Source organism: Panthera onca, chromosome B3 (genome assembly GCF_046562875.1).
Source record: "Panthera onca isolate mPanOnc1 chromosome B3, mPanOnc1 haplotype 2, whole genome shotgun sequence".
In the NCBI taxonomy this organism is placed as follows: Eukaryota; Metazoa; Chordata; class Mammalia; order Carnivora; family Felidae; genus Panthera; species Panthera onca.
Window position 1 is genome coordinate 72,495,668 of NC_138344.1, and position 66,586 is coordinate 72,562,253.

Genomic DNA, 66,586 nt, shown 5'->3' on the forward strand with positions numbered 1-66,586 from the left:
CATTAAAAAAAATTTAAATACTTAGTTGGAAGAAATAAAAAAAAATTAAACGCTTATTTATTTAATTTGAGAGAAGGAGAGTGCAAACATTAGAGGGCTAGAGAGAGGGAGAGAGAAAATAGCAAGCAGGCTCCACACTCAGTGAAGAGCCCACCTTGGGTTTGAACACATGAATCACGAGATCATGACCTGACCCAAAATCAAGAGTCATACGGTTTACCACCAAGCCACCCAGGCGCCCTTGGAATCATTTTCTGTGCAGATGGTGACTATATGTCTTGGTTTCTAGAACTCTCCTGATTTCAAAAAATTATTTTTACTTCTGCAAAACAGAATGCATGCTATCAGATAGTTTTCCTTAGTCAGAATTTTCGCATCACTGAATTCTCACATCGTCTGTCTAACTATGCAATTTGGGAAATGGGGTCACTCTTCTCTATGATTTCCAAGGTTCTGTGTAACTCACTGAGACACTAACTCTTCTAGAAATATCATTCACCCTTCCTCAGTCACTAACCCACAAATTTCTCACATAACATGTTTTAAGAAAAAAAAAAAAAAAGCCCTTATAAGTGCATATATTGGAAATACTGTCCCTACCTCCCTGCAACGTTGGCAAGCACAGTTTTGGACAGATTACTCTGCAGTCTCCCTGGGCCACTGTGGGTGGAGTCTCAGTCCCGGGACTGACAGGGTTCAGGTGTGATGGGTGCTCAGTGATTCTGGAGGGACGTGGTGACTGTTGACAACACAACTTCTCTGGACCCAAGACTCTACACTCTTCAGAGTAGGGGTGAAGGCACGTCAGCGACCAGACAAGGAGTCATGAAGAGACAGCGAGGAGCCCTGCTGGGGCTTCTGTGGATGCAGGTTTGCTGTGAGTGGGGGCGTCCCAGATGGGGGCGGGGGAGGTTCACAGCCCGCAGTGGAGGGGGAGCTGGCACAGAGCTCCTGCAGGGTCTACACCCTCAGCGGGTGTTCCCGGGAATACTCTATGGGTTTGAAAACTGCCTCAGTGGTTCTTCAGTGACTTCTTTTGTGTTTGGTTTTGTCTTTCCAAGCAGGGGTGAGAGGGATGGAGGTGGAGCAGACACCTGCAGCCCTGAGCCTCCAGGAGGGAGCCAGCTCTACCCTGAAGTGCAATTTTTCCAACTCGGTGACCTACGTGCAGTGGTTCCGACAGAACCCTGGGGGCGGCGGCCTCACCCGGCTGTTTTACATAGTTTCAGGGATGAAGCAGGATGGGAGGTTGAACTGCACGGTGAACACTAAGGACCGGCACAGCAGCCTGCACATCAGGGCCTCCCAGCAGAAAGACTCAGCCACCTATCTGTGTGCGGTGCAGGCACAGTGCTCCCTGCTGCTCTGCAGCCTGTCCCCAAACTGCAGTTGGGCTCCCAGCCCAGGCTCCTCCACCAGGAAGCCTTCCTTGTGCAGCCGCATTTGCACAGCGTGCTTGGGACCATCTGGGGCTTTGCAGGCTCAAAGCTGGTGGCGGTAAACCTTGCCAATAAATTATTTCAAAATGAAAGTGTGTATGTGCATATTGCCTAAAGCATATTGGAGGGATGTTAGTTCTTAAAATGTTTAGAATCTCTGGTTTTGGAACTTGCTGCCACATGGGAAAGCAAAGATCTGTAGGCTTCGAAATAGAAAGTTAAGATAAAGATAAGAGCCTCAATGGAAAAGAATAACAGTTTCATGAGAAGTGTCAACTGATTCAATAACCGCTCATTAACACAGAAGCTAATTTGAAATTCATTTTTCTTATAACTTAAGACACAATGAAATACATAGACAAGCATTCTGAATTGTATAGAAATCATGAAGCCAATTTTAGTTTCATAAACATGGTCCTAAAGTTACAGAAAATGTCAGAAAAACCAATTAAATGCTTCCGTATAAATTTAAATTTAAAATTAAATTCAGATTTACATGAAACTGAATGGTATGTAAAGTCATATATATAAAAATTGTTCCACTAGAAACATCAGTGCTAGATTTACTTTATATTTCATTAATTTATCAGATACCTATGCTAATTTTCTCATAGGATATGAAACAGTCTTTAAGATCTGTTGCACCAACAGAAATATTCTTCTCAAAATTAAAAATTATCAAGAGGTTAGAGTGGGAGAGAGCCAAAGCATAAGAGACTGTTAAAAACTGAGAACAAACTGAGGGTTGATGGGGGGTGGGAGGGAGGGGAGGGTGGGTGATGGGTATTAAGGAGGGCACCTTTTGGGATGAGCACTGGGTGTTGTATGGAAACCAATTTGACAATAAATTTCATATATTGGAAAAAAAATTATCAAAAATTTCATTTGCAGTATTACATTTACCAACAGCAGTGACATGTTTTCAATTATTTCGATTGAAACGAAGTTACTAAAAGTATAAATTTTGATAACCTAATAATTAATTTGGAGAAAGCAACCTAGAAAAATATTATTATAGTACACTACCAAAGTATTATTGGGTTTTTTTAGGGTTTGGTATGTTTAATAACTTGTATATGTTTATTATATTAATATTTTTATATATTAATATACATTTGATTTTTTTACAGTTTGTTTATTTTGAGAGAAAAAGGGGGGACAGAGGGAGAAAGAGAGAGAGAATCCCAAGCAGGCTCTATGCCCAGCACGGTGCCAATGAGGGGCTTGAGGCAAGCTCTGACCCTCGACGGTGAAATCATGACCTGAGCCCAAGTTGATAGTTGGATGCTTAATCTACTCAACCACTCAGGCTGACTTTTTTAAAGACAGTTTTATATTTTATTACATAGTTTAATTTTTTTTTCTTTTTAAACATGGGGCCACAAATTATCTGTTTCATTGCATACCACCAATTATATAGCCAGCTCTGCCTGGGAAGTTTGAACACCCAAGTTAAACTGGAATAAGGGAACTAGAAGCCAGAAAGCAATCAGGCTGTATGAGAAAGTATTTGTTGCTTTACATATGTTTGAGTAAGCTCATCCACCATGGAGCCAACCCCATCTCACTGCCTGTGGTAAATTTTATACAGAGTGAGTAAAGTTCCATTTTATTCCATTTTTTTTCCTAAGGATTGGGATCCTCCTTGAACCATCTTTGGTCTCCCAGAAGAAAAGAAAACCCAAAGAGGATCTTACCCTGAAGACTCTGTCTCTGCTTCTGAAGAGGCCCTAGGATTGGTTAGGAGCAACCTCAGACCCACAAGATCACATGTGGTTGTGGAAACGGGCTTGGGGTTCCATGATTCAGGCAATTTCTCCTCACACTCACATCAGTCCACACTGCTCACAGCAAGTCCTCAAAAGACTTGCTTTGTTATACAGTACAAAAGAAATTTAGAACTGGAAGAGCCCTTAGAAGGGCTTAGTCCACTTCAATTTACAAAACAAAGGCTGTACCCAAGATGGTACTATGGAACAATTAGGTTGTCAGTGAGCTGGGAGAGAAAGAAACTGAGTTTCCTCACTTTCTCTTTGGCATTCTCCCCACTGCCTCCTTGCTGCAGGACCATCCTGCTGGGTAAAGAGATTGTGTCTAATGCAAGCCCAGCCACTTATATCTCTGCAGTTTGGGTCTGGGAGAGCCATGGTCCAATCAGTTTGATTGCCTGAATGGAGAGTTGCAACTTGTGTAAATATCTGACACTTTAGGCAGGAAAAAGAACTCAGGCTGAGCCACTGTTACTCTACCTGCAAACTTACTTACTCCTCACTGGTTTCTGGAGCTGAAAACCAAGGATGATTGTGTCAACTGAACACCTCCATGCATTTCTAAGGACTTTCCTAAAAATAGCAGATATATTTATATCCCAGGTGGACATCTCTTGAAGGCAAAATGTGAATATAGAGCATCACTAATACATTGTTATGAAATGTAATCACTGCATTGGGAGACTACGGGGGAATATCATCCTCATGCAGCTGGCCATCCATGAATGTATTAGAAAAAGCCTTGCTAGGTCTACACTTTTTGATGATGAGTCAGGCAACATTCAATGAAATAATCACGGGGCTATGAATTTTGCCCAAGAGATGATTATACTTGTGCTACAGCTCATATATAGGACATTATGCTAAATAGAGCATACTCATACAATGTGGGGGGCCGGGCCCCGGTGCCAGGCTGAGACCGGGTCGAGCAATGTTCCCTGTTGACTTAGCCAACCCGGTGGTTCCCCCTCCCATTCCCCCACTTTCAAGGGCATACGAAAGCCTTGTCAAGGCTGAGAAAGTTAATTCCTGAAGCCTGTGGTCTGCAGGTGTTGGCAGTAATGCTACCTCCCTTTTTCTACCCCGAGTCAGATAGAAACAAACATGGGAATTGTGTTTTGCTAGCAATCTTATCAACAAGGTCTTGTTGTGACCCGTCTAGAAAATGCACAAGAAACACAGAACTAAATGTTTTGGTTGGAAGCGATTATGTGAAACCTGTTTATTCTTAGAATGGCCTGACCCATAAGAGTCTGGATATAAAAGATTGTGTACACCAACAATAAAGCCGTCACTTGGGCCATCAGCCCAGGGGACACTCCTGTTCCCAAACTTTCTCTTCTCTCTTTTTTCTTGCATTCCCCTACCCTCAGGACCCTGACCTCGGTGTTTGTCGCGCCGGTCGCAACAATACTGTAACGTTCAGTTCTGGATAACATAACTCAAAAGGGAAAATATTGACTTAAAGTATATGTCTCCAAGAAGAGAGAAATTCACCCAAAGAAGGTTTTGGGAATTCTATCCTATGGAGGAGGATGGATGAGTAAAATGAGGAAGAATCTTAGAATGGAGAAAATTTACATATGTAAAAACACACAATTTATATTTACAGACAAGTTCATATGTTGATTTTGATTCTTCATCAGAGTTGTCCCTAAATTTTTAAAGGTGTGAAATGTGATTCAGGATTTTTTTTTCTGCCTAATTTCAGAGGAGTAGTGAGTACAATCCTTAGGAAAAGGGCTTCCACTTAATGTAGGTGAGGCAGTCTTGATTTCCCTAGGATCCGTTCTCATGATGAGTAGTCTACTTGTACTACTCCCCTGGGCAGCCATGGCAATATTTAGGCTTCCCTAGATTGTCTTCATTACATTGTAATTGGAGAATATCAAACTATTAAAGTAGATGAGAAAGGATTTTTGCCAGAAAGGGATAATTCTGGAAATCTACAGGACTAAAGAACTTTATCAGTGTCTTTGGAACATTGTAGTGGAGTTTGGGAGAAAAATGGCAAAGTATGGAATCTGAGGACTGGCCAAGGCAGCAGAAATCTACGCTAGGAGAGTTGGCTTACACGTTAGAGGAACCTCTACTAAGGATTTGAGTCACTTACTACATTTTGGACCTGGCACCGTTTTGATATCAGACAATAAAAGCATCTATAGTATAAATGGCGACATATTTTGGATCTGAAACCCGATATATTGTGAGAATTCCCATTCTTTCCCCCAATACTTCGCAGTATAAAATCCTTGTAGCAATAGGAATAGATTTCTGAGAGCATGTCAGATTTCCCATCACAAATAACCAAGTCAGAATGTTTCCTAACTCATGGACTTGTCCCCCTGCTCCTTTATCATTGACATTTTTATGACAGTCATATTAACTGACAAAGATTCCGCATTTTGACTGCTGGTAATGTCACTTCTCTGGAAATTGCCAGGTCACAGGCAAGACCAGCTCAGAAGAGCAGAGTCTGAGATAAGAGGCATTTGAGATACTTATTCTTTGGCTTACATGTTCCTTTTAGGAAGAGTTTTTCTCCATAACAGACAAATGGGGCTGGTAGATTTGGCAGAAAGGGAAGGTTTTCTATGTTCTTTGTTTAAGACAGTGAATCATGATTCCTTCCTCGTTTCAAACATGTACATGAGGCCCATCATTGAATAAACGGCAACAGGATCTACTCTTTTGAACTTAACAGTGACTCAGTAGTGTGCAGAGGTATAAATCTTAATGTTTACATTCTTCCTGTGCATCTAGTCTCTGGTCTAGGATGTAATTTGTTTGACGTATTGCTGCCATTATGCGTCTGAGTCCCTCAGAGGCTGGGTGTAGGGGAAGAAGGTTTTCCCCAGTGAGTTCAGTACAGACGTGACCACAGGAGGGTGCACCTGAGCTGCCGCAGACCAGGCGGAGGGTCCATGGTAGAGCATCTGCATGAGCAGGTCTGGCAGAAGCACAGTCGTCTTCTTATTGGCTGGTGGACACGTGGGAAACCACTCTGACTGATGCAGGAAAGAAGGGCGGGCCGGTACTAGAAGTAGCTGTGCTGGCTGGAGGTGGCAATTCTGAAAGTGACTGTAATTGTAATTGGGAGGAACCATGAGGACATCCGAGGGGGCTTTCATCACGCTCTTGTGGCTGCCGCTGCACTGTGAGTTGAGTGTTTATGAGAAACAGAGTAATTAGTGGATAGTCTTGAGAAGTCAAGACTGACTTTACTCAGGTTGCCTCCAGGTAGTGGAGAAAAGGGGAATTCTGAAGCGTAATAACGCGGGAACTGCTCTCCTTTCTCTGACCTTTTCTTTCTGCACAGGGCTCAGCAGAGGAGAGAATGTGGAGCAGAGTCCTTCCACCCTGAGTGTCCAGGAGGGAAACAGCTCTGTTATCACCTGTAGTTACTCAGACAGTGCCTCAGTCTACTTCCCTTGGTATAAGCAAGAACTTGGAAAAGGTCCCCAGCTCATTATAGACATTCGTTCAAGTGTGGCCAAAAAAGAAGACCAAAGACTCACTGTTTTACTGAATAAGACGGCCCAGCATCTGTCCCTGCACATCGCAGCCGCCCAGCCTGCAGACTCAGCTGTCTACTTCTGTGCAGCAAGTGCACATTGCGTCCCAGACACCTGCTGCCTGCACCCAAACCTGTGACTGGGCAGTCCCTGTCCTTTGACACAGAACTTCAAGTAGATCGTTTGTGCTATTGTTTGTCTGCAGGCGGAAGCTAATGTGTTAGACATTAAAGCATAACTTAAGACAACTGGGATCGAGATGACCCAGACAGGGTTAGAACATTTTGTTGAATCATTGCTGCTTATTGGATTTTTGAAGGGAGTTAGTAAGGTTTTATTTTGCAATTCAGGTTTAAAGCTGATTTACATTTGCTGTTCAGACTCCTGACATACAAACAACTTCTTGGTAAATTGTCACATTCCTGTCATGCATTAGCTTTCAACTCTTATCTTTCCAGTACTGCAGATGTTGCTTTTGTTCTGTTATAAAACATTGTGTGCTAAATATAGAAAATATGTAAAAAGCAAAGTGTGAAATTGATAATTGTGTACCCAGCTAATTTATTATCAATGTTTCATTTACTCTCTTCTTAAATTCTAATGTAACTTGGATTCTGATTTTTTCCATTCAATGTTATATCCTGAATTGAGCATTCTCCTCTAACACCTGATTTTTAATAGCTCCGTGAGAGATTTTCACAAGTCACAGTAATATTTTTAATTTTTTTCCTCTTCTGTCTTTCTGGCAATATGTGGCAATCCTTTCTGTGTGTTCTGAATATTTTCTTCTTGAGAAAATGTGAGTTAGGATTTTCTTGAGAGCCCAGTGATGGTATGTATGTTATGTATATTTGAGGAAAATTAAAAGCAGAAGTGATTTGTCAAGAATTTGAATTGAGAATTAAGACTCTTTTCAAAACTTTGTTAGTATTTTTTCACATCTACAATCATATAATTTAGAAGGGAAAGTTGTATCTTTCAATCATTATTATACAGAACAAACTTTTTTTTACATAGTTGATCATCAATAGATGTTTATTAATGGAAGAAGGAAAAGGTGAATTCTGCTATATATTTAGAATTTTTATTTAAGCTTGTGAGTAAATTAAATTTATAAGTTGACTTGTGAAAAATAAACTCCTAAAAGTCTGTATTTGGTTATTGAAGAACATAGTATTTCCTTCTGTTTATCTATGTGTTTTTCAATAAAGCTCCATTGTTTTAAGGTAAAGAAACTTACTCCTAGACATTTAATTTTTATTGTTCCTTATGATTGGAATCTTTATTCCTGGGATATGTGGGCAAAATTATTATATATATTTATCATGCACCTCACCTAAGTATTCTTCGTGGATTGCAGAAGGCATTTAGATTAACATTTATTGTAGAGATAGCTTGCTACAAATTTCCCTATCTTAGCTTCATATTTTGACTGAGTTAAGCATTACTTGTGCAGCGTTTTTAAAAGGTAATTCTTTTAGTGGGGTGCCTGGGTGGCTCTGTTGGTTGGGCGACCAACTTCAGCTCAGGTCATGATCTCATGGTCTGTGGGTTTGAGCCCTGAGTTGGGCTCTGTGCTGACAGCTCAGAGCCTGGAGCCTGCTTCGGATTCTGTGTCTCCATATCTCTCTACTCTTCCTCCCCTTGTGTTATATAAAAAATAAATAAACATTAAAAAAAAATTTAAAAAGGGAATTCTTTTAGTGTTGAAAATAGAATCAATATAAGGAAAGAATTTGCATAAATAATTATTTTCCTAATTCTCCCACCCCTGCTCAATAGCAGGCTATTTTCAAGACATCTCATATTCTTCCTAAAGATGGATACAATTGGTGATTTGGTATGGTGAGAATGATCCCTCTTGGCTGAGTTATGGTGGTCAGTTATAAGCTAACTGGTCTGTTGTTGTAGGGAAAGTCATTAGGTTAAATTAGGTTTAAAATATCTGAATAAGAAAGGTCAGTATTGTAGCCCAACACCTCAGTCAGCTTAGATTATTTGATTATATGGTTATACACTAGCTCCTGTGCAGTAGAAGGAAGGCGACTCTTGATTGGTCCATTTCCTCCAAGTCTGATAAGGAGTCAGAGGGAAGGGCAGTTTATATTTTACTGTTTTCTTTCTTCTTAAACCAAGTTAGAAGAGAGATGGTGCAGTTACTCTTAGTTCAACTGCTTTCTCATACTTAGGCGAGAATGTATTCAACAGAAGAAAACAAAAAGCTAGTCAGAGGGCAGAGTCAGTTCATAGCTTAGATCCAGATACATTCAGGCTTTAAAACTTCATTATGGATGGTGGATCTGTTACCACTGCCTCTGGACGATGTATATCACAGGCTTTATCAGAGAAATTCTTTCTGCCATTGTTCTGAAGGCCAGAAGTTGAATTTATTTCACTGGGATGATATCATGATGCTAACAAGGCTGTACCCCCTCCAGACACTCTAGGGAGACATGAGTCCTTGTCTCTTACAGCTTTGGTTGCTACCTGCATTTTTGGCCTATGACTACTTCACTCTAACCTCTGCTTCCATGGTTTCATTGATGTCTCTTTTTCCTGTCTTCAAAACTCCCATTGCTTCCTCTTAAAACTATACATGTGACTATATTTAGGCCCACATAATCCAAGATTATCTCCTCATCTGAGGATCCTTAACTTAATCACATCTTTAAGGTTTTTGTTTATTTTTTTTTCTCCTCCATTTTCCACCTGATGTTTGTTTATTTATTTATTTATTTATTTATTTATTTATTTATTTATTGTCCATTATTTTGCCTCTCACAGTTGGCATGGCTGGTGCTTTCTTTTCTAAGCTGAGAAAATAATATACATCTTAGGTAGAGTGCAGTCATAAAAATAGAAGTCACATCACTTATTTTCTTTTCTCAGTGTTTTAAAATTGTATTAAAGAAATTCTATAGAAAAATGGGCTATTTTTGGATACAGTTATATCTGTGACTATTAAATTTAATACATAGTATAGATTCATCTAACCACTATACAATCATGATGCAGAACGAGTTCATCACTTCACCCAAATCCCTTGTTCTGTAACTTTTTTTAAAATTTTTTTAAATGTTTATTTATTTTTGAGAGAGAGAGAGAAAGAGCAGGTGAGGGAGAGAGAGAGAGAGAGAGAGAGAGAAACACAGAATCCAAAGCAGGCTCCAGGTTCTGAGCTGTCAGCACAGAGCCTGAGGCAGGGCTGCAACCCAAGGTCTGCGAGATCGTGACCTGAGCCAAAGTCGGAAGCTTAACTGACTGAGTCACCCAGGCACCCCAGTTCTATAACTTTCTAATCACACTCTCTGCCATCCATAAATTTTTGTACACCTGTTTGTTGTTTTATATTTTTATCTTGTAAGAATGTCATATGAATGGGAGCGGACAATACATAGTCTTTTGATAACTCTGCATCTTAGTGGGAGGAAGCTCATGCCACAGGCACCTGTATGGTCTCTGCCTCTCCCACAATCTCAGTTTTTCTTATCCCTGATTTTTTTAACTTTTAAGTTATTTTATAAAAATGATGAGCTATACGCATCATTTCAAGTGTTTAGACTCTTAAAGATTTGATTCATGTTTCTAGAAAAGAAACACTATAGCCATCAAAATGGAGTGGTTTAGTGGACTGTAGGACCAACTCATCTAGTCAGGTCGAGACATGTTCTTGACAGAAGTCTAGTTGTATCTAGTCTATTCTAAATTTTTCTAACATTTAAGACAAATTTTATTGATTAAAATCCCCTTTACTTGCACTAATTGGGGTATGTTTATTGTTTGGCTTTTCAAGGAGATGACACAAAGTAACATACACAACATTTTTTTTAATCTTTGTTGCACTAACAATGGCTTTGTATAGCTGAATTATAGCATCAGGATGGGTATTGTTTCAGGTAAAGGCTTTACTTAGACAAGTTATTTTACCAGTAAGAGAACAAAGTCATGTAATTCAAAAATTGTAACGTTTATCATTAAAGTGGGAATATATTTCTAAAAGGACAAAGAAACAAAAGAATAGAAAGAAGAGCATGAGAATGAGTGGTGCCAAACATCAAAGAGAATTCTCTTCTAATGGTCTTGGATAGAGTTGTCTGCTTTATACAGTAATATGTTTCAAGTTTCTTGGGTCGGCACTCACCTCTGTGACCTGTCTGCTTCTGCTGATTCTCTCAAGAACCTCAGCTTAAGATTCCTAATATGAGCAACATTTTGCATTGTTGTCAATGAGGGATCCATAATGTCATACTAGATGGTAAACGTGTAACCAAGGATCCATTTTATGTACTTTATCTGTTGAACTGGTAATAAATAGTACCTCATAAGGTCATTTCACATGTCTCCATGGATGTCTTTCTCTGGGATTTTGTTCAGAGCTGATTAAATGAAAGGCCAGATTATAATCTGGGATGAAAGGAAGAGTGTGAAGGGTTTATTGATCGAGTTCTGTTTGTGAATGTTGGACTATGTGTGGGTTGAGACAACTGAGCTACATGGGCTGCAGTGAGCAGTTTATGGTAAGACAGCACAGGACTTCGTGAGGGAAGGATGCAGGGCCTGAGGGCTAAGGCTAACATGTACCAGGCCACACTAGTTCCAGGGTGTCTGCTATAGTAACCCATTTCAGTTTTTTTTTTTTAAGTTTATGTATTTATTTTGAGAGAGAGAGACAGAGAGACAGAGGGTAAGCAAGCAGGCAGAGAGAGGGAGAGACAAAATCCCAAGGAGGCTTAGAGCACAGAGCCTGACAGGGGGCTCGAACTCACAAACTGTGCTCATGACCTGAGCCAAGATCAAGAGCCAAACACTTAACTGACTGAGCCACACTGGTACCCCAATTTTAGTTTTAATATTCAATTTGTTGTTCCACTATAAGAGAAGATTGGGGGTGGGGGTGATAGTAGAGGTGAATTTTCTGTGTGAGGGCAAACCTTACGTAAGGCTTGTCCCAGAGAAATTTGTTCTGCTATAGAGAAATTAATGGAAATGGCACAGGTAGTACACAAAGTCCACTTGATATTTAGCTCTTTGTTTGTGATTGCTGTGATTTTCTGATGGGAGAGTGCTCAATCCATGTCATAAATGAAATGCTGTAACTAGTACACACTCATGGCTCCTGGAGGGAATGCAATTGTGTAAGTTCCTTATGGAGAATGCTTCAAACGCTTCCTTGGGACGGAATTCCAGACCATATTCCAGCTTTCCAGATTTTATGGGATTTTGTTGGTTCCAAGACACGAACAGGCACGAACAGCCCCATGTTGATCGTCCTAGAGAGTTTCCGTAGCAGTGTTTGTTTCATGTTGCAACCAATTGTCCCTTCTGTGATGCATGGTCTCTGCAGATTTTTATAAATGGTCAGTGGAGATCATTTGGCTCCACCAGGCAGCTGTCCTAGGTTTGATATATCTTGTTCTCATGGAAGCAACAAATCATCACTTTCAGTGATTCTTTAAAAATTGAGGCCAAGTTTGCAACATCTAAAATGGAATTACTGGATTTGTCTTTATGTTCAGGCAGAAGTGCTTGCATAAGAACCTTGGTCAGAAAGGTGTGTTCAGTACGATGACCTCATTTTCCCCTAGCTTCTGCAGTGTCTCTTGTATTATGAGACATTGTTCATGACAAAAAGTTTTTGAATAGCATGAAGACATCCAGTAATTCATGTATTTGCTGTCCCTTTTAATTGGATGCATGAGAGGGTTAAGGAAAGTTAGAAAGTTAAGGCACCTCATTGTGTTTATAGTGCTTGGAAGCTGTGAAGGACATTAAAGACATACTGACGGACACTGATTACATAAGTTTTTGTAAATTGATAGGCCCTAGAGATATTCACTAGTTCAGCCACTTGAATTAAAGTTCTTGCTATGTGATTGGATTTTATAAGGGAGTCTGGAGTAGCAATTGCATGACCAGTCTGGTGTCTCTTTCAATGTTTAAGATAAGATTATTAAAAATCTATTAATTCAGAAACTTGTCTGAGAGTGTCCAAAAGATTGATCCTGGACATGGACACTTCCTGAAAGTCAGAAGCACAATCATGAGGTTCCCTTCATTGAGAAATGTATTAGAGTTTAAAAATAGGAGAAGTTAATATTTCACATTTACTCAGCCAGCTGGTAGAAAAATGTTAGGTGTTTTCAGAAAGTTATAGTCTATCACTTAGAGAGCAGGATAGTTGGTACTCTATTCGGTTCCATCATATTTCATGGCGACTGCAGTACAAATTCTGGAGATGCTTCAAACAATGTAGCTGAGGCTACAATGATTTTGAGACAAGGACGTTAAGACTTTGCTACTGTGTCAGGAGACCAATAATAATAGGCGATGGATTTTTGTTCTTTGCCATGATGTTGAGGAATATCCCTAGGACACAACTTTCCTTTTTTTTTTTTTTTTTTTAATTTTATGGGGAGTTGCAGAAGGAGAGAGAGACAGAGAGAGACAGAGAGCCTCAAGCAGGTTCCATGGGGAGCCTGAAGCAGGGCTCAAGCCATGAAACTGGGATCTTGACCTGAGCTGAAATCAAGATCAAGTGTTCAATAGACTGAGCCAGCCAGGAGGCCCACAACCTTACTTTTAATGTATATACCCAGAGAATGTGTATTACAATCAAATATCATATGATCAGCAGTCCTGTTGAGGTGTATGGGGTCACCTAGGGTTTATTATCTTCAGAACTGAGCATAGAAACTATCTATTGACTGTGGTTCAACTGGGGTAATCAAAAATATACATCCAAAGGTTGGATAACCTTATGACCAAACTCTGGTTTCCACTGCACTTTCTGAACAGAGCTGAGCTGTCAAACTAAACAGTGAAGAGAAGAGACCTCAGTGACAGGATATATTGTCTGAAGGCTTCAGTCTAAACTCTTCAGCAAAGAGTGACTAGATTTTTCTGCTTTTGGCCCCAACAGGGAGACATGAACAGATACTGATAGAGAAGAGAAATACTGACATAACAACAGGTAGACTGAAAGACCTACAGTGATGTGTCTAAACACTTTGCCTTCTTATCATAATGTGATTTATTTCTACGTTAGGTGATAAAACATAGAGTGTGCATACATGATTCTTAATCTTATGTTGTTTTCATAATCCATCACAGGTAGTATTTTTAAGTGAGTGCTATCCACCCACTTTCATCACAGACGCGATGAATGAACGTATCACAGTTAAACCATCAAGCCTCATTTCAGTGTTAAATTTTACAAGTTCTTTTTCAGACAGAATTGTTTCCAAGTTAAGAGTCGCTTAATGCGAAAGGATGTTTGGGCAGTGAGACTCTCAGCTGGTACAGAGAGAAGTGTGACGTGACCCACGCAACGTGCTACCCCAGGAAACCCCTGTTTACTGTTCTGGGCGGCAGCAGCACATACCCAGCCATCCTTCCCTCACCTGGCAGGCTCCCTTCACGGTGCCCAGCTCTGACATTGAAGTAGACATTTACCATTTACCATGAGTGGAAGATCTCAAACATGCTTCTGTCCAGCCTTCTGAAGGTGGTCATGGCTTCAAGGTAGGGTCATGTGTCTAAGTGGGGATGGGCCCTGTGAAAACGTCCCTACCCAGTTAACTAAAAACGGGAGATAGGCAGTGTCTTGTGGGTACCTTGGGAGGGAGGCATAGTGGTATACAAAAGGATTTCTTTGTGCCAAATCGCTCTAAAACCTCTGATTCCATGTTTTTTTCCTTCAGGATCCAATATTGCCCCGAAGGGAACTCAAGCCCCACCAGCAATGTTAGTGCAGGACAAGGGGGCTGTCATCCTGGAATGCACATATGACCCCAGTGATCTAAGTTATAGTCTGTTGTGATACAAGCAGCCCAGCAGTGGGGAGATGATTTTCCTTATTCTTCAGGATTCTTAGAATGAACAAAATGCCACAGAAGTTTGCTATTCATTCAATTTCCAGAAGATAAGAAAATCCATCCATCTTGCCATCTCAGCTTCATAGCTAGAGGACTCCCCAGTGTATTTCTCTGCACTGACGGAGTCTACAGTGAGAAGCATGTTGGAGGGAGGTACCCAAACCCCAGGGCTCTTGTTGATACATCCCTCTGCTGTAGGGCCCAATGCAGGGAGTTGCCGTCCCATACAGGAAGTGGCTAGGGCTGTGGCAGCTCAGATGTAGGGTTAGAGGGAAAACCTGACTCTAAGAAAATACCTCCCTAGGTAAGACAGATCATGCATCAAAAACATCCTGATCCCTGAAAATTTGTATTGAAATTGTTCATTGAGGGGCACCTGAGTGGCTCAGTCAGAAACATCTGACTTGGGCTCAGGTCATGATCTCATGATTCGTGTGTTGAGCCCCACATCACGCTCTCTGCTGTAAGCACAGAACCTGCTTCAGATCCTCCAACTCCCTCTCTCACTGCCCCTCCCCCCTCCACACACACACTCTCTCTCTCCCTCTGTCAAAAATAAACATTAAAAACAAGAAAGAAATTGTTTATTGATGACTACAAGAGCACCGTAAAGAGTTTGCCGTTTTGCCATTAGATTCAGCTAGAAGAACTGGCTAAAGAAATTTGGAAACATGTGACTCAAAAATCAGCTAAAATGTGTTTGAGTTGTTTTTTTTTTAAAGAGTTATAGATAATGACTTCCTCTTTATTTTCAAGCCAGCACCATCCACACCTATCTGGAATTCTCCCTATATATTTAAATAGAAATTTCATGCTGCTTGTCCCAAATTCCTTCCAGCATAGTTTTAAGGCAGGTTCTGACAATGTGATTTGCAAGGTGGAGGAGAAGCGAAGGGATGTGTGAACACAAAAGTTATCCAGGCCCGAGTTTCTTACTTCCCTCTGCATCTGGGAAACCATTCCCATGTTGCTCTGGGAAGCTGCTTGATGTGAATCTGTGGAGTGGCCCCAGCAAACAGCCTGAGCTAAACTTCCATCTATGTGTCTGGAGATAAATGTTTACAGGGCTACAGAAGATGTGTGCCTCTCCAAAACTTATCCTGATAATCCTGATTCCTTACCTTGTGAGGAAAAATTATTTGATTAAAGCTTGGCAGCAAACTCTAATAGAAAGCACCTTTGAGGCTAAAACTTGTTAATAGTATAGGATTAATAATTGTTGCCTAATTCACATAACAGTCACCTTATACATATAAGAGTCAACAAAACAGTGAGAGAATGAGATAAGAATCTCAGATCATTCCATAGGAATTCGACAACTTCATTTATGATGTTTCTTCTGTCTAGAATTCACACTTTTTTACTTTTTAATGATTTTGAAAATGAGGAATACTTGGCGACTAAAATATTTGACTATAAAATAGTATGACTTTTCTACTGGAAAGCTTTTATTAAGAAGATTGTATTCCTTACAATTCATATTATTTTAGGACCAAGAAATACTGTATTTCAGTTAAAAGCTATTTGTTTATAAATTTTGTTTAAGATTATTTAGTGAGTGCTTAAAAAAGGACAGTGGGTATTCTAAATATTGGGTTACAATGCTGAAAAACACAGAAGCACTCAGTAATGAGTTGACTTCTTATAACTTTCTATATATTCAACCTCAACCCTTTTCTGGGGGTCAGTGGATTATAGGCTGGCCCACAGTGGATATGTGAAAACATAAAGTACAGAATTAAATGCTTTAGAGACTGTTATCCTCTCAGCTACAGAAACACTCTGGGATGTTCTGTTAAAGAACTTCCACATCAGGTAGTGTCCTAAGAAGAAAGTAGACCTGGGAGGTCAGGATTGCTGCTGTTCAGATTTCCAAGTGCCACCTGAAGACTGCCATGTGCCTCATAAAGTCAGGGACAAAGACATCTTGCTGACTCTGGGAGGACCCTGGCCACCATGCATCCCATTTCAGTCCCCGTCCAGCAGGGGGTGCAGCTTCCTAACACAAACACCTTTCCTGAGAAATGTGGGTTTCCACTGATCATTGCTCTGTCTCTCCAATGCTTCTTCCTGCTACGAATGAAGCACATTAGCTAGGTGACACTCTAGAGATGAACTCTTCTCCAGGCTTCGTGACTGTGGTACTCTTGATGCTTGGTAAGTAAAATGCCTCTTAGTATTTGGATTGTTTCATCTATTGTGACAGCAAAACCTATAACTATAATTTTATCCAGGAGATTTATGCCCAAGGTAACATAGGTCTCTTTTCTTTTTTCCCAGGACAAACCCACGGAGACTCAGTGACCCAGATGGAAGGCCCAGTGACCCTCTCCGAAGGGGAGCCCCTGACTATAAACTGTACTTATTCAGCGACAGGGTACCCCAATCTTTTCTGGTATGTCCAGTATCCTGGAGAAGGTCCACAGCTCCTCCTGAAAGCCTTGACGGACAAGGAGAAGGGAAGTCACAAAGGTTTTGAAGCCACCTACGACGCAAAATCCAAAACCTTCCACTTGGTGAAATCATTAGTGCAAGCGTCAGATTCAGCTGTGTACTACTGTGCCCTGAGTGACACAGTGACAGGGACTGCAGGGGGAGCTGAGCACAAACTCTGAGCAGAACAGGAGCCCAGATGCTCAGCGTCTCTGACTGATCCTCTCCGGTTCCAGCACAGCGTATGGTGGTTTGCCCCTCAGTGTCTGCTTGATACAAAAGTCGTACAAATGGCTACAGCATGGGAACCAGAAGGAACATTCCCCAAACCCAGCTGTTCATTAGTGCAATATAAATGCAATAGTTCCTAAGCCAGGACCTAAGTAATTTCAAGGTGAAACCACATAACATTGAAGTGGTGTCTTGCTCACCCTGCAGTGAAAGTCCAGCCCCACAAGTTGCTGAGGCCCCCCTGGTGGGTATTGCTGTGTCCAATGACACACTGAGAGAGCCAGGGTGTGCCCGAGAAGGTGGTGTCCGTCCCATGTCTTCCTGACAGAGGATGGGCAGGAGAGGTGATGGGAGAGCTGCAGCCCCAAACCAGGTTTGAATAAAGAAAGAAGGGGAGGGAAGAAAGGAGGGGAACATATGTAAGTGACAATGAAAAGAGAGGCAAGGGACCTGTGGCCTAGTTTCTTTTCTAGGAAATCAGATTGTAGACACAGGCTGATGTTCAAAATGAAGGGAGAGGGCAGACACATAATTGAGGAAATGACTCATGTCCAGGCCAGTTAAGTAGATCAGTTGGCTTTGGAACAGTAAGAACTCGAGTGAGATGGTTTTCAGTGCTCAGGCAATATGGTGAGATTAAATGCTCTTGGACTGACTTTTTATAACAATATAGATACATAGGTCATACTGGCAGAAAATCCTATAGATTTCTCTGATGTCTCTCCCAGAGGGAGGAAAATCATGTGTTTTGGAAATGATATGGGATGAGGAAAAATAGTGAAAATGACGATAGAAAAAGCAAACTCTGCATTGCCCTGCAAATATACTGCCAGACTTTGCAAATATTACAATCTTCTTTAAATATTCTCTCCTTATCAGCTGATTTTATGAGTGAGCCATGATCAGAATATTAATACATTTCCTAATATATTAGTTATATATTCGTGATTTAAATGAATTTTTTATGGGGCAGCTGGGTGGCTTAGTCAGTTAAGCATCTGGCTTCAGCTCAGGTCATGATCTTGTGGTTTGTGAGTTCGAGCCCCGTGTCAGGCTCTGTGCTGACAGTTCGGAGCCTGGAGCCTGCTTCAGATTCTGTGTCCACCTCTTTCTCTGCCCCTCCCCTGCTCACGCTGTCTCTCAAAAATAAATAAACATTAAAAAATTTAAAAAAATTATTTTTTTATTTAATTGGTTAAAATGTAAATTTTACAGTCAAACCTTGGTTTGCGAGCATAGCTTGCTCTGGAAACATGCTTGTAATCTAAAGCACTTGTATATCAAAGGAAATTTCCCCATAAGAAATCATGGAAACTTAGATGATTCATTCTACAACCCAAAAATATTCATTTAAAAATGATTACAGTACCGTAATATAATACAAAATAAAAAGAACATACTAATCATAAGGAAAAATAAACAGATTAACCTTGCACTTCCCTTTGAAAACCTTTGTGACCAGTGTGAGGGAGATAAGAGAGAAGAAGGTTAGTATGTAGGATGACTTTCACTATCACTAATGGAATCATTGCTATCTATTGGCTCAATGGAATCTTTTTTTCTAGCAACTTTAACAAGGAACCTATCCAATGACACTTGCTTTTGCCTCCTTTTGAGGATTTCGCAGAAATGTGACATTGCATTGTTGTTAAAAGGATTCATTGCTCGCACTGCTACAGCGTTATTCAGGTGGTAATTTTCTACAAAATTTTGCACTATTTCCACATTTTACACATCTCCCTAATGTCATTTGAAGTGAGGGATTCCTCCACCTTTTCCTCCTCCTCCTCCTCTATAGAGGAGATGCAGATGTAGACTTCTCATAAAACCTTGGAATTTTGGCCACTCGCATACCTTATTGGTACTTCTCCATGACTTCTTTCTCAACTTCCACTGTAATCATCTCCTTCTTCTTACCACCTTTCCTTTCAACCTTTTTCTGCATGGGGGCTACTGTATACACTCGCATGGATGTTGACTACAGTACAGTGTTAATAAACTCTTGTCACATAATGTATTTAATGTAACTGGCAATAAGGCAGCAGAGGAAAGGGTCTATATCTGCAGGCAGCCTGACCTAGAATGAAGCACAGCATTCCTAAGCTCACTCTTTTTTTTTTTTTCCATTAAAGAGTTTTATTTTTTTTTTGCATTTTATTTTATTTTATTTTATTTTTTCAAAACAAACACAAAAATTTTATTTAATGATTACTAAATAAAATGACTAATGCTAAGCACTCTGAATAATAACTAAAATGTACTGAGTTCTTTTTATGCACCTAAGCTCACTCTTGTATGGAAAAGCAAGAGTGTCCATACACTGTCCATAGGTGCTTTGAAATGACAAAAAACGTCCAAGTGCCAGTTGTGGGCACCTTCCAACATTCTGAAAAATCACTGATTTCTGCCAAACACCACAGCCTGAGGCTGAGCACCTGAGCATGGGAGACCATCACCCACAATTCCACAGCGAAAGAGAGAGAGAACCATTGGCTCAATTGTGATCATGTGATGTTCAGCATCAGGTACTACTCATATTGCAAGACATCACTCATTTATCAAGTTAAAATTTATTACAAATGTTTGCTCATCTTCCAAACACCTGCAGAACAAGGTGTTTGCAATCCAAGGTTTTACTATGTTTTCAACTTCTATAAATATCAATGTATGCTAAAAGATACTTTAAGTAATTCAAAAGGTTATATACTACGTATTTTTCTCAGACATTTGGATAAACATGGTAGACTAAGGGTGCGTGGTTGGTGCAGGTGGTAGAGCATGTGACTCTTGATCTTGGGGTTATCAGTTCAAGCCCTTTGTTGGATGTAGAGATTACCTAAAAATATAATCGTTAGAAAAAACAATGGTAGATAAAAAATACAAAGTTATCTCTTGATTTCTCTAAAACTCTATTCAAATGATAGGAAAAACATCCTACAGAGCAGAAACCCACAAACCCAAATAGAAACAGAAAAGAAGCTATCAGCAGACAGTGAGGCCAACAAATATTAGAGAATGAGCAGTATATGGAGAAATGCAAACTTTCATGAAAGATTCGATAAAGAAGAAAACGACATCTGGTGTAGAAATACCTGTGTGTGCTGTGCCCTCTGGAAAGGCTGAGGGAAAAGAAACCCCACATATTTTTGAATATTTTGAATAACTGAGGAGGAGGATGTTGCCTACGTTGGTATATGTGTGTGTTTGCATACACACGCATGTGTATGTATACGTGTATTGAAGTTATTGGCACATAGGGAAGGTAAATAAGTGGATGGAGTGAGAAAGTTCCTAGGTAATAGAATAGCCATGCACTCCACGGCCCTTTATAACAAGCAATGATCACTTTCTAAACTAGCAGAAAATTGGAAGTTGATTTCTGAGGAAAAGAGCATATGAAAAATTCCCACCCAAATACACCCAATCCAAATCCTGTGTATTATTAAAGTTTTTTATTTTTGCTTATCAGTTCAGCTTTCTTTTACTTACAAAAATTCTTCCCGTCCCCCTTCTAATCCTGACAACCACTGATGTTTCTACCATCTTCCAGAATTGTGATGCATCCAGCTTTGGTTTTCTTTTTCAGGATTGCTTTGGCTATTTGAGGTCTTTACTGGTTCCACACAAATTTTAGCATCATTTGTTCTAGCTCTGTGAAAGACGCTGGTGTTATTGTGATAGGGATTCCATTGAATATGTAGATTGCTTTGGGTGGTATCAACATTTTAACAATATTTCTTCTTCCAGTCCATGCGCATGGATTTTTTTCCCACTTTTTTGTGTCTTCTTCAATTTCTTTCATAAGCTTTCTATTGTTTTCAGTGTATAGATTTTTCACAACTTTGGTTAAGTTTATTCCTTTTTTTTTTTTTTTTATGGTTTTTGGTGCAGTTGTAAACAGGATCAATTCCTTGATTTCTCTTCCTGCTGCTTCATTATTGGTGTATAGGAGAATGCAACTGATTTCTGTGCATTGATTTTATATCCTGTAACTTTGCTGAATTCATGGATCAGTTCTAGCAGTTTTTTAGTGAAATCTTTTGAGTTTTCCAGATAGAGTATCATGTCATCTGAGAAGAGTGAATGTTTGACTTCCTCCTGGCTGATTTGGATGCCCTTTCTTTCTCTGTTTCGTCTGATTGCTGAGGTTAGGATTTCCAATACTATGTTGAATAATAGTGGTTAGAGTGGACATCCCTGTCATGTTCCTGACCTTAGGGGGAAAGGTTCTCAGTTTGTCCCCAGTGAAGATGATATTAGTGGTGGGTCTTTTGTATATGGCTTTTATGATCTTGAGGTGCGATCCTTCTATCCCTACTTTCTTGAGGGTTTTTGATCAAGAAAGATGCTCTATTTTGTCAAATGCTTTCTCTGCATCTATTGAGAGGATCATGTGGTTCTTGTCCTTTCTTTTACTGATGTGATGAATCACGTTAATTGTTTGCAGATATTGAACCAGCCCTGCATCCCAGGTATAAACCCCACTTGATTGTCATGAATAATTCTTTTAATGTATTGTTGGATATGCATGGCTAGTATCTTGTTGAGAATTTTTGCATCCATGTTCATCAGAGAAATTGTTCTATAGTTCTCCTTTTTAGTGGGGTCTCTGGTTTTGGAATCAAGATAATGCTGGCTTCATAGAAAGAGTTTGGAAGTTCTTCTTCCACTTCCATTTTTTGGAGCAGCTTAAATAATAGGTGTTAACTCTTCTTTAAATGTTTGGTAGAATTCCCTTGGAAAGCCATCTGGCCCTGGACTCTTGTTTTTTTGTGGGGGGATATTTTTGATTACTAATTCAATGACTTTATTGGCTATGGGTCTGTTCAAATTCTCTATTTCTTCCTGTTTCAGTTTTGGTAGTTTATATATTTCTAGGAATTCATACATTTCTTCCAGATTGACCATTTTCTTGGCATATAATTGCTCATAATATTCTCTTATTATTGTTTGTATTTCTGTGGCATTGGTTGTGATCTCTCCTCTTTCATTCTTGATTTTATTTATTTGGGACCTTCCTTTTGTCTTTTCGAATAAACTGGCTACAGATTAATCAATTTTGTTAATTCTTTCAAAGAACCAACTCCTGGATCTGTCCTACTGTTTTTTATAATTTCGATATCATTGATATCTGCTCTAATCTTTATTGTTTCCCATCTTATGCTGGTTTTGGGTTTTATTTGCTGTTCTTTTTCCAACTCTTTAAGATGTAAGGTTAGGTTGTGTTTCTGAGACCTTTCTTCCTTCCTTAGAAAGGCCTGGATTACTATATATGTCCCTCTTATAACTGCCTTTGCTGTATCCCAGAGGTTTGTGGCTGTGGTCTTATCATTTTCTTTTTTTATTTATTTAAAAAATTTTTTAATGTTTATTTATTTTTGAGGGAGAGAGAGAGAGCAAGCTTGAGCAGAGAGAGGGGCTGAGAGAAAGGGAGACACAGAATCTGAAGCAGGTTCCAGGCTCTGAGCTGTCAGAACAGAGCCTGATGGGGCTCAAAGTCACAAGCTGTGATCTCCAGCTGTGAGATCATGACCTGAGCCAAAGTCAGACACTTAGCCAACTGAGCCAACCAGGCTCCCCTGTGGTATTATCATTTTCATTAGGTTCCATGTACTTTTTAATTTCCTCTTTAACTTCTTGGTTAACCCATTCATTCTTTAGTAGGATGTTCTTTCACCTCCAAGTATTTGTTGTCTTTCCAATTTTTTTTCTTTTTGTTGATTATGAGTTTCATAGCACTGTGCTCTGAAAATATGCATGGTATGATCTTGATCTTTTTTGTACTTGTTGAGGGCTAATTTGTGTCCCAGGATGTGATCTATTCTGGAGAATGTTCCTTGTGCAATTGAGAAGAATGTGTATTCTGTTGCTTTAGGGTGAAATGTACTGAATATGTCTGTTAGGTCCATCTGGTCCAGTATGTCATTCAAAGCCATTGTTTCCTTGCTGATTTTCTGCTTAGATGATCTGTCCATTGCTCTAAGTGGGATGTTGAAGTCCCTACTATTATGGTATTATCAATGAGTTTCTTTATGTTTGTGATTAATTGATTTATATATTTGGGTGTTACACGTTAGGGGCATATGTTTACAATTGTTAGAACTTCTTGGTGGATAGACCCCTTAATTGTGATATAATACCCTTCTTCATCTCTTGTTACAGTCCTTATTTTAATGTCTAGGGCGTCTGATGTAAACATGACTACTCTGGCTTCCTTTTGGTGACCATTACCATGATAGATGGTTCTCCATCCCCTTACTTCCAATCTGAAGGTATCTTTGGGTCTAAAATGGGTCTCTTGTAAACAGCATATAGATGGATCTTGTTTTCTTATCCATTATGTTATCCTATGTCTTCTGATTGGGGCATTTAGTCCATTGACATTTAGAGTGAGTACTAAACGCTATGAATTTATTGCCACTGTGTTGCCTGTAGAGTTGGAGTTTCTGGTGGTGTTCTCTATTCCTTTCTAGTCTTTGTTGTTTTTGGTATTTATTTATTTATTTTTCATGTTTTCTCCCCTCAGAGAGTCCTCCTCAAAATTTCTTGCAGGGCTGGTTTAGTGGTCACAAACTCCTTTAATTTTTGTTTGTCTGGGAAACTGTTTGTCTCTCCTATTTTGAATGACTGCCTTGCTGGATAAAGAATTCTTGGCTGTAGGGACACATTGGTGGCTCAGTTGGTTAAGTGCCTGACTTTGGCTTAGGTCATGATCTCACGGTTCATGAGTTTGAGCCCTGTGTAAGGCTCTGTGCTGACAGCTCAAACTTGGAGACTGCTTCAGATTCTGTGTCTCCCTCTCTCTCTGCCCCTTGCCCACTCACATTCTTTCTTTCTCTCTCAAAAATAAATAAACATTAAAATTAAAAAAGAAAAAAAAAAGAATCCTTGGCTGCATATTTTTATGATTCAACACATTGACTATATCCTGCCACTCCTTTCTGGCCTGCCAAGTCTCTGTGGATAGGTCTGCTGTGACCCTAATCTGTCTTCCCTTGTATGTTAAGGATTTTTTTTTTCCCTTGCTGCTTTCATAATTCTTTCCTTGTCTTTGTATTTTGTGAATTTGACCATGATATGCCTTATTGGTGGTCAGTTTTGTTGAATCTACTGGGATTTCTCTGTGCTTCCTGGATTTTGATGCCTGTGTCTTTCCCCAGGTTACGAAAGGTTTCTGCTATGATTTTCTCACAAAACCCTTCTACCCCTTTTTCTCTCTCTTCATCTTCTGGGTCCCCTATGATTCGGATGTTATTACTTTGTAATGAGTCACTGAGTTCTCTAATTCTTATATATCATGCTTTTTTGCCTCAGTTTCCCTCTTTTTTTTTTTTTGCTTCATTTATTCTCCATAATTTTGTCTTCTGTATTGCAGATTTGCTGCCCTGCCTTATCCTTCTTTGCCATGGTGTCATCCATTTGAAATTGCATCTCCGTTATAGCATTTTTAATTTTGTCTTGACTAGATTGTACTCCTTTTATCTCTGCAGAAAGGGATTCTATGCTTTTTTCAACCCCAGCTAGTATTCTTATTATCATGATTCTAAATTCTAGTTCAGACATCTTGGTGATATCTGTGTTTATTAAGTCACTGGTTGTCATTTCTTTCTGTTCTTTCTTTTGGAGTGAATTCCTTCATTTTGTCATTTTGGAGAAAGACAAAGAATTAATAAAATAAAAAATTAAAATTGAAAAATTAAAAACAACACATAAAAATCAAACAAAAGGAAACTAGATCCTAGGTATGTTTTGGTCTGGCTGTTGAAAGAAGCTTTATATAATGGAGAAAAAAGGAAAAGAAAAAATAAGAAAAATTAAAAAAATTTAAAGATATATACAATACAATAAAATGAAATGAAGAAAGCAAAATAGAATAAAAAATTTACAAAAAAATAAAAAACATAGGAAAAAAGTTAAACAAATTTTTAAAATATATTTTATTGTCAAATTGGCTAACATATAGTGTGTAAAGTGCGCTCTTGTTTTTTGGGGTAGATTCTCGTGGTTCATTGCTTATATATAACACCCAGTGCTCATCCCAATAGGTGCCCTCCTCAGTGCCCATCACCCATTTTCCCCTCTCCCCCAAACCCCCATCAACCCTGTTTGTTCTCTGTATTTAAGAGTCTTTTATGGTTTGCCTCCCTCCCTCTCTGTTTGTAAATATTTTTTCCCCTTCCCTCCCCCCAAGGTCTTCTGTTAAATTTCTCAAGATCCACATATGAGTGAAAACATATGATATGTGTCTTTCTCTGACTGATTTATTTCATTCAGCATAATACCTTCCAGTTCCATCCACATTGCTGCAAATGGCATAATTTCATTCTTTCTCATTGCCAAGTAGTATTCCATTGTATATGTGTGTGTGTGTGTGTATGTATGTATGTGTGTGTGTGTGTGTGTGTATACAAAAAATTAAAAAATATAATAAAAGTTAAATTGCTTTAAAAAGCAGAAAATAAGAATAAATTCTTTCTCTTTCTGTATCCAAGAAAAAGCAAAATAACAAAAGCAAAAAACAAAACAAAAAAACCCAAATAGAAGGACCAATGAACAGAATGAAATCTGAATAACATCCAGTTTCCCTAGAAGTCTAACTATGAAACACTTTATAGTCCATACACTAAGCCTGTGGATAGATTTGTGGTGGTTCTCTAGGGCTTGAGCTTGGTTGGTGTGGTTGGATGGGGTTAACGTAATGGCTGGGTTCTCCACTAGGTGGTGGTGCTTAGCTTACTGGGGTGGATTGCTGTGGCTCGCATGCGCATATATGCACATGCGTGGGAGAGGTGGAAATGGTGTCACCCATCTTCCAGTCTATGGCACTGGAACTCTGCTCTCACCGACCATCAATCAAGTACCCTTCCTTTGTCTCTGGCTTCCATCCACTCCCTTCTTCTACACTGTTCATGTCCAAGCCAGCAGTCTGCCAGGTTGCACCTCTCTCCTGAATTATGTCTCATATGGGGCTGTGTTTACAATCCCCTCACTTCTGAGAGCCCTGCAGCTTGGACCTGCTCTGACCCTCTGGGGGAGGGTTTCCAGGAGCAATGGCTGGTTGCTGGCTTTGCCTAGGGAATGTTTGTGTGGTTGCACTGTTGCAGAGGTTCAGAGATTGTGGCTGGGTGCATGTTTGCCCCAGAAAAAAGTTCATGTGATCACACAGGAGTAGAGGTTCAGAGATTATGGGAAAGCACAACACACAGCCGGTGCCAGGTTTCACCACACCCTGGCACTTTGGTTCCAATATCAGCAAACATGGCTGTTCTCTGGTGTCCGATGGGACCTTTGCCTGTGGGGAGGTCCTATAGCCTCTACCAAATGTCCTCCAAGCAGGGGAACTTCTACTCCCTGTGTAGGCCATGGATCCCTCGGACCTTGCTGCCTGCTCCAGGGGATTCGCTTTTCCCACCAGAGTACCACCAGGTGTTGAGCTATGGACTTTCTGACACTGCTCTCCCCTGTTTATAGAGTCCTATTGGTATTGAAACCATCTCCTTTCTCCTTTCTTCCTTTCTTGTTCAGTCACTTTGGGTGTTTCCACTCTTTTTCTTTCTCTCCAGCTGCTTTCAGGGGGAGTGCTTTTCCTGTACTCTCCCCACTTTCTCTGTCCTCTCTCTGCAAAAACAGTTCCCTACCCTCTGTGGCTTCTGTCTCTCCAAGTTTACCTGTCTGTGCTGTGTACTTGCCAAGTTCTGTGGCTCAAGTTATGCAGATTGTTGTGTTAATCCTCAGATCAATTTTCTAGGTGTGCAATATGGTTTGGTGCTGATCTAGCTGCATTTCAGGGACAAGAAAAGCTGAGAAGTTCCATGCTGCTCTGCCATCTTGGCCCCTCTCTTCTATGGGTTTATTTAAAAAAATTTAAAGTTTATTTATTTATTTTGAGAGAGAGAGAGCAAGAGAGTGCATGGACAGGGGAGTGGCAGAGACAGAGGGAGAAAGAGAATCCCAAGCAGGCTCTGTGCTGTCAGCACAGAGCCCGAGATGGAGCTCAAACTCACAAACCATGAGATCATGACCTGAGCTGAAACCAAGAGCCCAGCAGTTAACCAACTGAGCCATCCAGATGCCCCTGTAGATTTATTTTGAACTAAGTTAAAGAAATCAAGTAAACAGCACAGGTTGAGATTTATCAAAATATTTTCTGATATCAATTTCCATGAAATTCCATTTTAAATGTGGGATTTGGTTCATTTTTAATCCCCATTCAATCTGAGCAGTTACCTTCTATTTTGACCATCTGCATTTCCTTCATCAGGAAGCATGGAATGAATGGGGCTGGGGGGCTCTGTGTCTGCTGAGTTGCTTGGTATAAAGTGGTCTTTGCTGACTGTTTCAGTCCTCTGGGGGCACTCTAGGCTTTGTAAGAAACAAAGACTTTGTGATGGTCCAAGAGTTGAACAGTTGAAGAGAGAACAGAAGTCATGTGACCCAGTCAAATTATAAATAGCAAAGGTTGGGGGGGAAGGGGGACATTGTTTGCCTCAAATTCATCTCAGGTTTCCAGTTCTGCCATTCCACATAAACTTCAAAAAGGTGGAACCCATATCTCCATAAATACCCTGTGAGGATGACTCTCTGAGCACAAGTACCAGGATAAGAATATTTCTGGGCATTGTGACTGTGGAAGCTCAGTGGAAAACATCCTATTACCTGTTTTCCATGGTTATCAATAAAATCGCACAAACCCACTGACCTAGAAATTATTTCAATACCCCAGACAGCCTACATTTTCATTTATCTCTGCTCAGAGTGGAAAGAATGAGAATGAAGAGAAGAGAAAAAAATAAGGAAGAAAAATGGAAGAAAAGGGAGGCTACAATATTTACTTTGACTAGTAGCATGTAGACCAGCGAAAATCAGCTGTGTGGGTAAGCAGGATGTCACGGGTTGCACAAGAGAGGCGGAGAGGTGTATATTAAATCAGAGTGGACATTATACAAACATTTTATTATTCACCAACTAAATTCTGCTTGGAATCATTTTCTGTGCAGATGGTGACTGTCCATCGTGGTTTCTAGAACTCTCTTGATTTCAAGAAATTATATTTACTTCCACAATGCACGCTATCATATAATTTCCCTTTATTAGTATTTTTATATAATTGAATTCTCACATTGTCTATCAAACCATGCAATTTGGGGGATGGGGTTACTCTTCCCTGTGATTTTTCAAGGTTCTGTGTAACCCATTGAGACACTGACTTATACAGAAATATTATCCACTTGCCTCTAATCCACAAATTTCTTACAAAAAGTATTTTCAGAGAAAAAAAAACTCTTATAACTTCACATATTGGAAATATCGTCCCTACCTCCCTGCTCTGTTGGCAAGCACAGTTTTGGACAGATTGCTCTGCAGTCTCCTGGGCCGCTGTGGGTGGAGTCTCAGTTCCGGGACTGACAGGGTTCAGGTGTGATTGGTGCTCAGTGATTCTGGAGGGACGTGGTGACTGTTGACAACACAACTTCTCTGGACCCAAGACTCTACACTCTTCAGAGTAGGGGTGAAGGCACGTCAGCGACTAGACAAGGAGTCATGAAGAGACAGCGGGGAGCCCTGCTGGGGCTTCTGTGGGTGCAGGTTTGCTGTGAGTGGGGGCGTCCCAGACGGGGGCGGGGGAGGTTCACAGCCCGCAGTGGAGGGGGAGCTGGCACAGAGCTCCTGCAGGGTCTACACCCTCAGCGGGTGTTCCCGGGAATACTCTATGGGTTTGAAAACTGCCTCAGTGGCTCTGCAGTGACTTCTTTTGTGTTTGGTTTTGTCTTTCCAAGCAGGGGTGAGAGGGATGGACGTGGAGCAGACACCTGCAGCCCTGAGCCTCCAGGAGGGAGCCAGCTCTACCCTGAGGTGCAATTTTTCCAGCTCGGTGAACAACGTGCAGTGGTTCCGACAGAACCCCGGGGGCGGCGGCCTCACCCGGCTGTTTTACATAGTTTCAGGGATGAAGCAGGATGGGAGGTTGAACTGCACGGTGAACACTAAGGACCGGCACAGCAGCCTGCATATCAGGGCCTCCCAGCAGGAAGACTCAGCCACCTACCTGTGTGCTGTGGAGGCACAGTGCTCCCTGCTGCTCTGCAGCCTGTCCCCAAACTGCAGCTGGGCTCGTGGCCCCAGCTCTTCATGGGGCAGGCACTTATTTGCCCACACAGGAGTTTTTGCACATTTTCATACTTATGTTACAGTACTTTTTTCCTTCCTAAAAGTATACCCATCAGGGCTGTCATTTCACTTTTGCTTTTCTTGCCCTTTTTCTTCCCAGAAAGCCCTTTCCAGGTAAAAAGCTCTACCACGGAACCATTGGAGTAGTTGACGGAGATGCCAATATCCAATGCCCTGTTAAAACATATCTCCTGGCAGCTAGCATATAAATTATATGTAAATTACTCAGAGGGAACAGGCTTGAAAACATATATGATCATCAACAAACAGAAAGAGATGACTAAGTTTTTCAGTTACCTGCACATGGTTTTTTTTCAAAGAAAATAAAACAGAACGTGTGTAATGTTTTTTAAAGTTTGTATTCGGCTTTTACACTCCTAGAAATACAAATATAATAAAACAATTTTATTGAAGTTCAACCATTCTACTTAACTTATTACAGTTATTTTCTATTTCGGTAAGATAATGCCCTGTAATAATTACTTTTATTTTATGCATGAATAAAGTGAGGATTTGAAAGCAAAAGTGACTTGGTTGAGGTCATATTATTCCTAAATTAGAGCATCTGAGGTGACATGAGAGTTTATCTGCTAGCTACCTGATGTAGAAGAGTCTTCAGAATCACAAAAGGATTTCTGATGATCAATTTTTACAATGTGTTTTTATATATCGCTGACAAAAGTACCCAATTGTCATTTCTAAATAGCACCTTGGGTGGAAGAGCTCATGGAAATTTTCCTTCTGTTCCATTGAAATCCATTGCTTTTCCTTGTGTTTTGAGTGAATGTATTACTCATGATTTTGTAGCATCATTCACCATTAGGGAAATGAAGTATAAATCTTCCCAAACTACTCTAAAAGAAACTCTTCTCTGTTGTAGGCAGAGACAAAGACTTCTGACTCCAAACTCAAAGTTCAAACTTGCATGTGGAATAATTAAAACACAAACTGAATTCCAGCTTGCACTGTTTTTTATGTTGATGAAAGGGCGTTGCTAGGAAGGACCGGGACCTTGACAATTATGGTGGAGATAAATGGGCAGACTCCCAGAAACTGGGTGCAGAGCCAGCTTCTAGAGCATGTCACCTGTGCAATTCCACAGCACTTTGACTCTCAGAAGGAGCCCTGGCCTTGTTTTAATGCTCTGCCATCACTGTCTTGAAATTAAAATAATTTTATCTTTGTACTTTGTGTTTTGTAAGTGAAGTCCCGTTAGAGGGTGGAACATATGCACGAGGAGAGGAGGTCCACGGGCAGCAGGACACAGCGTGCGAACACATGCAGGCTCAGGTTCTCGGTCACAGCAGGCTGTGTGTGAGCTGGGCAGTGGGCAGGACCACCTGGTGCTCCTGTGCCTGCTTTGGACTACCTGCGGCTTTGACATGTTGTAAAAGGGTATAGTAAATTTTGTTGGCAAATTACTACAAAATGGAAGTGTATACATGGCCATTTCATAAAACAGTTTGGCAGTTTCTTACACAACTAAACATACTCTTACCATATGACCCAGCAATGGCCTTCCTGAGTATCTACCCAAAGAGTTTGAAAACTTCTGTCCACACACTAGCCTGTATACAGGTGTTTTATAGAGGTTTTATCCATAATGGCCAAAATTTGGAAGTAGCATCACGTCTTTGAATAGGCAAATGGGTAAATGGTGGTATATCCAACCAATGGAATATGTTCAGTGCTAAAAATTATAAAAATATAATTTAGAACTATCAAGCCATGAAGAGATAGGGGAAACTTATATGCATTTTAGTAAGTGAAAGAAGCCAATCTGAAAAGGCTACATATGTTATGATTCCAACTACATGACATTCTGGAAAAGGCAAAACTGTGGAGACAGTAAAAAGATTGTGGTTTCCCAGCTAACATCATCCTCAATGGGGAAAAACTGAGAGCTTTTTCCCTGAGATCAGGAACATGACAGGGATGCCCACTCTCACCGCTGTTGTTTAATATAGTGTTGGAAGTTCTAACATCAGCAATCAGGCAACAAAAGGAAATCAAAGGCATCAAAATTGGCAAAGATGAAGTCAAGCTTTTGCTTTTTGCAGATGACATGATACTATACATGGAAAATCCGATAGACTCCACCAAAAGTCTGCTAGAACTGATACATGAATTCAGCAAAGTTGCAGGATACAAAATCAATGTACAGAAATCAGTTGCATTCTTATACACTAACAATGAAGCAACAGAAAGACAAATGAAGAAACTGATCCCATTCACAATTACACCAAGAAGCATAAAATACCTAGGAATAAATCTAACCAAAGATGTAAAAGATCTGTATGCTGAAAACTATAGAAAGCTTATGAAGGTAATTGAAGAAGATATAAAGAAATGGAAAGACATTCCCTGCTCATGGATTGGAAGAATAAATATTGTCAAAATGTCAATACTACCCAAAGTTATCTACACATTCAATGCAATCCCAATCAAAATTGCACCAGCATTCATCTCAAAACTAGAATAAGCAATCCTAAAATTCATAGGGAACCACAAAAGGCCCCGAATAGCCAAAGTAATTTGAAGAAGAAGACCAAAGCAGGAGGCATCACAATCCCAGACTTTAGCCTCTACTACAAAGCTGTAATCATCAAGACAGCATGGTATTGGCACAAAAACAGACACATAGACCAATGGAATAGAATAGAAACCCCAGAACTAGACCCACAAACGTATGGCCAACTCATCTTTGACAAAGCGGGAAAGAACATCCAATGGAAAAAAGACAGTCTCTTTAACAAATGGTGCTGGGAGAACTGGACAGCAACATGCAGAAGGTTGAAACTAGACCACTTTCTCACACTATTCACAAAAATAAACTCAAAATGGATAAAGGACCTGAATGTGAGACAGGAAACCATCAAAACCCTAGAGGAGAAAGCAGGAAAAGACCTCTCTGACCTCAGCTGTAGCAATTTCTTACTTGACACATCCCCAAAGGCAAGGGAATTAAAAGCAAAAATGAACTACTGGGACCTTATGAAGATAAAAAGCTTCTGCACAGGAAAGGAAACAACCAACAAAACTAAAAGGCAACCAACGGAATGGGAAAAGATATTTGCAAATGACATATCGGACAAAGGGCTAGTATCCAAAATCTATAAAGAGTTCACCAAACTCCACACCCGAAAAACAAATAACCCAGTGAAGAAATGGGCAGAAAACACGAATAGACACTTCTCTAAAGAAGACATCCGGATGGCCAACAGGCACATGAAAAGATGCTCAACGTCGCTCCTTATCAGGGAAATACAAATCAAAACCACACTCAGATATCACCTCACGCCCATCAGAGTGGCCAAAATGAACAAATCAGGAGACTATAGATGCTGGAGAGGATGTGGAGAAACGGGAACCCTCTTGCACTGTTGGTGGGAATGCAAATTGGTGCAGCCACTCTGGAAAACAGTGTGGAGGTTCCTCAGAAAATTAAAAATAGACCTACCCTATGACCCAGCAATAGCACTGCTAGGCATTTACCCAAGGGATACAGGAGTACTGATGCATAGGGGCACTTGTACCCCAATGTTTATAGCAGCACTGTCAACAATAGCCAAATTATGGAAAGAGCCTAAATGTCCATCAACTGATGAATGGATAAAGAAATTGTGGTTTATATACACAATGGAGTACTGCAGGGCAATGAGAAAGACGAAATATGGCCCTTTGTAGCAACATGGATGGAACTGGAGAGTGTTATGCTAAGTGAAATAAGCCATACAGAGAAAGACAGATACCATATGGTTTCACTCTTATGTGGATCCTGAGAAACTTAACAGAAACCCATGGGGGAGGGGAAGGAAAAAAAAAGAGGTTAGAGTGGGAGAGAGCCAAAGCATAAGAGACTGTTAAAAACTGAGAACAAACTGAGGGTTGATGGGGGGTGGGAGGGAGGGGAGTGTGGGTGATGGGTATTGAGGAGGGCACCTTTTGGGATGAGCACTGGGTGTTGTATGGAAACCAATTTGACAATAAATTTCATATATTGAAAAAAAAAAGATTGTGGTTTCCAAGGGTTAAGAGAAGCAGGAGGGGTGAGCAGAGCACAGAGAATATTTAGTGTAGTGAACCTACTCACTATGATACTACAGTGGTGGATACATGCCATTGTACATTTGTTCAAAACCATAAAATGTGTAACACCAAGAGTGAACCCCTGGTAAACTGAAGACTTTGGGTGATACAATGTGTCAACATAGGTTCATCCATTGTGAAAGGTACACCACTGCCACGGGGAAGTTGATAATGAGAGAGGCTGTGCGTGTGTGGGGGCAGAAGGGTAATAGAAACCTCAGTACGTGCTTCCTAAGTTTTCAGTGAACCCTAAAATAGCTGAAAAAAATGAAAATCTTTAAAAAATTAAATTCAGAGACATGAAATGAAGAGTTAAGGCATTTTAGAAAAATGGTTCTACTAGAAACATTACCTAATGAGCCTCCTTTTGGAATAAAGATCTCAATCGCTTCTCAGCCTTTTGGCTAAGATCAAGTGTGAATGAAGATCTCAAATTTTCCTTTTGAATCAATCTTAAAAATTATATAAGCAGCCCTGGCTGGAAATTTTGAACCTCCATACTAAACCTTCAAGGAGAAAGCCAGAATCCAGAAAGTAGTTAGGCTGTTTTAAAAAGTGCTTCTTGGGGCGCCTGGGTGGCTCAGTCGGTTGAGCGTCTGACTGCGGCTCAGGTCATGATCTCACAGTTCGTGAGTTCGAGCCCTGCATCAGGCTCTGTGCTGACCGCTTGCTCAGAGCCTGGAGCCTGCTTCAGATTCTGTGTCTCCTACTCTCTCTGCCCCTCCCCCGTTCATGCTTTGTCTCACTCTGTTTCTCAAAAATAAATGTAAAAAAAAAAAAATTAAAAAAAAAAGTGCTTCTTGCTTTCCATGTTAGTAAGCTCATCCACCTCCTCCAGCCTCTCTCAGTTGCAGAGATTTTCTTTTCTTCATGTGATATATATGTATGATATGTAATAGATTTATATAAGAAATAGGTCTCCAGAAGAACATCTTGCTTACCCATGGAGCCACCTGGATCTCACTGCTTATGATGGTCTTTACACTCAGTGAATAAAGTCCCATTTGATTCCATTTTTGTATGGATTTAGTTCCCCTTGATTCATTATTGATCTCATGGAAGAAATGAAAACCCAGATAGGATCTCATCCTGGGGACTGTGTCTCTGCTTCTGAAGAGGTCCCAGTGTTGGTTAGGAGAAACCTCAGACCTATGAGATCACATATGGTTGTGGAAATAATCTTGGGGTTCCACAATGCATGCAATTTAACCCCACACTCACACAAGTCCACACTGCTCTCAGCCAGTCCTCAATAAATATTTGCTGTGTTATATAGTATGAAACAAATTTAAAGCTGGAAGAGCCCCTTCGAAAGGGTTTTTTAGTCCACTTCATTTTACAAAACAGAGGCTGTATCCAAGGGTACAGTATGGAACAATTAGGTGGTCAAAGAGCTGGGAGAGAAAGAAACCACTTTGCTCATTTCCTTCCCCTGCCTCCTTGCTGCATGATCATTCTCCTGGGTAAAGAGAAAGTATCTAATGCAAGTCCAGCCACTTAGATCTCTGCAGTTTGGGTCTGTGAAAGCCATGGTCCAACAGTCTGATCGCCTGAATGGAGAGCTGTAATTTGTGTAAATATCTGACACCGTGGGCAGGAAAGGAGACTAAGGCTGAGCCACTGTTGTTCTACCTGCAAGCTCATCCTCCACTCACTGGTTTCTGGAGGAGGGAACCGAAGGTGATAGTGTCATCTGAACACCTACATGCATTTCTAAGGACTTTCCCCCAAGTAGCAAATATATTTATTATCCCAGGTGGGTATGCCTTGAAGGCAGGATGAGTATAATGAGCATAACTCACACATTGTCTACCAAAAAAGATCACTGGATTTGGAAGACTTCTGGAGCTGGGAGTCCATGAAGATGTTTGATGAAGGTTTTCTAGGCCAACACTCTGACAAGAGGTAAAGCAATATTCTCTGAAATAATCATGGAGTTGGGAATTTTGTCCAAGAGATGGCTGTATCTATCTGTGTTATAGTCAATACATGGAAGAACATTATTCGTATGAATGCTCACATTCAGAACATCACATTCAGTTCTGTGTGTCACACCTCAAAAGTGCCTATATTGACCTCAGTGTCTAGATCCGAGAAAAGGGAAATTTGACCAGGGAAGAGTTTGAGAATTCTCATTTTATGGGGAATGGGTGAGAGAATGAAAGATTCCCCAAATCAAGAAGTTTTACACACAGAAAAGCACATTTTATATATACCCATATATTTACATATTGAGTTGGTGTTCTTCACCATAGCTGTCTTTAAACCTGAAGGATGGGAGATATGGAAGGAGGATTAGCTTTATTCTTTTCATTTCAGAGGATCAGTGAGTATGAATCATAGAAAGGAGCTTCCACTTTTGGAAATGAAGTGGTTTTAGTTTCCCAGAAACCATTTCTTCTGATCAATTCTTTAGGGCCTGTTTCCTTTTGGTACTATTCCCTGAGCACATGCAAGATTTAGACTTCTGTGGATTTATTCTCACAGAGGTCATCAGAAAATTCCAAGACATTCAAGTTGATGAGAAAAGGTTTAGACAGAGGGAAATAATTCTGGAAACTCATAGGTCCAGAGAACTTTATCAATGAATTTGGGGAGAGAACACTGTAGAGGAGTTTAGGAGAAAAATAACAGAGTATGGAATGTGAACCAGTGATGACCAGGAAAGGGAAGGATGACACAATAGTTGGCTAATACTTTAGAAGGAATTCTACTGAGTCCATGAGTCGGTAATTGCATTTTAAGACATGCCATCTATCTTGATTTGAGAAAATGAAATCAGTTCAAGGATAAAGTCATATGTGGTTATACTTTCTGAGCGTGCAGCTTGATGTTTGCTCAGCACGTCTAGTCTGTCTTTCAATACTTTGCAGAATATAAGACACATAACATTCAAATAGATTTCTTAATAGCATGTCAGATTTCTTTATGCAAATTAATCTAATCTTTGGTCAAACTGTTTCCTATAGTTGAAATATTAATAAGTAAGTGATGGAAGTTATCTCCCTGCTCCCTTATGATTGAAATTTGGTCTTCTACTTTTTGTCACAGTCATCTTACTGAGGGAAGATTCCACATCTGACTGTTGGTACTGTCAGTCCTCTGGGAATAGCAAGGTCATGGGCCAGACAGCTCGGACAAGCAGAGATGGAGATAAAAGTTATCTTATTTGAAATATCAAATGATATTCTCTCTTTTACTCTAATCTTTGGCTTGCATGTTCCTTTTAGGAAAGTTTTTCTCCATGACAGACAAATGAGGCTGGTAGATTTGGCAGAAAGGGAAGGTTTTCTATGTTCTTTGTTTAAGACAGTGAATCATGATTCCTTCCTCGTTTCAAACATGTACATGAGGCCCATCATTGAATAAACGGCAACAGGATCTACTCTTTTGAACTTAACAGTGACTCAGTAGTGTGCAGAGGTATAAATCTTAATGTTTACATTCTTCCTGTGCATCTAGTCTCTGGTCTAGGATGTAATTTGTTTGATGTATTGCTGCCATTAATGCGTCTGAGTCCCTCAGAGGCACGGGGTAGGGGAAGAAAGTTTTCACCAGTGAGTTCAGTATAGATGTGACCACAGGAGGGTGCACCTGAGCTGCCGCAGACCAGGCGGAGGGTCCATGGTAGAGCATCTGCATGAGCAGGTCTGGCAGAAGCACAGTCGTCTTCTTATTGGCTGGTGGACACGTGGGAAACCACTCTGACTGATGCAGGAAAGAAGGGCGGGCCGGTACTAGAAGTAGCTGTGCTGGCTGGAGGTGGCAATTCTGAAAGTGATTGTAATTGTAATTGGGAGGAACCATGAGGACATCCGAGGGGGCTTTCATCACGCTCTTGTGGCTGCCGCTGCACTGTGAGTTGAGTGTTTATGAGAAACAGAGTAATTAGTGGATAGTCTTGAGAAGTCAAGACTGACTTTACTCAGGTTGCCTCCAGGTAGTGGAGAAAAGGGGAATTCTGAAGCGTAATAACGCAGGAACTGCTCTCTTTTCTCTGACCTTTTCTTTCTGCACAGGGCTCAGCAGAGGAGAGAATGTGGAGCAGAGTCCTTCCACCCTGAGTGTCCAGGAGGGAAACAGCTCTGTTATCACCTGTAGTTACTCAGACAGTGCCTCAAACTACTTCCCTTGGTATAAGCAAGAACTTGGAAAAGGTCCTCAGCTCATTATAGACATTCGTTCAAGTGTGGCCAAAAAAGAAGACCAAAGACTCACTGTTTTACTGAATAAGACGGCCAAGCATCTGTCCCTGCACATCGCAGCCGCCCAGCCTGCAGACTCAGCTGTCTACTTCTGTGCAGCAAGTGCACATTGCGTCCCAGACACCTGCTGCCTGCACCCAAACCTGTGACTGGGCAACCCCTGTCCTTTGACACAGAACTTCAAGTAGATCGTTTGTGCTATTGTTTGTCTGCAGGCAGAAGCTAATGTGTTAGACATTAAAGCATAACTTAAGACAACTGGGATCGAGACGACCCAGACAGGGTTAAAACATTTTCTTGGATGATTGCTGCTCAATGGAATTCTTGAAGGGAGTTAGTAAAGTTTTATTTTGAAATTCAGACTTTAAATGTGAGTTTACATATGGTATTCAGATGCCTTTCTTATAAATAACCCCTTAGTACTACTATTTCAGTCCTTACTATGGGTGAGATGGGCATTTAAATGTTGTGTTTCAAAGCAGCATTTATTATTTTTCTGATTTTATTATTTTTCTGATTGACATTACATGTCAAATATAGAAATACATAAAGTGAAAAATATGAAAGTCATACTTCTATAATCAGATATTATTGCTAATATTCATTTTAGTGTTAAAAAATTGTATTCTGATTAGGAACATGATTTTTTCACTTAATATAATTTGATTTGAGCATTCCTTCCATCATGTTTTCACCTCTAAAATCTACTTTATTTTATTTTTAATGTTTTATTTAACATCTGCTTTACAATAGCTCTGTGAAATATTTTAATTAAGTACAGTTTCATACTAATTTTCTTCCTCTGTATTTGGGGCAAAATTTGACAGCCATATATGTGATTTGATCACTTTCTCTTTCAGAAAATGTGGCATGGGTTTTCCTTTAGAGCCCAGTGATGGTGTCTATTATTTGTGTGTTTGAGAGAAATTAAGAAGGGAATGACTTGACAATATGAACTTAAGATAAAACTCAGAAATCTATTCTCATTTACAAAATTCTCTAAGTATCTGTTCACAATTACTCTCCCATAGAATTTAGAAGACAGAATTTTGTATTTCATTCACTGCTGTATTCGCAGTACCTAGCACAAACTTTTTCACATAATAGGCTATCCGTAGATGTTTTTTTTTTTTTTAATTTTTTTTTTAAATTTATTTCTGACAGAGAGAGAGAGACAGAGCATGAGTGGGGGAGGGGCAGAGAGAGAGGGAGACACAGAATCTGAAACAGGCTCCAGGCTCCGAGCTGTCAGCCCAGAGACTGACGCGGGGCTCGAACTCACGAACTGTGAGATCATGACCTGAGCCGAAGTAGGATGCTCAGCCGACTGAGCCACCCAGGCGCCCCAGTAGATGTTTTTTAAAGAAAGAAGGAAAGATGAATTCTGCTACTTAAACATACTTTTAATCAAATTTTTTATGATGGAATTAAATGTATAAATTGATTGTGAAAAATAAAAGTCCTTAATGTGTATATCTGATTATTTGTTTCAGAGCGTTCTGTTTCTTTCCATGTATATGTCTTCCTTTCTTAATAAAGCTCTGTGGTTTTAAGATAATTAAATGTATTCTTGGACTTGTAATTTTGTGTTATCATTATAATTAAAACCGTTCTTTCTGAGGTATATGGGAAACATTTTATATGCACTTATTAGCCGCCTCGTTAGTGCAGTGCACACAAAGGCATTTGGACTAATGTTTAATGTAGAGACAACTTGTTCCAAACCTCCCTGAGTCAACTTCACATTTGATTGAATTAAACATTACTAACCACAGTCTTTTTTTTTTAGGGAGAGAGAGGGTGCAAGTGAGCAAGGGGCAGAGAGAGAGGGTACAAGTTGGGGGGGGGGGGTGTAGAGAGAAAGAAGGAGAGGGAGGGAGAGAGTGAGAGAAGCAGGGCTCACCCAGGACTTGTGTTTTACCAAGAAGCGGGGCCCGAGCTCACCTGATGTGGGACTCGTTATCAAGCTTAGTGCAAATATTCTGCAACCAAATTGGAATTATTAAACTTTTCCATGGATTGGTCTTTATGTTTTTTAAGAGGTGCTCGGGGCACCTGGGTGGCTCAGTCGGTTACGTGTCCAACTTCGGCTTAGGTCATGATCTCCTGGTCCGTGAGTTCGAGCCCCACGTCAGGCTCTGTGCTGACAGCTCAGAGCCTGGAGCCTGTTTCAGATCCTGTCTCCCTCTCTCTCTGACCCTTCCCTGTTCATGCTCTATCTCTCTCTGTCTCAAAAATAAATAAACATTAAAAAATTAAAAAAAAAAAAGAGGTGCTCACATAAGGACCTTAGTTGGAAACGTATGTGTAGCATGATGGCCTGCTCGGGCATTTTTCCCTAGCTTCTACAGTGTCTTTTGTATCGTGATCTTTCGTCATTATGATAAAATTTCTTTTTAACATGAAGACATCAATAATTCATGTATTTGCTGTTCCTTTCTTATAAGATACATGAGCTATGTGAAAGGGTCAATAAAAGAAAGTTAAGGAATCTCACTGTCTTTATAGTGTTTGGAAGGTGTGAATACTTTAAAAGCATATTGACTGATACTGACTACATAATTTTTTTTGGAAATTGACATGCCCAAAAGATATCCATTAGTTCAGCCACTTGAATTAATGTTGCTTCTGCTAAGTGATTGAATTTTATAAAGGATTCTGGAGTGGTAATTGCATGACCAGTCTGGTATTGTCTCTTTCAATGTTTAAGATAAGATTATTAAAAATCTATTAATTCAGAATCTGGTCTCAGAGTGTCTGACAGATTTACCCTGGATATGGACACTTCTTGAATGACACAAGTGCAATCATGAGACTCCCTTCATTGAGAAATGTGTTAGAGTTGAGTAATAGGAGGAGAAATTAATAATATTTCACATTTACTCTGCCAGCTGGTAGAAAAACATTAGGTGTTTATAGAGAGTTATAGTCTATCACTTAGAGAGCCTGACAGTTGTACTCTATGTGGTTCTATCATATTTCATGGAGACTGCAGTACAAATTCTGAAGATGCTTCAACCAATTTAGCTGAAGCTATAATGATTTTGAGACAAGGATGTTAAGTCTTTGCTGCTGTATCAGGAAGTCAACAGTAAGAGGCAATGGATCTTTGCTGTTTGCCATGATGTTGAAAAATATCCTTAGGACACAACCTTACTTTTAATCTGTGCACACAGAGAAAGTCTTATCACAATCAATCATCATATGGTCAATAGTCTTGTGGAGGTGTATGGTGTCACCTAGGGTATATTCTTTTCAGAACTGAGCATACAAAGTACAGGGGCTTACTGTGGTTCAACTGAGGTAATGGGAAAAATATAAATTTAAACATTTGATAATTAATGAACAAACTCTGATGTCTATTCTGGCCTTTCTGAAACAGAGCTGAGCTGTTAAAACTAAACAATGTAAGAAGGAGACCTCGGTGACAGGATCTATTATCTGAGGGCTTCAGTCTAAACCTTTCAGCAAAAAGTGATTAGATTTTTCAGCCTTTGGCCCCAAGAAAGGCATCTGAACAGACATTGACAGTGAGGAAGAATACTGGCATACTAATAGGTAGATTGAAAGAGCTACAGTTAGTCTAAACATTTTGCCTTCTTATCATAAAGTGATTTATTTCTATCTTACGTGAAATAACATAGTGTGAGCATACATGATTCTTACACCTTTTTTCATGATTCTTATATCTTATGCTGTTTCCATAATACATTACATGTAGTATTTTTAAAAATATAGACTACTTCATGAATTTTCACATCATTCTTGCACACAGGCCACGCTACTTTTCTCTGTATTATTCTAATTTTAGTATATGTGTTCCCAAAGTGACCCTTAGTTGTCATATTTTTTAAGTAAGTGCCTCCCACCCACTTTCATCACAGATGCGATGAATGAACATATTATAGTTAAACCATCAATCCTCATTTCAATATAAAATTTTACTCATTCATTTTCAGATGTGACTGTTTACACATTAGAGTCACTGAATGCAAAAAGAAGTCTGGATAATGAGACTCTCAGCTGGTACAGAGAGAAGTGTGACATGACCCACACAACTTGCTACAGGAAACCTCTATTTCCTGTTCTGGGGCAACAGCAGCACATACCCAGCCATCCTTCCCTCACCCTGGCAGGCTCCCCTCACGGTGCCGAGCTCTGAAATTGAAGAAGACATTTCCCATCTAGTGGAAAAACTCAAACATGTTTCTGTCCAGCCTTCTGAAGGTGGTAATGGCTTCAATGTGGCTGGGTAAGGATGGCCCCCATTGTAATGTTCCTCCTGTATGACCTAAAAACAGGGGACATAAGTGGTGTCTTGTGGGTACCTTGGAAGGGAGGGATAATAGTGTGTAAAACACAATTTCCTTGTGCCAGATGACTTATTCTGAAACTCTGATCCCATGTTTTTTTCTTCAGGATCCAGTATTTCCCAAAAGGTAACTCAAGCCCCACCAGCGATGTTAGTACAGGAGAAGGAGGCTGTCATCCTGGAATGCACATATGACACCAGCGATCCAAATTATAGTCTGTTGTGGTACAAGCAGCCCAGCCGCGGGGAGATGATTTTCCTTGTTCGTCAGGATTCTCACAACCAACAAAATGCCACAGAAGGTCGCTACTCATTGAATTTCCAGAAGGCAAGAAAATCCATCCATCTTGTCATCTCAGCTTCACAGCTGGAGGACTCTGCAGTGTATTTCTGTGCACTCAGGAGCCCACAGTGAGAGGCATGCTGGAGGGAGGTGTACCCAAACCCCAGAGCTCTTGTAGATACATCCACCTGTTGTAGGGATCAAGGCAGGGAATTCCATCCTACACAGGAAGTGGCTAAGGCTGGGGCAGCTCAGATGGAGGGTTAGAGGGAAAACCTGACTCTAAGAAAATACCTCTCTAGATAAGAATTATCATTCATCAAAAACATCCTTACCCCTGAAAATTTGTGTTGAAAGTGTTTATTGAAAACTAGAAAAGCCACGATAAACAATTTGCCATTTTGCAATTAGATTCAGCTGTGAGAATTGGCTAAGTAAATTCGGAAACATTTGACTCAAAAATCAGTAAAAATGTGTGTGAATTGTTGGATTTTCAGGTGAATTTTATTCAGTAAGTATATCTTGAATATATATTATGTTGCAGCCATTATTTAGAATAAGGAAGGCCATGGAATGTTTCTGTGGTTTTCCTTTTTTTGTTTTATGTCACGCTGGTTTATTCTGCTTAATGACGTGGTTTAATTAGGTTTGTTTACTGTGAGTCAACTGTACTTACATGTATTTTCCAAGGTGCCTACTCTGTGACATATGTCTGTACTATTGCTCATCCCATCTTTTTAACACACCTAGCATTTATGTCCTCGATTTGCATTCTGGAGGTTTACCTGCTTCCCAACAGTGTTATCTGCAAATGATCATGATTAGTGGCTCTTAGGGGGGACCCCGTGAAGTAGCAGGGTGTGAATTGTCCTCTTTGTCTGTTCCCACCCTTTACTTCAAAACTTTTTCAAAGGCATTTTTCCCATGGCTCAGACTGCACACTTCTGAGCCCTCTTTGTTTGATCAATGTTCCACAGTCCAACACCACTCCTTCTCTCCATTTTCCTCCTTCCACCTCTAACCTCATTTCCCCAGTGCCTTCACATTCGAATGGTAATGGATGGTTGATAATTGGTCTTGCATTGTAACACTCTTTTATATTTGTGTGGAAAGCAGATGGGTAGGGTAGAAATCTTAACAAGAATCTCTTTAAAAAATTTTAACTAAAAAATTTTACCATTGTAACATACATTTATACCAGTTTAACAATTTTTAAGTGTACAATTCAGTGGTATGAAATACATTTACATTGTTGTTCAACAAGCACCACTATCCATTTCCAGAAATCTTTTCATCTTGAAAAATGAATATTTGTACTCATTAAACAATAGCTCCATCCCTACAGTCCTTGGGAACTACCATTCTACTTTCTCTTTCCATGAGTTTGACTATTTTGGACACCTCCTAGAAGTGGAATTATGCAGTATTGGTCATGATGTGACTTTCATTTTACATAATGTCTTCAAGGTTCACCCATGTTGCAACATGTGTCAGAATTTCTATCCTTTTTCAGGTTGAGTAATATTTCAGTGTATGTCATACCACATTTTCTTTATCCATATCCATCTTTTGCTGCACCTTTGGGTCTTCCAAAGCAAAACTTTCCTTTTGGTGGAAACAGGAATTTATAAATGTCTCAATGTTTGGGGTTTATAGTGAAATTCTTCCAATTTTTGAATGTATACCAGAAGTGGAATTTCTGGATCATAAGGCAATTTTATTTGAAATTTTTTGAGAGATGGTGTGTCTGGGTGGCTCAGTCAGTTTGAGTGTCTGACTTTGTCTCAGGTCATGATCTCACAGTTGGTGAGTTCGAGCCCCACATTGGGCTCTTTGCTGTCAGTGCGGAGCCTGCTTTGGATCCTCTGTCCCCATCTCTCTCTGCACCCACCCCCCACATGCTCTCTCTCTCAAAAAAAAAAAAAAAAAACATTTAAAATAAAAAAATAAAAAAAATTTAGAAACATTTATACTGGTTAATTGGATCAACTATGCCCTTAGATGCATTATCACAAGCAAGTTTCAAGGATCAGAGAGAGAGTAATCACTAGTCATGAATGAAACTCCAGTATCCCAGTGGTTCACAAAACTCTAGAAGAGCTTGTCACGCCTACTACGGTGCATTGATTAAAGCAGGTATCTAATAATTGCTCTGAATGGAATGGTGAGGCCCCTATACAGGAGTCAGCTCCTGAACACCAGTTTGAGTATCCTTTATAAAAGATTTTCTTTCCTCTTTTGGTAAAAGAGCCAAACCTGCAATTATTTAATTTGCTTTATTAGTTTCACTTGCCTAAATAACTTATTAAAGACTGTCTTAAAATATTCGAAAGGTTTGGGAAGAAGTCATTTTGCCACCCTCTAGTTTCTCAGATTTCTCTGAAAACAATGTATAGTGGCAAAAACACCGAACAGGTTTTTGCTAGACTTCTGTGTTCAAAACTGTTAGCTCTGCCATGAACTTTCTTGATACTTTTGAACTTCATTCCATTATTTACAAAATGGGAGAGTAATATTTTCCTTAATATTTTGTCGTGACAATTTATCAATAACGTATCCTAAGAGATTGACAAGCTTTTTTTATGAGGGTAATCTCATTAAATACAGAAAAAGCATTTGACCAAATTTAGATCCATTCCTGATTGAAACTCCCAGTGAATTAGGAACTGATGGGAATTTCCTCAACTTAAAAAAGGGGTTCAACAAGATACCTCCATCACATGTTATACTTGATGGTGAAAGCCAAATGCTTTCTCCTTGTTTTGGAAATAAGGGAAAAAGTTTGGCTCTCACCACTTGTATTTAATATTGAATTAGAGGTTCGCAAATGTAATAAGGCATGTGGAAGAAACAAAAGACATACAGTTTGGAAAGGAAGAAGTGAACTTATCTTCATTAACAGACAGCATAACTGAGCAGAAAATGCAAGGGAATCTACAAAAAAAACTACAAGAACAAATTGGTTTAACAAAGTCAAATATACACTTACCATATGACCAGCCATTCTACTCCCAGATATTGACCCAAGAGAAATGAAAGCATATGTCAATAAAAAAATCTTTTAGGAGGAGGAACCAAGATGGTGGAACAGCATGGAAGTTTTTTTGTGTGTCTCACGTCCGTGAAATACAGCCAGACCAACACTAAACCATCCTACACACTTAGAAAACTGATTGGAGGATTAACACAACAATCTGCACAACCTGAACCACAGAAGTCAGCAGGTATGTGGCGCGTAGTGGTGAACTCGGGGAGAGAGAAGCTGCGGAAGGTAGGGAACTGCTTTTGCGGGCGGAGAGAGGACGGAGACTGGGGATGGGGGGAGAATACGGGAAAATCACCCCTCCCCAAAAACAGCTGGAGAGAAAGTGGAAAATTGGAAATAGCTGCAGGGTATTAAACTAAACTAAAAAGGGAGAAAGGAGAAAGGAGAGGGTTTAAATGCCATTAAGACTGTAAACAAGGGGAGCTCAAAGGCTGAAACTCCGCAGCTCCCTACCTGGTGGCGCTCTGGTGGGAAGGGCGAATCCTCAGGAACAGAGTGGGGTCCGGGAGGTTCTCGCGGTCCACACAGGGAAAAGCGGTTCCACTGCTGGAAAGACGTTTGGTAGAGACGGTTAAAGCCACTTGGTCCCAGCAGAGCTCAGAAAACGGCCACATTCGCTGGTGCTGGAACAAGGTCGTTACAGGTGAAGCCTGGTACCAGATGTGTGTTGTGATTTTCCATAATCCCTGAAAAGCTGCTGCTACACTATCTCATGAACTTTTTCTGGGGACGGCTGGCACCTGGCCACAGTCTCGGGGCACCGGCAGCAGCAGGGTCCAGCAAGCATTCCTGGGTGAAGCCGGCATTCGGCCATTGTTCGGTGAGACCCTCCCACAGAGGGGCAGAACGGGTCAAAGCCACAGTCCGTCAGAAATAAGGGGCCAGGGAAAAGAGCCGCATCTGAGACAAAACTCAGGAGAGAGGTACTGCCTGGGGCCTGGTCACGGAGAGTGAAAAAGCGGGGAGTGGACGGGAGCTGAAGACGGAGGACTGGTGCACGAATGCTGATCCGGGAGAACAGACTGGGTGGCGGGGTGGCGCCATTTTTCACCGCTCCAGCACATGCGCATGCGCATACGCACCGATGTCGACCGCAACAATCCACCCCAGTAGGATAGCAGCGCCATCTAGTGGAGAGCAGAGCTATTACACCGAGCCCTGCCCAACTGGGCCAAATTGGCTCAAGAACACAAACCTCACCGCGACTTAATCTATGGACTATAAAGAGCTACATGGACTGACCTCTAGGGGAAAACGAAGCAATTTCAGTCCTACTTCAATCTGTTAGCAGGTTCATCTATTCAATTTTCTTTCTTTTTTTTTCTTTTTTCTTTTTCTCTTTTACAATTCTTTTCTTTTTCTTGAATACAGAAAGAGAAAAAATTCATTTTTATTAAAAATATTTTTCTCTAATTTTTATTACTATATTTTTTACTTTTGTGTAAATTTTTTTCAAATTCTTACTTCTATCATTCTATTTTAGTCTACATCAGTGTATTCACCTTTTCAAATTTTCAAACAATTTCCTTTTTTTCTTTTTCTTTTTTCTTTTTCATTTCTTTTCTTTTTCTTGAATGCAGAAAGAGAAAAATTTAATTTATGCTTTCAATTTCTATTAAAATATTTTTATTTAATTTTTATTACTATATTTTTTGCTTTAATGTAATTTTTTTCAAATTCTGTTTTACTTCCATCATTTTATTTCAGTCTACTACAGTGTATTCACTTTTTCAAATTTTCAAACGATTTCTTTTTTCTTTCTTTTTCTTTTTTAATATTTTTTCTCTTTCATTTCTTTTCTTTTTTCGTAAATACAGAAAAAGAAAAAAATCATATTTATTTTTAATTTTTATTAATATATTTTAATTTTTTCTACTATATTCTTTACTTTTGTGTATACTTTTTCAAATTCTATTTACCCCATCATCTCATTTTAGTCTACTTCAGTGTATTCATTTTTCAAATTCTCAAACGATTTCCTTTTTTTCCTCCCCCCCTCTTTTTTTCCTCTAATCTCCCAAACCACTTTCAACACCCAGACCAAAACACAACTAGGATCTAGCATCATTTATTCGACGTGTGTGTGTGTGTGTGTGTGTGTGTGTTTAATTTTTAATTTTAATATTTTTTAAATTTAAATTTTCCTTTTAATTTCAATTTTTCTACCTCATTAATTCCTTTTCTCCCTTCAAAATGACAAAACAAAGGATTTCACCCCAAAAGAAAGAGCATGAAGAAACGACAGTCAGGGATTTAACCAACACAGATAGAAGCAAGATGTCTGAGCCAAAATTCAGAATCACGATAATAAGAATACTAGCTGCAGTTGAAAATAGATTAGAATCCCTTTCTTCAGAGATAAAAGAAGTAAAAAATAGCCAGAATGAAATTAAAAATGCTATAACTGGGATGCAATCAGGATGGATGCTGTGGTGGCAAGGATGGATGAGGCACAACAGAGAATCAGTGATATAGAGAACAAACTTATAGAGAATAATGAAGCAGAAAAAAAGAGGTAGATGAAGGCAAAAGAGCATGATTTAAGAATTAGAGAAATCAGGGACTCATTAAAAAGGAACAACATCACAATCATAGGGGTCCCAGAAGAGGAAGAGAGAGAAATAGGGGTAGAAGGGTTATGTGAGCAAATCATAGTGGAAAACTTTCTAACCTGGGAAAAGACACAGATATCAAAACCAGGAAGCACAGAGGACTCCCATTAGATTCAACAAAAACTGACCACCAACAAGGCATATCATAGTCAAATTCACAAAATACTCAGGCAAGGAGAGTCATGAAAGCACCAAGGGAAAAAAAAAGTCCCTAACCTACAAGGGAAGACAGATCATGTTTGCAGCAGACCTTTCCACAGAAACTTGGCAGGCCAGAAAGGAGTGGCAGGATATACACAATGTGCTGAATCAGAAAAAAATGCAGCCACGAATTCTTTATCCAGCAAGGCTGTCATTCAAAATAGAAGGAGAGATAAAAAGTTTCCCAGACAAACATAAATTAAAGGAGTTCATGACCACTAACCAGCCCTGCAAGAAATTTTAAGGGGACTCTCTGAGGGGAGAAAAGATAAAAAAAAAAAAAAAAAAAAAAAAAAAGACCAAAAGCAACAAAGACTAGAAAGGACCAGAGAACACCACCAGAAACTCCAACTCTACAAGCAACATAATGGTAATAAATTCATATCTTTTAGTACTTGCTCTAAACGTCAGTGGACTCAACGATCGAATCAAAAGGCACAGGGTAACAGAGTGGATAAGAAAACACGATCCATCAATATGCTGTTTACAGGAGACCCACTTTAGACCTAAAGACACCTTCAGATTGAAAATAAGGGGATGGGAACCATCTATCATGCTAATAGTCAACAAAAGAAAGCCAGAGAATCCATACTTATATCAGACAATCTAGACTTTAAAATAAAGACTGTATCAAGAGATGTAGAAGGGCATTATATCATGATCAAGGAGTCTATCCACCAAGAAGACCTAATAATTGTAAACATTTATGCTCCAATGTGAGAGCACCCAAATATATAAAATCGATTAATCACAAACATAAAGAAACTCATCGATAGTAGTACCATAATAGTAGGAGACTTCAACACCCCACTCACAACAATGGACAGATCATCTAATAAAAAATCAACAAGGAAACAATGGCTTTGATGACACATTGGATCAGATGGACTTAACAGATATATTCAGAACATTTCAACCTAAAGCAGCAGAATATACATTCTTCTCCAGTGCACATGGAACGTTCTCCAGATTAGACCATATACTGGGACACAAATCAGCCCTAAGTAAGTACAAAAAGATCAAGATCATAAATACATATTTTCAGACCACAATGCTATGAAACTCAAAATCAACCACAAGAAAAATTTGGAAAGGAAACAAATACTTGGAGACTGAACAACATCCTGCTAAAGAATGAATGGGCTAACCAAGCAGTTAAAGAGGAAATTAAAAAGCATACGGAAGTCAATGAAAATGATAACACCACAACTCAAAACCTCTGGGATGCAGCAAAGGTAGTCATAAGAGGAAAGTATACAGCAATCCAGGCCTTCCTAAAGAAGGAATAAAGATCTCAGATACACATCCTAACCTTACACCTTAAGGAGCTGGAAAAAGAACAGCAAATAAAACCCAAAACCAGCAGAAGACAGGAAATAAGAAAGATTAGAGCAGAAATTAATGCTATTGAAACAAAAAAATGCAGTAGAACAGATCAATGAAACCAGAAGCTGGTTCTTGGAAAGAATTAACAAAATTGATAAACCACTAGCCAGTTTGGTCAAGAAGAAAAAGGAAAAGACTCAAATAAATAAAATCAAGAATGAAAGAGGAGAGATCACAACCAACACAACAGAAACAAAAACAATAATAAGGGAATATTATGAGCAATTATATGCCAGTAAAACGGGCAATCTGGAAGAAATGCACAAATTCCAAGAAACATATACACTACCAAAACTGAAACAGGAAGAAATAGAAATAGAAAATTTGAACAGACCCATAACCAGTAAAGAAATAAAATTATTAATCAAAAATCTCCAAAAAAACAAGAGTCAGGGCCAGATGGCTTTCCAGGGGAATTCTACCAAACATTTAAGGAAGAGTTAACACCTATTCTCTTGAAGCTGTTCCAAAAAATAGAAATGCAAGGAAAACTTCCAAACTCTTTCTGTGAAGCCAGCATTACCTTGATTCCAAAACCAGACAGAGACCCCACTAAAAAGGAGAACCATAGACCAATTTCCCTGATGAACATGGATACAAAAATCTTCAACAAGATATTAGCCAACCAGATCCAACAACACATTAAAAAAAATATTCACCACGACCAAGTGGGATTTATACCTGGGATGCAGGGCTGGTTCAATATCCGCAAAACAATTAACATGATTCATCACATGAATAAAAGAAAGGACAAGAACCACCTGATCCTCTCAATAGATGCAGAAAAAGCATTGGACAAAATACAGAATCCTTTCTTGATAAAACCCTCAAGAAAGTAGGGATACAAGGAGCATACCTCAAGATCATAAAAGCCGTATATGAACGACCCAACGCTAATGTCATCCTCAATGGGGAAAAACTGAGAGTTTTCCCCCTAAGGTCAGGAACAAGACAGGGATGTCCACCCTCGCCACTGTTATTCAACATAGTATTGGAAGTCTTAGCCTCTGCGATCAGACAACACAAAGAAATAAAAGGCATCCAAATCAGTGAGGAAGAGGTCAAACTTTCACTCTTTGCAGATGCTACAAGGAAAACCCTAAAGATCCCACTGAAAAACTGCTAGAATTGATTCATGAATTCAGCAAAGTTGGAGGATATAAAATCAATGCACAGAAATTGGTGGCATTCCTATACATCAACAATGAAGCAACAGAAAGAGAAATCAAGGAATCGATCCCATTTACAGTTGTACAAACAACCATAAAATAGCTAGGAATAAATCTAACCAAAGAGGTGAGATATCTATACACTGAAAACTATAGAAAGCTTATGAAAGAAATTCAAGAAGACACAAAGAAATGGAAAAAGATTCCATGCTCCTGGATAGGAAGAACAAATATTGTTAAAATGTCGATACTACCCAAAGCAATCTACATATTCAATGCAATTCCTATCAAAATAACACCAGCATTCTTCACAGAGTTAGAACAAATAATCCTAAAATTTGCATGGAACCAGAAAAGATCCCAAATAGCCAAAGCAATCTTGAGAAAGAAAACCAAAGCAGGAGGCATCACAATCCCAGAATTCAAGCTATACTACAAAGGTGTAATCATCAAGACAGTATGGTACAGGCACAAGAACAGACACTCAGATCAATGGAACAGAATAGAAAACCCAGAAATCGACCTGCAAACATATGGCCAACCAATCTTTGACAAAGCAGGAAAGAATATCCAATGGAATAAAGACAGTCTCTTCAGCATGGTGTGGGAAAACTGGACAGCGACATGCAGAAGAATGAACCTTGACCACTTTCTTACACCAGACACAAAAATAAACTCAAAATGGATGAAAGACCTCAATGTAAGACAGGAAGCCATCAAAATCCTCAAGGAGAAAGCAGGCAAAAACCTCTTTGACCTTGGCCACAGCAAGTTGTTACTCAACACGCCTCCGGAGGCAAGGGAAACAAAAGCAAAAATGAACTACTGGGACCTCATCAAAATAAAAAGCTTCTGCACAGTGAAGGAAACAATCAGCAAAACTAAAAGGCAACCAACAGAATGGGAGAAGACATTTGCAAATGACATATCCAATAAAGGGTTGGTATCCAAAATCTATAAAGAACTTATCAAACTCAACACCCAAAAAACAAAGAATCTAGTGAAGAAATTGGCAAAAGACATGAATAGATACTTCTCCAAAGAAGACATCCAGATGGCCAACTGACACATGAAAAAGTGCTCCACATCACTCATCATCAGGGAAATACAAATCAAAACCACAATAAGATGCCACTTTACACCTGTCAGAATGGCTAACATTAACAGCTCAGACAACAACAGATGTTGGCAAGGATATGGAGAAAGAGGATCTCTTTTGCATTGTTGGTGGGAATGCAAGCTGGTGCAGCCACTCTGGAAAACAGTATGGAGGTTCATCAAAAAACTAAAAATAGGTTTTTTTTTTATGACTATGACTCAGTTTTTTATGACTCAGCAATTGCACTACTAGGCATTTATCCAAGGGATACAAGTGTGCTGTTTCAAAGGGACACTCCCTTGTTTATAGCCGCACTATCAACAAAAGCCAAAGTATGGAAAGAGCCCAAATGTCCATCAATAGAGGAATGGCTAAAGAAGATGTGGTATATATATACAATGGAGTACTACTTGGCAATCAAATGAATGAAATCTTGCCATTTGCAACTACATGAATGGAACTGGAGGGTATTATGCTAAGTAAAATTAGTCAGTCAGAGAAAGACAAAAATCATATGACTTCCCTCATATGAGGACTTTAAGAGACAAAACAGATGAACATAAGGGAAGGGAAACAAAAATAATATAAAAACAGGGAGGGGGACAAACAGAAGTGACTCATAAATATGGAGAACAAACTGAAGGTTACTGAAGGGGTTGTGGGAGGGGGGATGGGCTAAATGGTTCAGATTTCCTCCTGAAATCATTGTTGCACTATATGCTAACCAATTTGGATGTAAATTTTAAAAAATAAAATATAAAATTAAAAAAAATTCTTTTACACAAATGTTCATAGCACTTTATTTGTAATAGCCCCACTGGGGCTAATCTTATGGTCATCAGCAGGTGAATAGACAAATTGTTTTATAGGCTTATGATGGGATACTACACAGCAACAAAAAGCAACAAACTCTTGATAATTATAACCATGGGAGAATCTCAAGATAATTATGCTGAGAAGAAGCCAGACAAAAGAGTACATGTGATTCCATCATACAAAATTATAAAATATGCCAACTAATTCATGACAGAAGTGTTGCCTGGAGGCAGGAGGGAGAGGGTTGAAAGAAGGATTACAAAGGTTCATGAGGCAACTTTTGAGGTGATGCATATGTTCATTACCTCGATTGTGGTCATGGCTTCACAAATACATATGTTTACCAAATCTTATAGAATTGTTTACTTTAAATTTGTACAGTTTATTTTTATGAAAACTACACCTTAATAAAGCCATAAAGATGCAAATTTACTATGTATCTTCCCTCCATGTTGTGCAAGTCTTCTTGTGTGACCCCAAATACAAAATATTTCTCCTGTAGGTTTTCATTGGCCTAAAACTATGGTTTTTAAAAAAGTTATGGATGATGGCTTTCTGAATCCATGTGGTATACTGCTTATTTTGAAGCCAGCATCATCCCGACCTATCTGGCAATCTTCCTCTATATCTGAATAGAGGAATTAATGCTGCTTGTCCTGAACCCCTTCTAGCAGAGTTTTGAGGCAGGTTCTGACAATGTGATTTGGAAGGTGGAGGAGAAGAAAAGGGATGTGTGAACACAAAAAGTATCCAGGCCTGAATTTCTTACTTCCCTCTGCATCTGGGAAAACATTCCCATGTAGTCTCTGGACTCATGAAGCTCCTTGATGTGAATCCGTGGAGAGTGGGCTCCAGAGAACAGCCTGAGCTAAGCTTCCGTCTATGTGTCTAGAGATAAAAGTTTACAGAGTTACAGATGTGTCCATCTACAAAACTTTATCCTGATAATCCTGATTCCTTACCTTGTGGGGAAAAAATATTTGATTAAAGCTTGGCAACAAAATGTGACAAATAGATGGTATTAGAAACCATCCTTGGGGCACCTGCATGGCTCAGTTGGTTGAGCGTCTGACTCTTGATTTCAGTTCAGGTTGTGATCCCAGGGTTGTGGAATCGAGTCCCATATCAGAGTCTGCTTAAGATTCTCTTTCTCTACTTCTGCCCCTCTCCCCCACTCACACACTCTCTCTAAAATAATAATAGAAAAGCATCCTTCAGGTTAAACCCTCTTAAGAGTATAGCATTAGTATTTGTTGCCTAATTCACATAAAAGAGTCACCTTACACATATAAGAGTCAACAAAACAGTGAGGGAATAAGATAAGAACCTCAGAGCATTCTGTAGGGATTCAACAACTTCATTTATGATGTTTCTTCTGTGTAGAACTCATATTTTTCACTTTTTAATGATTTAGAAAATCAATTATATTTGACTACTAAAATATTTGACTATAAAATAGTGTGACTTTTCTTTTGAAAGGCTTTTATTGAAAAGATAGTATTTTACATTGGTAATATTTTAGGACCAAGTAAACACTGTGTTTTAATTAAACTCCACATGTTAATTATTTTTGTTTAAGAAATATTCAGTAAGTGCTTAAAAAAGAACAGTGTTCTAAATATTGGGGTACATTGCTGAAAAACACATAATAACTCAGTAACTTCACTTCTTATTACTTTCTCTGTATTCAACCCCAACTATTTTCTGGGAGTCAGTAGATTTTACACTGGCTCACAATGGATACGTGAAAACATAAAGTACTGTATTTAATGCTTTAGAGACTGTTATCCTCTCAGCTACAGAAACACTCTGGGATGTTCTGTTAAAGAACTTCCACATCAGGTAGTGTCCTAAGAAGAAAGTAGACCTGGGAGGTCAGGATTGCTGCTGTTCAGATTTCCAAGTGCCACCTGAAGACTGCCATGTGCCTCATAAAGTCAGGGACAAAGACATCTTGCTGACTCTGGGAGGACCCTGGCCACCATGCATCCTGTTTCAGTCCCCATCCAGCAGGGGGTGCAGCTTCCTAACACAAACACCTTTCCTGAGAAATGTGGGCTTCCACTGATCATTGCTCTGTCTCTCCAATGCTTCTTCCTGCTGAGAATGAAGCACATATTATCTAGGTGACACTCTAGAGATGAACTCTTCTCCAGGCTTCGTGACTGTGGTACTCTTGATGCTTGGTAAGTAAAATGCCTCTTAGTATTTGGATTGTTTCATCTATTGTGACAGAAAAACCTATAACTATAATTTTATACAGGAGATTTATGCCCAAGATGACACAGGTCTCTTTTCTTTTTCCCCAGGACGAACCCATGGAGATGGAGACTCAGTGACCCAGATGCAAGGCCCAGTGACCATTCCTGAAAGGAAGTCCTTGACTATAAACTGTACTTATTCAACAACATGGACCCCCACTCTGTTCTGGTATGTCCAATATCCCAGAGAAAGTCCACAGCTCCTCCTGAAAGCCTTGAGGGACAAGGAGATGGGAAGTCACAAAGGTTTTGAAGCCACCTATGACAGCAAATCCAAATCCTTCCACTTGGAGAAGTCCTCAGTGCAAGCGTCAGATTCGGCTGTGTACTACTGTGCCCTGAGTGACACAGTGACAGGGACTGCAGGGGGAGCTGAGCACAAACTCTGAGCAGAACAGGAGCCCAGATGCTCAGCGTCTCTGACTGATCCTCTCTGGTTCCAGCACAGCGTATGGTGGTTTGCCCCTTAGTGTCTGCTTGATATAAAAGTCGTACAAATGGCTAGAGCATGGGAACCAGAAGGAACATTCCCCAAACCCAGCTGTTCATTAGTGCAATATAAATGCAATAGTTCCTAAGCCAGGACCTAAGTAATTTCAAGGTGAAACCACTAACATTGAAGTGGTGTCTTGCTCACCCTGCAGTGAAAGTCCAGCCCCACAAGTTGCTGAGGCCCCCTTGGTGGGTATTGCTGTGTCCAATGACACACTGAGAGAGCCAGGGTGTGCCCGAGAAGGTGGTGTCTGTCCCAAGTCTTCCTGACAGAGGATGGGCAGGAGAGGTGATGGGAGAGCTGCAGCCCAAAACCAGGTTTGAATAGAGAAAGAAGGGGAGGGAAGAAAGGAGGGGAACATATGTAAGTGAGCAATGAAAAAAGAGACAAAGGACTTTTGTCCTGGTTTCTTTTCTAGTAAGACAGATGGTAGACACAGGCTGATATTCAAAATGAAGGGAGGGGGCAGACACATAATTGAGGAAATGATGCACCTAAATCATGACCTGTGTCCTTCCTTTTATTCTTGGCCAATACGCAGATCCGTTGTCTCTCTAACAAGAAGGCCTTGAGTGAGGGGTCGTTTTGTAGGGCCAATGAAAGATGCAGCATACATATTCCTCTCTGTACCCTTTGAAGCCCTATTAAAAAGAGAGTAAAGAGATTGTGAAATATATGAACCCCCAAAGAGAACGGAAAAAGCAGATGACAGCAGATAGTAATGTCAGAAAAATTTTCAAGGGTGAGCAACATATGGAGCTGTACGAACTCGCTCAGCTGGCCGAATAAAGAAGAAACCGAGGAGGCAGAGTGGTGAAACGACTTAGTGTGTGCTGTTCCCTCAGCAGAGGGTTAGGAAAAAGAAGCACCTATTGTATTTTAGTAGTTGAGATAGTGTCGTGTGTGTGTGTGTGTGTGTGTGTGTGTGTGTGTGTGTGTGTGTGTTTGGGGGAAGTTTGGAGGATACTAGGAGGACTGAATAGAAAATATGTAAGTAGTGGGCAGCCCACGTTCTTTACCTGAGCCTATCTAGCAAGCAAGGATCGCTTCTCAAACCCTGCAGATGAATGGAAGTTAGTCATTATGAACTGAGGAAGAGCACCTCAAAAAGGAAGCCAAAACAATTAAAATAGAAAAATATCATAATTAATTATTCACTTCAGGGAAAAGAAAACATTGTTCAATAAAGGAACATACTCCGGGCACCTGGGTGGCTCAGTCAGTTAAGTGTCCGACTCCTGATTTTGACTCAGGTCATGATCTCATGGTTCATGAGTTCAGGTCCTGCATGGGGCTCTGCACTGACCCTGCAAAGCCTGCTTGAGACTCTCTCTCTCCCCCTCCCCTGCTCATGCTCTCTCTTTCAAAATATATAAATGAACTTAAAAAAATTTAAAGAAAGAAAGGGACATACTCATATTAGTCTATAGGTTTCACTCAAATTGTCTTCTAGGTAAATTTTAGTAAGATATACCACTAATAGCGGTGATTGGGCAGAATACCTATTTCCCCCACACCTTGTGTATAACTGAGGTTTTTGAGCTTTGCTTGTCAGTTACATTTCTTTTATTATTAACAGTTTCTTTAATTATGAAGGAGATGGAGCTTCATTTCATATATTTCAAAGCTGATTACATGTTTTCTCTATAAATTCTCTGTCTATCTCCATCCATTTCCTACTAGGTTACTGTCTTTTAAATATACAGATTTGAAGGAACATTGTCTGTTTAGAAAATTGTAATATGGGTGTCATATACATGCATCTTTTTAAAATGTTTATTATTATCCTTTGACTGCATGGGCTTTTTTATTTTTTTGCCATTCAGAATTTTTAAAATAGTATGTAGTAAGTGTAACAAAAAATTTTTATGGATTCTGAGTCATGTGTCCTGCTTAAAAATCCATAGCATTCTAAAATGATAACATTTTATCTCATATTTTCTTTAGCTTCTCTCAAATTGCTTTTCTCTTTAAATCTTTAATTTAGATGCGTGTGTGTGTGTGTGTGTGTGTGTGTGTGTGTGTGTTTATGTGTGTGTGTATGCATGTGAAGTGAAGTGAGCTTCAAGGCTTTCTATTTTCCTTAATTTTTGTTTGTTTGTTTATTTTGAGGCAACTACCAAGGCTCAACATCTATTCTTGAATTAATTTTTCTTCATTGATTTTAAATATTCTCTGTCTTTTCCCCAGTTTAAAATTTTTCCTTATTAAGGTGTTTAACCTAGCCATTGTGTTTTCATCCAAAATTATACTTTAATATTATTGGTGCTTCATGCCAATAGTTTACTGGATTGTAAAGAATATGTATGTCCACTCAACCTTTAGCCCATTCTAGAAATAAATACATAGAAAATGATATGGAAGAAATGCCATTGGAGGAGGGAGAGATAAGCCCAGCCCATGACTTGACAAGATCTGCCTGTTTTCCTGACTCTGTCAGTTGTTTTGGATTGAGAGGATCCATAGAAAGTAGCTGACGCCATGCTCATGAATGGTCCACATGAGAATGTGAAGTCAACAGCCAACTTCGGAGAACAAGGGCAACTTTGTATCTTCTGTGTTCTTTAAGAGGAGGAATTAAATAATCAAGACTTGCCTTTGGAGTTCAGAAGAGTCCCAGCTGCCCGAAATGTCTTGAAATCCACTGTTGCCTCAATGTTTTGGATCCTGTCATTGCTTTGGAGGAAATTTCCTGACTTTTCTTCTGTTACCACATACACTTCTTGATGAAGTTTATGAAAATCCATTGTAGTGGCCATCATTGCCTCTCTTGCAGGTGCTGTAGAAAATGGACTATATTTCAAACATAATGCCCCTAATTTAAGCAGCATGGGTATGGACTGGTCTGTTGTCTGAGATTCTCACTACCTCTCCTGCTATCCTCTCCTCTCTTCCCTCAGCCCCTTCCCTCCTGAGTTTGCTGGACTTATTCTGTGTTTTACTTCTTCCCTGAAGTGCGTGTCTCGAAGGGATCAACCATTTCTTGGGACCACAATATCTTCACCATCAATACTTAAAAATAGTTTTAGTGTGAACCACAACAAATGTTACAAAACTACATAAAAGTTACAGACAGACCACCTATATTATTTAGGTGTATACAAATTGAAGACTGATTTAAAAAAATTTTTTTTAATGTTTATTTTTGAGAGAGAGAGAGAGAGTGAGAGAGACAGAGCACAAGTTGGGGAGGAGCAGAGAGAGAGGGAGACACAGAATCCGAAGCAGACTCTAGACTCTGAGCTGTTCGCAAAGAGCCTGACAAGGGGCTCAAACTCACGAACTGTGAAAGCATCACCTGAGCTGAAGTCAGATGCTCTACTGACTGAGCCACCCAGGCGCCTCAAGACTGCATTTTTTTAAATATAAAATCTCTTCATTATTTAAAAAAAATACTCTTTATATTACTCAGGATTGTCTAGAGAGACAGAATCAATAACATCAATAGGGTGTGTGTGTGTGTGTGTGTGTGTGCGCATGTGTGTGTACAGAGAGAAACAGACACAGAGAGACAGAGAGTTTAGGAATTGGCTCATGCAACTGTGGAAACTGTCAAGTCCAAATTCTGTAGGGCAGATGGGCAGACTGGAGATGCAGGGAAGTGTTGATATTGCAGCCTGTGTCCAAAGGCAGTCTGGAGGCAGAATTCTTTCTACCTCCAGGACCTCAATATTTTTCTCTTAAGATCTTCAACTGATAGGATGAAGCCCACTCACATTATGGAGAATAATCTGCTTTACTCAGTCTACTGACTTAAACATTAATCTCCCCTTAAAAAATGCCTTCACAGGAGGGTGCCTGGGTAGCTCAGTTGGTTAAGCATCTGACTTCAATTGGTTAAGCATCTGACTTCAGCTCAGGTCGTGATCTCACAGTTCCTGAGTTTGAGCCCCAAGTTGGGCTCTGTGTGGACAGCTCAGAGTCTGGAGCCTGTTTCAGATTCTATGTGTTCCTCTCTCTCTGCCCCTCTGCTGCTCTCACTCTGTCTCTGTCTGTCTCTCTCTCTCAAGCATAAACATTTTTTTTAAAATGCCTTCACAGTGACTTCTAGACTGATGTTTGGCCAAATATCTGGGTACCATGGCCTAGCCAAGTAAACATATAAAATTAACCATTGCTCCTTCTTTACCTCCAAAAATTCTATTCTGAAAGCCTAGTTTGTTTTATATGGGTATAACAATGCCAGGTTTCTTTTGGTAAGGATTTGCATGGTATATTTCTTTCCATCTTTTGCATTCAACGCTCTGTGAACTGTATCTCAAACTTGCAATAAAGCCTCATATATCCACACTCTCAACTGTTCATTGAGAAAATAGAAGCAAAAGAAGAGAATTTTCCCAAGCTTCTAAACTTACTACTTACCAGCATCTGTGCTCAAATATCCTGTCTGTTCTCTCATTAGATTGTAATTCCACGAGAGCAGAGACTTTGCTTATTCTCAACACATACCACCATACCTGGCAGACAATAGGCCTACAAAAATGTGTTGAATTACAAATGAATAATAAAATATGCCACTATCAGCACTAGAACAAAAAATTATTGTTAATTCAATCGATAAAACTTTGTTATGTGCCTATTTCTACAAACTGAGGATGTAGTAGAGAATAGAACAGATACCCTATGTGTTTATATTTTAGTTGCGTGCTAAATCCAAACTATTCCCTACTGTAAGTGCTCTATCTGCATCATCCCTTTTGTTTAAATTGCTTCCAGCTTTATTGGTGTAGAATTGACAAATAAAAACTGTCTACATCTAAGGTGTACCACATAATGTTTTGATATATGTATACATTATGAAATGATGAACAAAGCTAATTAACATATCCATTACCTGACATAGTTGCCATTTTGTGTGTGTGTGTGATAAAAACACTTAAGATCTACTCTCAGCAAATTTCAAGTATGCAGTACTATTAACTATAGTCATCATCCTGTATATTAGTGCTTCAGAACTTTTTCGTCTGGCATAACAAACTTTGCACCCTTCAACAAACACGTCTCCATGTTTCCCACACCCAAGCCACCTTGACACCACTATTTCACTCTCTGCTTCAATGAGTTTAACTTTTTAAGATTCCTCCTACTGTTTGATTCATGTCTTTCTGTTTTGGCTTATTTCATTTACTATATGTCCTTCAGGTCCATCTACGTTGTCACGAATGGCACGATTCCATCTGCTGGTGGACACTTGGGTTGTTTCCATACCTTGGCTATTGTGAATAGTGCTGCAGTGAACATGGGGGTGCAGATATCTTTTTGAGATACTGATTTCATTTCTTTGGGATATATATCCAGAAGTGGAACTGCTGGATCCTATGGTAGTTCTATTTTTATGTTTTTGGGGGACCTCCATACTGGTTTCCATAGAGGCGGCACTAATTTAAATTTTCACCAACAGTGCACAAGGGTCCCCTGTTTTCTGCATCCTCTCCAGTGCTTGTTATCTCTTGGCAATAGCCCTTGTAAGAGGTGTGAGGTAATATCTCATTATGGTTGTGATTTGCATTTCCCTGATGATTGGTTGTGCTGAGCACCTTTTTATATGCCTGTTGGCCACGTGTATGTCTTCTTTGGAGACATTGCTATTTAGGTTCTTTGCCCATTTTTAAATCGGGTTATTTGGGGTTTTTTGCTGTTGAGTTGTTTGAATGGCTTATATATTTTGGATGTTGGTCTCTTATCTGAGATGTGGTTTGCAAATATTTCCTACAATTCCATATGTTATTTTTTTGCTCAGTTGATTTTTTTTCTTTTCTTTTCTTTCTTTCTTTTTTTTTTTTTTTTCTTGCTATGCAGCTTTTTAGTTTGATGCAATCACACTTGTTTATTTTTGCTTTTCTTGTCTGTGCCTTTTGGGTCATATCCAAAAAATTAGCTAGCTGTCTGAGAGGATCAAGCCCTGTCAGTGTTTCAGTGCTCTGTATGAGGTGAGAGAGAAACTGACTTCATGGAAGGTGCTTTGAATTATTGGGCATAAGGCCTCCTTCACTTCCTTTGCCTCCTTGTGGGGGTAAAACCTTGGTTCAATTCTGCACCTATTCTCAATCTTGCAAGCAGTACCAGCTGTAGAATGATGTGTTTATTTTTACTTTTGATCCTGCCTGTCCCAAGAGGTTGGGGTCTGCCTGGTGTTCAGCACTGGGATGAGGCAAGATAGAACTCAGCCCCACAGAGGGGGCTCTGAGAGGCTAGAAAGCCCAGTTCATACTCCATTCTCACTCCCCACCCTCCAAACACCTACCTCACCATGGAGGAAATCACGGGCCATGGCAATCTTCTTGGTACTGAGCCAACTTGATTTGGTGGAGGGACTGATGTGGGTAAAGTGAAATTGTTCTTCTTACCTGTATCAGTACAACTGTTCTCAGTTCGTGCTCCTCTGGGGTGCTTTTAATTCTTAGCCGGATTCTGAATTTGTCTTCAAGGTACCGATATCATTGTTAAATTGGTGTTTCTGTGTAGGAAGAGATAGCCTGCACCATGTCTTCTAAATCTTTCAAAATTGCCACCTAAGTGTATTTTCAGATGAAAAAGCTGAGGTTTAACTCTTCCATCTGGTATCACTACTATTCAGTACTAGTCTACTGTGCTTAAACAGGCATATCATGGCTTATGTCCTATACCATATTACAAATGGTGAGGAGAAAAGCTAGCAAGAAGGTTAATCAGAGCTTTCGAGCAACTGTAGCTACAGCCCCAAGAGGCAGTGTTTTCAGTGGCCCTGCCTGTAGGTATGACTGTGTTTGGGACGGGCATGTGGTCTCTGATTGGCTGATCACACCCCCTGAGAATCCTTTGTTTAGCGTTAAAAAATGTTGAATAGACAGCCAGCTTTTGGGAGCAGCCCTGTGCAGAAGAAAGATGGAGAAGCATCTGAGGACCTCCTTGGTGGTTTTGTGGCTTCATTTTTGTTGTAAGTTAATCCAGAGTTTTAGCCAGGTTGACACAGGAAGTTCAGGGAACATTTTCTTAGGATTTTCAGCAACAGTGTATTGCACTGCGGTAGGAGAAGGGAGGAGAATGGGGCCATTTTATATTTTACCTGGGCTTCATTATGGAGAGAAGGAAGGGATGCAAATTAGGAAGCATTGAGAATGGACCATCTATTTCTTAAATCTCACTTTGTTTTCTGAACAGGGGTGAGTGGCAAAAACCAAGTGGAACAGCATCCTCCATCCCAGATCATCCAGGAGGGAGAGAACTGCACATTTCATTGCAACTATACAGTGAGCCCCTTTAGCCATTTAAAATGGTACAAGCAGGGCACCGGGAGAAGTCCTGCTTTCCTGATAATCATGACTTACGATGACAGCAAAAACCCAAGTGGCAGGTACACAGGGACTCTGGATGCAACCTCCAAGCACAGCTCCTTGCACATCACAGCCGCCCAGCTCAGCGACTCAGCTGTCTACATCTGTGTGGTGAGCGCACGGTGTTCCCCAGGCACTTGCAGCCAGTACACAAACCTGCACCTGCAGGTTGTTAAGGACGCTTAGCAGGTGACGTACTAGCATTGTTTTGTTTGTTTGTTTGTTTGTTTGTTTTCTTTTTTTTATGTTGTATATACTTTCACTAGTGAGCTGGTACTTCTTTCTTACACATGACTGAGTTTGAGCTGAAGCCAGGATGTCTACACAGCACAGTTACCCTCATTCAACACATAAAGTTAACTGCCACATCTGGCTATTCCCAAAGGTAAGACTGCCATGTTGCCTTACTTCTGTTGAAGTAAATGATGATTTTGTCTTAAAGGGAGAAATTGGCTCTGTCTGGGGTCCAGCGACCAGTTCCTACTGTCAACGAAGTGGAAAAGCAACAAGTTGATGGGGCTGATCACAGTATTTGACTAGCTTCCTTCCCCCTGACAGATTTTTATTCCTCATTTAATGGCTATTCAAGTTCTCAGGATGCATTCTGTGGGGAGAGATCTGCTTTACCAATTTATCTGTGCTTCACATCAAGGCACCTTTCCAGATGCGGCACAGACTCATTTATTGTCATCCACGGCTGCTCCTTTGGAGAACATCGCTGCTCAGACTATTATGCCAGCATGAGGCTGGCAGGCACAGTCACTCCGAGGCAACAGGCCAGCTGTCCCAGACTCTTCAGCTAATAGTATCCTAGAAAAGAAACGTAAGGGACAAAATGTCTACATGCTATAGGGTAGTCTTAGATTGCCCAAATTAGCTGTGATGATCTTTTTTGAGACGCTTACAGAAATTTAAATATGGTTTGAGTGTTGGATGAGATAACTATTTATTTTATTTGAAAAGCATATGTTAACTGAGAAAAACAAGAAGGACGTATGAGACATTAAAAATGGCAATCTCTTTGAGTGGTAAGAATACGCCACTTGACCTGAGCGAAAACTGAGAGTAGCACTGTTAACCGACTGAGCTACCCAGGTGCCCCACCAATTTCTTGCTTCTAGTGTATTTTAATGTAATTTATAAGATGGATCCACACAAGCTTTATGGAGCAGGGCTCAGATACCAGATCATTAGAAGGAGCTACAGTGTCCATAACCAGATTCCTATCTAGGGGCTCATTTAGTAGATTTTTGCACTGAGAAGAGAAAAGAACCTCTCTAGGTCTTCCTTGGGGGAGGGATGGGTTTTCGTTATTCAGTGTGTAACTTGTACATGACAGATGCTGAAGAATTTTATAAAAGAAAAAAGGAAAGAGAACAACCTGGGGAGAAACAATAGGGGTAGCTCTCCAACTAATCAGCACTTGGTCTTGACATGGTGTGCTTTCATGTTATCTCTTCACAGATCAGGAGTAGCTGAGTGAATATGTGCACAAGGAATGCATCTAATTTTTGGTTGGCTGAGGAGTCCTCAGCTTCCTGTAACAACAGAAGTATAAATATGTACTTGTGGAGGGGGTGGGGGGTACTGGGCGCCCTAGTTGGCTAAGCATCCAACTCTTGGTTTTGGCTCAAGTCATGATCTCACAGTTTGTGGGTTTGAGCCCTGCACTGGGCTCCACGCTGACAGTGCAGAGCTTACTTGCACTCTCTCTTCTCTCTCTCTGCCCCTCCCCTACTCTCTCTCTGTCAAAAATAAATACATAAACTTAAAAAAAAATAAATATGTACTTGGATAAGTTGTTTGGCTTGGTAGTGTCTGAGAGCTCTCAGACTCCAAACTGAGAGTCACTCATGAGTCCAATGAATAGGAAAATGGAGAAGTCTATGAGATTTTCATTTGTTATTTTCTTCTGGCAGCTGCACTATGAGTTGATGGGCTTTGGAGATATGAATAAAAAGAGCAGATCCTAGTAATCTTTGCCATAAATCTGGAAGTTATGGAAGGGTGGTTTAGAGCTACCTTGCTCACCTAGGGCAATTATGAAAAAACAATCTATTCTTTCAAAAAATAATCAGCCATTAATAAATCTTTGTCTGTGGTTCCATTTAAACAGAGTCGAACAGCTCACATACAATAGGAACAGAGTCCTTCATTCCTGGGTATCCAGGAGAGAGCACACACCATTTAAATTGTACATTTCCATTGCTTCAAGCAGGATTCTGAGAAAGGGTTTGTGTTTTCAACTTTAATTCAATCAAGCCAGAAAGAGCATGCAGACAAAAGTTCTAAAGAACTGCTTGGAGGGGCGCCTGGGTGGTTCAGTCAGTTAAGTGTACGACTTCCGTTCAGGTCATGATCTCAGGGTTTCTGAGTTTGAGCCCCGCGTCAGGCTCTGTGCTGTCAGTGCAGAGTCTGCTTCAGATACTCTGTCCCCTTCTCTCTGCTCCTCCCCTGCTTGTTCTCTCTCTCTTTCATAAATAAATAAACATTAAGAAAAAAAAAAGAACTGCTTGGAAAAGAGAAGTTATCTAGAGTTTTGCATATCCCAGCCTGTCATTCTGGAAATGCGGCTATCTACTTTTGTGTTTCGCAGCCGAGTGTTCCCCAAGCACCTGTAGCCTGTCCCACGAACCCAGCAGCTGGGCTTCTTGACAGATGTGGGTGGGAGTGAAGGTGTTTCCTTTTCTCCTTTTTTTTTTTAATGTTTATGTATTTTTGAGAGAGACAGAGAGACAAAGTGAGAGTTGGGGAGGTGCAGAGAGAGAAGGAGACACAGAATCCAAAGCAGGCTCCAGGCTCTGAGCTGTCAGCACAGAGCCTGATGCTGGGCTCAAACCCATGGACCGAGAGACCATGACCTGAGCCAAAGTCAAACGCTCAACCGACTGAGCCACCCAGGCACCCCAGGTGTTTTCTTTATTTACAGAAGGAATCTTCTATATAGTTTTTGCCTCCAAACAGAAGTGAAGGATAATATACCACCTCCCCTATGTGATGAATTTGAATTTATATTGACTTAAATTTCCTTTGGTTGCTTTTGAAATCTCATTCCTCACTGCAGATTACACTGATCCTAGACCTGCTTACCCACAGAATCCCTTCCACTGCTGCACCCTTCACTGGGGGAAGGCAGACCCCTCTGTGGCTTAGGCTGTCGGTCCTTGAGGCAAATTTTCACGAAGTTGTACCCTCACTAGCCCCATTTTACTCCTTTGTTTATAATCTTCATGACAGTTTCTATATTTATGTACCATTTATACCCTTATTTAATAATTTAATATTAAATTGAATTTCATATTAAACAGATGTTAAAAATAACTACGTAAAAAAAGTATCCTTGTTTTAACTCACACCATCTGTGAAACTGTATATTTGATGTGCTGGTTGTATTTTTTCTATTGCAGATTAAAGCAACATGATATATGTAACAATTAAAAATGCACTTCCTAACATACCTCTGGTATCAATCACACTTTAGGAAATACGGATTCAGCCATGCCCTTTATTTAATGCATGGAAGAATTAGGATCTATAGGCATTGCATGACTTACGCAAAGCATGACTTATAGCAAAATGGAAGCTAGAGGTAGAGCCCAGATATTCTGACCCCTTATAAATTACTTCTTCCACTAAAGATGCAAAGTAGGGTCTAGAGTTTGAAAGAATGAGTTAAGTGCTTTAAATTTAAATGAAATGTAAAAATTTATTATTATATATGCTAAGTTTTTTTATACATGTTAATTTTAGGTTAGGAGATAGAAACACCCCCTCCAAAATAGAACACTCCCATAATATCATGAGGTAGAACTAATGACTATTATTATTTTTCAATTGTTTTTGTGTGTGCACACATACAGCCATATTTTTCT

At 39.9% G+C, this 66,586-nt stretch overlaps 1 non-coding gene, 3 pseudogenes and 1 gene segment (V, D, J or C); 4 read left to right on the forward strand and 1 right to left on the reverse strand.

Moving 5' to 3' along the window:
• The first annotated feature begins 16,708 nt into the window (after positions 1-16,708).
• Positions 16,709-17,212, forward strand: LOC144616588 (T cell receptor alpha variable 9-2 pseudogene; annotated as a pseudogene).
• Positions 17,213-33,902: 16,690 nt separating this feature from the next.
• On the forward strand, positions 33,903-34,043 carry LOC132674526 (U2 spliceosomal RNA; annotated as a pseudogene).
• Positions 34,044-37,143: 3,100 nt separating this feature from the next.
• On the forward strand, positions 37,144-39,105 carry LOC132674440 (T cell receptor alpha variable 13-1-like). The segment is given in 2 exon segments: positions 37,144-37,375; positions 37,538-39,105. Coding segments are annotated over 2 exon segments (387 nt in total).
• A 2,346-nt stretch (positions 39,106-41,451) lies between these two features.
• LOC132674768 (U6 spliceosomal RNA) lies at positions 41,452-41,557 on the reverse strand. Its single transcript, XR_009608610.1, has one exon. It is a non-coding gene; the product is annotated as a U6 spliceosomal RNA (small nuclear RNA).
• A 13,230-nt stretch (positions 41,558-54,787) lies between these two features.
• LOC132669395 (T cell receptor alpha variable 9-2 pseudogene) lies at positions 54,788-55,297 on the forward strand (annotated as a pseudogene).
• Positions 55,298-66,586: the final 11,289 nt, after the last annotated feature.